The following is a 71,664-nucleotide window of genomic DNA, read 5'->3' on the forward strand; positions in this document are numbered from 1 at the left end:
GGGGGGGGGTCAAATCTAAAACCTGTGTTCCAGCAACATCTAAAAAGTTTTGTTTTTCTATACATATAGTACCGCTGTGGCGCTCAAGTAATGTTCAAGCATGACTCAGTTGAGAAGGCTGAACAACAAGATGGTCTTCAGAGCAGAAGAAGGATGAAGGACTTTGACCATTACCAGATTCTATTTTTCAAGATCACTTATTTACATTACCTGTAATTTCCTGTAACTTCTATTGGATGGGTGTTAACTCTGTTAATGATGTCAAACAGATACTTATCACTTCGAATCCATACTCCAGAGGTTTTTATTCTGCTATCAAATACTGTGCTTCCACTTTCAGCTGTGAAGCTACACAGTACTTCCAAGCAAGATCCACTCAGTGCTTTAAACTGCGTTGGTGTAGTAATGGAGACAGATGGTTTTACCTTACCACAAGAATCAGTATAAATTCCTGTCAAAAAGACAGAAGATGAAAACAATGTGGAACAAAATCTGCCTGCAGAGAAACTTCATGATCCACATACTCCAGTTCAGCTGCAGCATGTCACATTGTTAGCTTTTAAACAATATCAGGATCAAATATTTCAGACTAAAAATTATTAATTTGATGCCTCAAATGAAAGGAAGTGACCAACCAGCTCACCTGGAAGAAAGAAGACACTCAGTAACATGTTGATGGTCAGCACGTTCTCAGACAGAGCTGCCATCAGACCCTGGTAGTCCTTCATCTCACACTGAAAACATGATAAAACAAGTCAGTTAAACAAAACTGAAGTATCTAAATTATGTCTTGTGCTAAGCATTTTAAAATGTAAATCAAAATTAAAAACAGAATTTACCACACCAGAATGCCAGTAGAGTTGGGTTTTGGAGTGAATTCTGAATATGAAATCAGAACATTTGCAAATAATGAAAAACAAAAGTGTTTTTCAGCACATCATTTTAAAATACTGTCATTTTAGAAAGTTGAAATAAAAACCAGTAAGTAACTTTTTCATACCAATTAAATTTAAAGACAAAATTAAATCTTACATCCAAGAAGGGGTAGCGGTCGGTCAGCAGAGATCAAATAATCGCCTTCTCTGTTCAAAAGCGACGACGGTCATGTTAAAACAGGCTGATGCAATCCTTCCTTCTTCTATGAAAGAGGATGTCAGAGCATCTTCTGACCATCAAAGTGTGACTGATGTCAAGATAATCATACAATGTTTACTCCTCTGCTCAAAGATAGCTGGAATAGTCATGCATCTTGCAAAGGATGTCTGTGACATTAAATGTTTTCATATAGTTAAAAAAAATATCTGCATTAGAAAGTTGTATATATTTCGCATAAATAATCAAATTACCCTGCAAACCAAAATCTTGTGTTGACCCAGGTAATCAGTGAAGTGAGTCAGCAGAAGATCAAATAGCCATGTGTGTGCTGCAGCACACACAACGAAATTTCGTTCTGTGTGCACTCTGTGCATACAAAATGACAATAAAGTTAGTCACTCCTGGCGGCTGCTTCGCGGGGCCTGGCCCCCCGGGGGGCGGCTGGGGCCCCCGCGGCAGGGGCGGGGCGCCCCTGGGGCCTCTGGCCCTCAGGGCCCATGGCCGGGACCACTTCAGCGGGGCTGGCTGCCGGCGGAGCCCACGGGCTTGTCCCCGTGGCTCTTGGGGGCGTTGGCATTGCGGTGGCTGGGGGATTTCCTCGGGGTCGTATCTCCTCTTTCCTTGGGGGGGGGGTTGCAGATATCCTGTGTCGGCCCCTCCTGGGCGACCTGCTTTAGGGACCCCTTTGGGAGTCCGGGGTTATGGGTCCCCTGACTCCTGCCTCTGTGCTCGGGGAAGGCGGGCCTTTGGTTCTCCACAATCACTATCAAGCCATTTCCTTCTGGATAATTTTCACCTAAACTAGTGTACTCTCACAAACTCCCACAGGTGCTGGGTCCCAGGTATTAAATGTTCACTTATATACAGAAAGCTTATAATTTATGTATTTATTTATGTTATTTCACTTTCTTTTTTCAGGTATCACATGTCAGCTTAAATAATAATACATATGATTTAGCAATGGTATCTAGGTGTTATTCGTTTGTATCTGTTGCTTTATGTCTGTTGGTTGTGCTGTTCTTTTTGCATCTCTCTTTCCAGGTGATGGAGCAGACGGAGAACGTTTTATCACTCTCTCCCTTTTATCTCTTCTTTCTTTCACCTCTTCTCTGTTTTCTCTCTCACTTCTTGTTCTTCCTTTACTCTCCCATTGTAGTGTCCATATAATTTGAAATTCTCCCTGCAGGAATCACAATAAAGCTATTTACAAGCATAAATCAAGCGGAGCACTATGGCGAAAGCTGTTCGCTCCACTTGTGAAAGCAAAATCTGGCAATGAGACATCGATTCCTATTGCCACATTGCTAGACAGGACACTGGGGAAAAAAATGACAATAAAGTTGTCTAAGTCATCTTCTCTGTTTAAAAGTGACGGTCAAATAAAAGCAGGCTATCAAAGTTATCCTTCCTTCTTTAGTGAAAGAGGATCTTAAGTCTCTGGCTGATTTTGTCACAGTTTTTCCTTCAGTGGCTGCTGAAAGGCAGCCTAAATTTAGATGCAATGAGCCCCAGAGACTCAACTATCACTATGAGGATCCTCTTTAACCCAATGAAGCAACTTTCAGTTAATTTTTTTTTTGGGGGGGGGGGGGGGGTTGAATCTTGCTCTGGCAGGCCAGATATCCCTCTTCAGTAACAGGATTGGCTACGGTAATGATATGTGGCTCTACCCAGTTAATTTCACTGTGATTGGCTGCAATCATAACTGGAAAACACCCCACATGTCAAGATCTCAGTACCGATGCCTGCTCTGATCATTCATTTCACACACCCGCTTAGCTCCGCCCAGTTTCTCATTACCTGTTCATCTGATCCACCTGCATTAGTCAGTATATATTCAGCCTTCAGACTAGACATCAGTGAATTGGTGACTTTTTGTCCAGCGTTCTCTTTTGATTGACCTGCTGATACAAACCCGATTGCCTCGGGATTCTGAGCCAGCCTGACCCCTGAACCTGTTTTTTCCTGCCTATATTCTGACTGCCTGCCTGGTTTGCCTGACCTGAGTCTGTTCCTGGACTACTTGAGTTTGCCTCAACCTTCCCTGTGTTGTCTGCTTGTTTGTGTACTATCTTGGGGTCCGTTCTTCGTACGTCGCTAACTCAGTTAGCTGGATTTGATTGTTGACGATTTGGCATGATCTTGGATCGTGTGGTTCTTCGAAACTCATCCGGGACTTGCTGTCATAGCAACATGTGCGCAAACTCGCGAGCAGGCTTATTTTATGTAAACAGGATTAGATCGCAGCTGTATAAATGGAGAAGATAGGGAAGTCTGTGCAGCCAGTGCATTTGGACCACCTAGTGGCGGAGGACGGGACAGAATTGTGGAATGCAATTTTGTAATGTTTAATAAAAGCTGAAACAAATAATGCTTAGTTCCTGTCGTTTTATTTAAAAAAATATTTATAAAGAAAAGACAGCAAGTCATCTTTTGCCTGCAATAAGAGATAGTTATGTAAAGTCAGCAATACTACTGTCAAATAGTGTTTTAGAACTTACTCTGAAGGTCCTTTTGAAGCAACTCGATCTCTAGTGCATTTTTTCTCTTTTTTAAGTTGTGGAGTTCAATTTCTCCATTTAATTTGTGTTTTTTTCAAGTCACAATACTAAATTTTTTGTTGAAGATGCCGTTCATATAAGGAACGGATGGCACCCTGTGTCATTTTGTGAAAGAAAAAGGGTGAAACATGCCTCATGCAACAAGAGTAAATATAACCTGTTTTTTTCCAGCCTTTTTCTTAGTGGCTGTTATAAACAGACAAACACATTATTTAACAGTGGCTTTTAAAAAAGAGGAAGACGTTTCTTTTTAAAATACAGTATAATAATTAAAGGCTACCATTTTGTAGAATATTCTTGTACTTCACTTTTTTCCCCATGTTCTAGTGGCTCCCGTGGAGGCTCTGAAAAAGTAAATGTGAAATTATTAAAATGCAAAAATACATACTGCAGAAAGTGATAGAAACATCTAACATGGACAGTATTTACGCATTAATTTGTCTGCTGCTTTTTGCCAGTCCTCTCTCCTGGCTTTAACAGATTTTGAGGTGTTCCCTGTTGTTTTAATTAATGACTCAAATTCGGCATAACCTTCCATTAAAAGCTCGTGTTGTGCTTGGGAGAAAAACTGTGGGCGTTCTTTGTCCATGCTGAACAGCCAATAGCAGCGCTGATGATCATTGTTTCTACTATCGATACATTTCCCCTTTCAAGCAAACGCATGAACGCGCAGTTATCTCAGATAACTCAATCCAGCCATACTAATCATAAACAACAGGTGTGTTCGAAGAACCCAATTAGCCAGATAATGATTAGCTGGATGAAATCATCTTGGATGTCTCATTTGATCTCGGATGTTTTAAGCAGCGTACGAAAAACGGAGCTCTGGACTGTCTTTGACCTCCTTGCCATTCTGATATTTATTAAACCTTTTTAATCTTACCTGCTGTCTGGTTTGAATACTGGATCCTCTGTCTTGGTTTCTGATAGAATTATTTTTACTATTTACTATTTTTACTATTTTATTCTTTTACTATTTTACAATTAGTTACTAAGTTCATGGCATTTATTACGTATATAGTCTTTACTACTAAGAAGTTTTAAGGTTTTATTATAGTGTATTTTATATGACTGATCTTTCATTACTTTATTTTATTGTTCATTAGTTTATTGTGTTAATCATATATTTACTGGAATATATAGACCAGTGGTTACTATTTCATTTTAATATGTATGTATATTGATTTACTCTCTCTCTCTCTTATCGTTGCAGAAAGCCTGCAGAAAGCAGAGAAATATGTTGTGACGACAATAATGTTTTTCTAAATATGTCTGAAACTGTTATGAACTGTATTCATCTATCTGGAGTGCTTACGTATAAATGTACTGTGTAGACTGCTTATCATCTCTGTGTTCTTATGGTCACAGAGTGTTTTGCTTATCCCTACCCTTTAGCTTGACTAATGTAACCAGGGTTTCCCCTAATAAAAGCAAGGAGGGGACAGAGTTGCTTCAGAGCGAGTTTGGAGATCTGTATTAAGCATCTCAGCTCCTCTCCTTACAAGATTTATAAAAACTAATCTCATTGTTGTCTCTCCTTCTTGTGTTGTTAATGAATGTTTTAGGGTGTTTTAACCTGACATAAAGTCTATACAAAACAATAAAAAACAACAACAAATAAACAAAATTGTGTCCCCAAAGCAAATAACAAGCACAACACTATTATTATGATTACTAAACACATTTTCCCATGCCATGTTAACCCGGTTAATTACCAATTCAATGTACTATATGGGCAAGACAAGGCAAGTCTATTTGTAAAGCACATTTCAGTAACAAGACAATTCAGTGCTGTACATGAACAGAACATAAGAAAATAAAACATACAAAGGTAGTAGCAGTGGGTCAAAATAAGTTGAACTACAACTGAGCTAGGGGAAGCATGTTGAATACATTTTAAAATACAGGAACTTTTTTGTGTCAATAAGTGATTTTACATCAGAGACCATAAAAATCATAAGCACGGCCCCCATGGTTCATCCTGGGTCCCCTCCTATTCAATATCTACATGCTCCCTTTTGCTCAGATCATAAAAAGGATCAGTTACCATAACTATGCAGAAAATACAGAGCTCTACATTACCATGTCACTAGGTGACTATGAACCCATTCAAGCGTTGAGTAAATGGCTAGAAAACATCAATACAAGGATGTGCCAAAATGTTCTACAATTGAATAAAAACAAAACTGACATAATATTTTTGGACCAAAAGAGGAGAGATAAAAAGTTAGTGCACAGTTTCAGCTGCTTCAGCTAGAATTCACTGATCAGGCCCGAAATCTGGATGTGCTGATGGACTCAGAGCCAAACCTCCAAAAGCATCTAAAGACAATTACAAAGTCAGCTTTCTATCTCCTGAAGAACATTTACAAGATCAGAGGACTAATGTCTTAGCAGGATCTGGAAAATCTAATCCATGCGTTTATATTTAGTCAAATTGATTTATGCAACGGTGTTTTCACAGGTCTGCCTAAAAAGTGGATCAGACAGCTGTAGCTGATCCAGAACGCTGCTGCCCGTGTCCTCACTGAGACTAAGAAAGTAAAGCACATCACCCCAGTTCTAAAGTCCTTACACTGGCTCCCTGTATCTCAGAGAAAAGACTTTAAAATACTTCTGTTAGTCTATAAATCCCTGAATGGATTAGCACCTAAATACATCACAGACTTGTTATCAGCGTATCAACCCTCCAGACCACTCAGGTCTTCTGGCTCCAGTCTACTCTGCATACCTAGAACATGAACCGGAGAAGGTTTGTTTTTTTATGCTCCACTCCCAGAAAGCTGTAAGAGTGCAGAAACCCTGAGTTCCTTTAAATCAAGGTCAAGCCCCCCTATTTTTTTTAGAGTTGTCTTAGAATGTTAATGTTGAAGTTTGTAGTCCAACTTGTCTTATATCTTGACCTGCTGATACCATTCCTCTGTATGTTTTATTTTCTTGTGTTCTGTTCATGTCCAGGACTTTGAATTGTCTTGTAACTGAAATGTGCTACATTGATAAACTTGCCTTGCCTTAGGAAAGGAAGGTCCAAGATGGACCCTTGAGGAACTTCTCATGTGATCTTTATGGTCTTTGAGGTAAAGTTACCCACTGACACAAAAAAGTCTCTGTCCTTTTAGCAGGATTTAAAACAGTCAAATGCTTTACCACAAAGGCTGGCCTAGTTTTCCAGGTTCCCTTATAGAATGGTGTGATCAGTTGTAGCGAATACTGCACTCAGATACAGCAGTGATAAGATTCAAGGCAGCTTTCTTCCACTGTGAACTTTATACTTAAACCACAATCTTTGCCATCCATAGCCTCCACTAAAAGTTTTTTTTTTTTTTTTTTTTTTTTTTTTTTTTACAATTTTATGGCCTTATCTAAATCCAAAATTACATCTGTTTATTTCCTAAAGTCACCCTGAAAGAGTTACAGGACATTGTTGGGAGAATTAAACCCTCCACCTGCACCCTGGACAGTATCACAACCGCTTTAGTAAAAGCTCCCAAGTTGACCCCTGGACCTTCATCAGTTTGGTTCCAAACTGTTAATTTCACACCTGCCTTACAAAAGGCCATTATCAGACCACTGCTCAAAAAACCCATGCATGATTGTGAATATATCAAATTATAGGGCTGGGTTTGGAAACGAATCGATCTTAAATTGTTGTGCTCATTCAGATTTAGCAGCAGGTTTATTTGGTAAGAAGAAATCTCTATTTTAACCGCTGATATATTTCTGTAAGATGTATAAATTTTCAGTTAGCAAAATATAATTGTTTTTTTTTTTTTGTAAAACTTAGATTCTGTAAAAGCAGAAATGCTCTTCTTCGTCTTCTTCTGCTTGGTAGATATCTGAGGATGTCAGATATCTACCAATCAGGATGTGGGTGAGTGAGTTTTTATTCAGGAAATCTTATGACCACAAATAAGCTGTCATAATTTCCAGCAATAGTATATTTGGGGGTTGTGCAACTGCAACTTTTTGTACTGTTGGAGACAAAAAAAGTAGGAAATTATCATTTCACTGAATAAACACTATACATATCTGAACAATGAAAAAGATGAAAAATGCAAAAAAAACAGAGATGAAGATTGGTCCCACGTTCCACCTCTTACATCTGTCCCAATTCAAAAAAATAATTTACCCTGAAAACAGTGTTAAAATCTGTTAATCCAAAATTATTTGCAGAACTTCTGCAGACTTTGAGGATCTTTGGTTTTAAGGAGCTCCTAATGAATCTTCAAAAAAAAAAAAAACGCTTTAAGACCGGTACTAGTTCTGTTACACTGCTCCATCGTTGCATTTTATTCATTGTATTTTTTTGCTTTCTTGTTTTAATTCAATTCAAAATCTATTGTCTGTATTTATTTTTTCCTCCTTGATAGGTACAGTATTTTTTTCGGACTATAACTTGCACTGATGTTATTGACGGTATAAGTTTTGTTTCATCTAAATGATTTAGTCAAACATTACAGATTCAGAAATGTTATACTTTTATGTCTGGATGTTAAGGAACCTCAAACTACCTTACCTACCACGTCATGGGTGTTCTGCACTCGTACCATTCTGCTTCTTTAGCATTGATGTACAAGGAAAGCTTCTCAGGGCTGCTAATGAGATGATTTTTCAAATGTATAAAAAACTTTAATACTGGTCCAGCTTTCATGCTCCAACCTGATGCACATTGAGCCTAACTTGGCCAGAACCTCCAGCTCTGGTCAGAGAAACATGCACCAAGTGGCAGCCTCCCCATATGCCATAGTTTGAAATGTAGTTGCCGGACTAAAGCACATACTGGAGTTCAGGAGCAACATCATGAGATGATAAAGTAGTTTTTAATGACCAAACAACCAAATAAAAAATTACAGGGACTGGGAAGTATCAACAGTTGGAGCACAACGGAAGATCTGACAAAGAAGGAGATTTACTTGCAGTTTAGGGGAGGAAAAAAACAGAGAGGAAGGCGGAAGGACAGGTGAATGACATAAAGTTGCTGACAGGATAAAAATGGAAAAACAGGATACTGAAGAGAGAGTAATAGAAATAATAAACTAAATCTATGATGTACCGAATAATCAGGCAGTGTTAGGGAGAAATGGAGATCTAACGTAATAACACTAAGAGGGGAAATAGAAGAGCGTGGTCCTGAAGATACAGAATAAACAAACACGGAACACGGGGCAGAGGACTAAGAAACGGTGCAGAGGAAATAGAAACCAACCGAGAACATGACTAAATACCTGAACAATCCTTGAAGGATATAGAAAGCATGATTTGAAAAATATATATATATATACAGCCCTATCATTTCTTCAGGAATGTTTCTATTTTTTAGTATTATGTTTAAGAGTGTCCTTAAGAATTCAAAAATTCACACGTATTTATTGTTTTTCTTTTTGGAGTAGAATCGTTTTTTTTTTTTTTCAACAAACTCATTCATGTATTAAATATAAGCTTTTTATACCTGGGAGACCATATTGTGAATGCCCAAACAATCTTTGATAGACCCTGAATTTGACGGTGCAAAATCCATGTATCAATTATTATTATTTTATATTTATTTTATTTTTATCTACCAGCTGTTGAATAAAAATGACCACATAGTAAATAATTTAAGCAATAGCTCCAGGACTGTGCTGACACAGGGCAAACATATTATGCTAGTAGTAAAATTATGAGTTATTCTGTTAGTTAACGGGTTGACTTTTTTTAAGCAGTGTAGTTTGGAAACGTCTGATTTTTGCTGTTTAACTGAACTTGGGAGCAACACTGACATCTAGCGTCCGCCAATCAGAACTAACACACAACATAAATCTGCCGATAAAAAAACAAGCATTTAGAGTTTTACTGAGTTGACAACATATTTTATTATGAATTAGTCTATTTCAGATAAATGTAAAACTGAGAATGAGAGAACGAGAGGAAAAGCCAACGTGAAAGCGGCCCACCCCCCTCATTCAGCCACTTGGTCCAGTCTGTGACCCGGAAGTAGTGGACGTGTTTACAATCCGAGTCAGCTGACTTGCTTTCACCGGGCTGTGACAGACCCTCGCAGCTTTTAACGGGTTACTGCAGCTGTATGTGATACATCAGGGTTCATTCAGTGACTTCTAGTCTGTGCTGAGTCTCCATCTTCTTCACTTTGACTGTAATCCTTCAGGCAGTGCAGCGGGCAGTTCAGGAGCTGCTCCATTAGCGGAGGCTGGCAACAGTGTTTAACTTCTAAAGCAACATTCAGGAGACTTTCTGACGATGGAGAAGGTTGCTAAAGGTAAGTTAAAGGTGTTTATACCATGTTTATGTCATCTTAGACTCGTCTCCGATAATAGATCTATTATGCGTTAATAAAGCTGCGTTAATAAAGCTGAGATCAACATGTCAGTGGACTGTTAAACATATCAAGCCTCCTGGCTCCTCTCTGTGTCTCCAAAGATGTTTTCAGAATCATCCACATAGAAATGCATGTAATCCATGTGTAGTTTTGTTTTCCTGTCTAAACTGTATTGACTGTGAGCCTTGTTGATCCTGTAGATGTTGGTGATATCCAGTCCAGACTGTTGGACCACAGACCTGTTATCAGTGCAGAAGTTCGCTACTTTGTCAGAGAGTTTGAGGTACTTTGAGCATAACATTATGATCCAGCCTGGACACCATATAAATAATAATAAATAAATAAATAAATACATAAACAATAATTGATTTTACCTCTAATGATCCAGCCTGGACACCATATAAATAATAATAATAATAATAAGAATTATTATTATTATTATTATTATTATTATTATTATTATTATTATTATTATAAACAATAATTGATTTTACCTATGAGCATTTTATTCTAATGTCTTAGATATTTTTAAGAGTTCTGTCTATATGGGTTGGAAACACTGTAATGTGGACTTCTAAAAGGCTTTTAATATGAACCATTGGTAGTTGGAAGTATGACTTTAAATATGTGATTTCCAGACAGAGGTTTTTACTTTAATTTGCAGCAGTTTGTATTTTTTGTGCTGCAATTCTTAATTGCTTTAGATTTTTTTCTGATAAGACAAACTTTCACTTTTCTCCCACTTTCCCTTTCACTCAACTTATGGCATAAAGTATGATATAAATTAAGTGTGAGCCATTTGTCTTTAAATAAACTTAAACAGCATTTAACAGACTTTTTATTGATGCTTTGATTGCTAGTTAGTTTCATTGAAGAATTGGCCTCTTCAGATCACACAGTGTCAGTCATATTTGTTGACACACTTGGTAAAGCTGAGTAAAAGCATTAAAATAAAGTCAGATTTTACTGTGAAATCATAATCTCTGAAAATTTCAAAACAAAAGTAGGTAAAAAAAATAAGGCACCAACTACTGACGTTAGCAATCCTTTTAAATAATTGTAACTGAAGTATTTTTTGTTGATATTCATCTCTTAGGCTAATTGGAGTTTTTTTGAATTACTTTTTACTAATCAAACTCACTGTTGGTGAACAATTTCTAAAAGTAGCATCTTGGGTTATCAAGTGTATATTAACTATTCAACATGAATATATTTATTTTTACTAAATGTTTGATTGCATTGTGTGATTTTTATTTTTTTAAACAAATTTCCCCCTCTAAGATTGAGCTTTTCAGCAGCAAACATCCACAGTGAATTGGTACGCAACAAAACTGTTATAGTGTATGACCTGTGATGCTACGGGCCTATTTCTCTCCCAACAGCATTACAAGCTTTCTTTGTGTTTACAGCTTCATGGAAGATTTAAATAACCAGCGAAACTATAGTAATGGGCTGAAGAGAAGAGAACTGAAGGGACGATCGAGAAGTCTGGAAGATCTGGACAGATTGTGGAAAGAGCCACTGGTGTTTTTTTTTCTCCACACATTTTTTTTCCTAAAGTATTCAATGTCAGATTACGCTGCTGTTTTAAAACTATGTATTTTAAAGCTTTTTAATAATCGTCTGGAACACCCTATAATCACTGTGACTGTGGATGCTGGGTACATTTGGTCATACCCCAATCTACTCCAGCTTTATTTACAAACTTTCCTCTCTTACCATTTTCCTTGAATATAGCTTTAAGGTATTTTTCCTTTGCTGTTCTGTAGGAGAAGCGAGGTTTGAGGGAGTGCCGGCTGCTGGAGAACCTGAATAAAATGGTCCAGGAGGCAAACGAGCAAATGCTGCCCTCTAATTTAGAGGAAATGAGCCAGAAACTGTCTGACATCAGTAAGCGCTGTAAGGACCTTCCCCCCTTATCATTCTAAACTTCTGGATGGATGACATGGCCACCACCATCATGATAGTGAGCTGATTTCCTTCTCTGTTTTTCCTCTCAGTGGAGGCTGCTAATCACATGGCAGAGAGAGTCCAGCAGAGGGAGCTGGAGGCACAGCAGGTAAAAAACAGGGACTGCAGCAGATGGTGTTAGATTGAGACACTCTTAGCTTCTTGTAGAAATTTATCATGTTTTACTTGGCTCTGCCTTATAAAAACAAGACACGGTTTTCTTGAACTATTTTCCAACTCCTCATCTTCCTCGTGTCCTTCCAGAACACCGGGCTGCAGGCGAACATGGAGAAATTAAAAGAGGACTGGGCTGAGTTTGTGAAGGAGCAGCAGAGATTAAAGGAAGAGGTGGATGAGGAGCACGCTAAGGCTGTTGGAGAACTCAGCTCTCGCTTTAGTGAAAAGAAGAAGGACTTGGTACAATTTTCTCTCTGACCACTTTTCTATTGTATGAACGGTTAACATTTGTTTATCAAACTTGTACTTGGTGTTGGCAGAAAAACAGCCAATAGTCACTGATGATGAATAAAAAGGTCAAATGTGACCTAGTATTTATTGATGACGTTTCTGCAGCATGTGAAAAGTTACTTCCATCCCGGGTGATAAATGACAATGATTTTGGTTAATTTTACAGTAAATTCCTTACGTATTGCTCCTTTAAATAAAATGCATAGAACTAGGAAAATTTTGTTTTGTCAAATTTACTAAAAGCAAAAGTTATAACAACTACAAACTCGAGGGACAAAATCGCTTCAAATATTTAAACTATCATTGCAAACAAAACATCACACATTTCATCTCTGGTGAAGATAAAAGAGGAACAGAAGCTACAGCAGAGCTTAAACATTTCATAACCCTAAAAGATATGACAGGGGATCTGAACTCTAGTTTAGGTAATTTGAAAAACTGAAAATTAGTTTGAAAAAAGATATTTCCTTACACTGCATAAAAAGACACCTTTCCTTCAGTGGAGAGGATTAAATTGTGGCTAAAGGATATTCAAGTAACATTTTATTTTTGTAATAAAATTGTATCTCAATGACAGATAATTTGTTTTGCTTTCTTCAAATCCAGAAGTTTACATACACTTAAAGCAATTTGGGAAATCCCAGATTTTGATCTCGTGGCTTCAGAAATTTCTGAAAATGTCTTTAATTCACAACATTTGAGTTAAGCTGAGGCACAGGTCTGGGTTTGTTTTAAATACAAATACTTTATTTTTAGATACATATTCTTTGGTCATTATCCATATTTAAACAAGTTACTGTGTTTGATATAGGAGCTTTTAGCCCTGAGGTTTTTGTTTTGTAGAATAGAACCGGAACGTTTCATCCACTTCTATCTATCATGGTGTGAAATGCATACAAATCTTGACACAATATGCAAAGGATGTCCTTTGTAATTTAAAAATGTCAAAATAAAGCAAAATTGAGGATGAGGATGTTTGCATTTTAACTCAAAAGTACTTTTGTTAAAAAAAAAAGTTATTTTTTCTTCACTTGAGCGTAGACATCCTCTGGACAGTCAGGAGAAACTTTGACCTGAGCGTACACCGTGTCCTGCTGTCCTCCGTCCTGCACTGAGACGGAGGAATCTTCATGTCCTCTCTGTAGGAAGTTCACTTCTCCATAATTGAGTTCTTCCTCTGCTTTGTTGGCTGCTACCTGAGCCTCCACACCTGTCTGACTCTGTGGGAAAATAAAATGTATTATTGTTCATGCAGATGCAGCCACAAACCTCCAGATGAAACTCAGTGCAGAGCTGCACAGAGAGGTGGAACATTTCCCCACCTGAGTCTGTTGGGGAGTTAGATGTTTGAACTTGAACCGCCTGGAAGACATCAGAGAGCCGTCAGATACGTGTTTTGAATTTTGTGAAAACTTCCAAATTGTCCGCCTTGTTTGAATGTTTTTGTGATCTTAATGGGGTTTTTTTCTCACAGTTCTAATGTGACAACATGTAATATATTGTAATTAGTCTGGAGCATCCATCCCTGCTGTCCATCTCCAGATCTATGTTCAGTTATAAAACACAAAGACAAAATCACTGAATCTTATCTAGGATAAATCCTGAACCAAACGCTGCTGAGTAAATGCTAATGGTTTCTAAACTTAAATATGTTCATCATGGATTCACCTAAAATACCCCTGCCTCTTCCATATCATCCACCATCATATGAATGTTAATGGAAAGCATCAGTTTAAGATCCTCACCAAACAGAGATCACCAGGCAGATGAGCACAATGACAACAATCACTGCAAGAAGTGGAATCAAATACTGAAACATCTCTGCTCCTGGAAAAGAAAAACTTTTTTTCTTAAAATTTAAAAGAAGGAGTAAAGTTATATCTATACATAAACACACACTTTTAAAGTTGGATATTCACAGCACAGATGAGCGATAAAAGTGGTATGGTATAAAGTAAAGTGTTCTAAGAACATCACATGGCTTTATCCTTATAACTTACCTTCAGTTCTTGCAAGGATCACTGATGAGTTCTGATGACCCAGATCATTTGTAGCCACACAGTAATACTCTCCTCCCTCAGTAGCTCTGAAGCTGTAAACCTGCCCCACAGAGACATTAATGGCTCCATGTTTGCTGTTCCTGTACCAGGTGAAGCTGGCAGGAGGCTTGGCTCTGCTGGAGCAGCTCAGCTCCACCCAACTACCTGCTGACACCAAACCTGATGGACTGATGGATGCTGAGGTGTCTCTAGGAGCATCTGAGGAAAATGGGACACACATTAACTTTACTGATCAGAAACAGCTGAACCATGACGTGCTGACAGGATCACTTACATGAAACACTGAGAGTCACTTCTGTCTCTGCTGTCTTGCTTCCTCCATTCACAGGATATGTGGCAGAACAGCTGATGTTGTATCCATCATGTGTGTCTGACAGAGTGATGGCCTCCTGGATTTTAGTTGTAAAGGTTCCCTCTGTGTTTTTCTCTGTTTGTCTGTGAGAGTCTTGTTGGAGATTCCAGGTGAGTTCAGGAGGTGAGTGTGGACAGGGAGTCAAAGCTGAGCAGCTGATAGTGACAGACTGATCCTCCTTCAGATCAGCAGGGATGTTAATGCTGGGACTCCAAGGAGAATCTGGAAGTTCACACAAGACATTTTAAACAATATTTATTTTCTTCTGTTATTATTTCACAGTGTAAATTTTCAAAGAGGCAACCAAACGTGTGACCAAAGAGTTTAGTTATCAACATCACATCTGATTCAAAATAGCACATTGACTATTCACTGTTTCTATATTTATTTGAGGATCAGGAAATACTGAATAACTGACTGATGATAAGTTTCCAGATACGCTCCTTCAGGCAACAAGTTGCATCTGATAACTGGTTTTAAAGGTGTTAAAACAGTTATTAATTACACTTTTGAAAATATAACTTCAATGCATCAGATGGATAAACCTTGGAGAGCACAAACAAACTGATGTTTCTGCTTTTATTTAGGGCAAGTGTCAAATATGAGATAAAATATTTATTAACATTAATATTTACTATACAGTCAATGGAAATAGATTTTTTCTAGGTTTTATGGCATTAGTGGCTCATTTGTTACAAAGTAGGCTGACAGGGGAGGGGGTTTGAGAGAGGGGGGAAGTCATGCATTAAAGGACCTCAGGTCGGAATCAAACCTGGGTCAGCCGCGACGAGAACCAAGGCCTCTTCATGTGGGTGGGGCTTACTACTCCTACGCCATTGGAGCACGCCCCCAAAATGAATGTTTTAAACCTGTCAAGGGTTACACTGTTCTTGGTTTTTGTATGTATTTATTTAGTTAGTTACATTCTGCCTGCTTCTGTTGTTCCCCTCTCTCACCTCCTGTTCTCCAGTGTTTTTGTAAGTTTTTGGATTTTCTTTGTCAAACTCACTCATAACCGCTCCCTTGCCTTGGTCTCTAAACAGTAAAACATCCACAGAGTGAGATGTATACCATATGGAAAAGCCAAATGTTTGAAACAGCATTGATTATGTGTCAAGCAATAAACAAGATGTTTCCTGAAAATATTCAAAAATGTTTTTTTTATAATAAAGAGAGGGGATCAAATCAAAAACATCCGAGTGTCCTAACAACATCTAAAAAGTTGTGTTTTTCTATACATTTAGTACAGCGGTGGCGCTCAAGTACCATTCAACCATGACTCAGTTGAAAAGGCTGAAAAACAAGATGGTCTTCAGAGCAGAGGGAGGACTGAAGGGCTTTGAGCATTACCAGATTCTTTTTTTTTTCAAGATCACTTATTTACATTACATATTTTCTTTTGTCTATAAATATCCACATATCCAATATGCATGCTTGGGGTAGTGATGGGGTTATTGTTCAAGAACAAAACATTATGAAATTAATCGGTAATTATTACCAAAGTACAAGAACTAGGATTAAATAAGCAGAATTTCTTCTTACTCACTTTTGGTTACATTGGCATTACTCTTTTTGGTACTGTTTGACTATTTTGACTGTAGTTTTTCCTTGTTTTGTTTATATATGAATTCATTTATTTTTTATTTGTATTGTTGTTTTGTTTCTAAAATAAATATCTAATACTATACCAACTAAACTGATTTTCAAAAAGACTTTGTTCCTTCAAAGCATTTTATTTCAGGAAGACAAAGCTAATTTAAGATAAGAATTCCTTTATTGTCCCATAATGGGGAATCTCTGGGGGGGGCGGGGTTAAGATAAGATTTAGATTTGTATAACTTTGTGAATGTGTGTAGAGTAAAAGTCTCACCTTCCACTGTTATCTGCAGCGGACTAGAACACGCAGTTGCTTTGTAGCCTCCGTTCTCGATTCTGAGGAAGTATCTGACCTCTTGACTTGTAGTTAGATCAGAAAACAGAGTGGTGCAGTTTTTCTGACTCAGCTTTCCTGTAATTTCTATTGGATAGGTGTTAACTCCATAACTGATGTCCAACAGATACGTATCACTTCGAATCCATGCTCCAGAGGTTTTTATTCTGCTGTCAAATACTGTGCTTCCACTTTCAGCAGTGAACCTACACGGTACTTCCAGGCAAGATCCACTCAGTGCTTTAAACTGCGTTGGTGTAGTAATGGAAATATGTGCTGTTACCTTACCACAAGAATCAGTATAAATTCCTGTCAAAAAGACAGAAGATGAAAACAATGTGGAGCAAAATCTACCTGAAGAGAAACTTCATGATCCACAAACTCCAGTTCAGCTGCAGCATGCTACATTGTTAGCCTTTAAACAATATCAGGATCAAATATTTCAGACTAAAAATTATGAATTTGATGTCTCAAATAAAAGGAAGTGACCAACCAGCTCACCTGGAAGAAAGAAGACACTCAGTAACATGTTGATGGTCAGCACGTTCTCTGACAGAGCTGCCACCAGACTCTGGTAGTCCTTCATCTCAGACTGAAAACATGATAAAAACAAGTCATTTAAACAAAACTGAAGTGCCTACATTATCTCTTGTGCTAAACCCTTTTAAATTTTAATCTAAATTAAAAACAGAATTTACCACACCAGAATGCCAGTAGAGTTGGATTTTGGAGTGAATTCTGAATATGAAATCAGAACATTTGCAAATAATGAAAAACAAAAGTGTTTTTCAGCATCCATCCATCCATTTTCCAAACCGCTTTATCCCTCATGGGGTCGCGGGTGCCTATCTCCAGCTGTCAAATGGGCGAGAGGCGGGGTACACCCTGGACAGGTCGCCAGTCTGTTGCAGGGCAACACAGAGAGACAAACAACCATTCACACACACACTCACACCTAAGGACAATTTGGAGAAGCCAATCAACCTAACAGTCATGTTTTTGGACTGTGGGAGGAAGCCGGAGTACCCGGAGAGAACCCACGCATGCACAGGGAGAACATGCAAACTCCATGCAGAAAGACCCAGGGGTGTACTCGAACCCAGGACCTTCTTGCTGCAAGGCAACAGCGCTACCCACTGCGCCACTGTGCAGCTGTTTTTCAGCTGCACATGTTTTTCAGCATATAATTTTAAATAGTTATTTTAAGAAAGTTGCAATGAAAATACAAGAGAGTACATTTTCCTACCATTTAAATTTAAAGCCAAAATAAAATCTTACGTCCGAGGAGGGATAGCAGTCAGTCAGCAGAGATCAAATAATCGCCTTCTCTGTTCAAAAGCGACGGTCATGTTGAAATAGGCTGATGCAATCCTTCCTTCTTCTATGAAAGAGGATGTCAGAGCATCTTCTGACCATCAAAGTGTGACTGATGTCTTGTCAAGATAATCATACAATGTTTACTCCTCTGCTTAAAGAGAGCTGGAATAATCATGCATCTGGCAAAGGATGTCTGTGACATTAAATGTTTTCATAAAGTTAAAAAAATGATCTTTGCATTAGAAAATTGTATATATTTAGCATAAATAATCAAATTAGCCTGCAAGCCAAAATCTTGTGTTGACCAAGGTAATCAGTGAAGTCAGTCAGCAGCAAGAGATGAAGTAGCCATGTGTGTGCTGGAGCACACACAACGAAACTTCGTTCTGCACTCTGTACATACAAAATGACAAAGTTGTCTAAGTCTAAGTCATCTTCTCTGTTTAAAAGTGACTGTCATATAAAAGCAGACTATCAAAGTTATCCTTCCTTCTTTAGTGAAAGAGGATCTCAAGTCTATGGCTGATTTTGTCACAGTTTTTCCTTCAGTGTCTGCTGAAAGGCAGCCTAAATTTAGATGCCATGGGCCTCAGAGACTCAACACTATAAGGATCCTCTTGAACCAAATGAACCAACTTTCTGTTTATTTCAATCAGTTCTTTTTTGAGGGGGGGGAGGGGGGGGGGTTGAATCTTGCTCTGGCAGGCCAGATATCCCTCCTCAGTAACAGGGTTGGTTACGGTAATGATATGTGGCTCTACCTAGTTCATTTCACTCTGATTGGCTGCAACCATAACTGGAAACTCCCCACGTGTCACGATCTCGGCACTGATGCCTGCTCTGATTGCTCATTTCACACACCTGCTCAGCTCCGCCCAGTTTCTCATTACCTGTTCATCTGATCCACCTGCATTAGTCAGTATATATTCAGCCTTCAGACCAGACATCACTGAATTGGTGACTTTTTGTCCAGCGTTCTGTTTTGATTGACCTGTTGATACAAACCCAATTGCTTCCGGATTCTGAGCCAGCCTGACCCCTGAACCTTTTTTTCCTGCCTATTCTGACTGCCTGCCTGGTTTGCCTGACCTGTGTCTGTTCCTGGATTACCTGAGTTTGCCTCATCCCTCCCTGCGTTGTCTGCTTGTTTGTGTATCCTGGACTGTTTTTGACCTCCTTGCCATTCTGACATTTATTAAACCTTCTTAATCTTACCTGCTGTCTGGTTTGAATTCTGGATCCTCTGTCTTGCTTTCATGACACCACATCCTTCCCCCCTACATCCAAACCTCTCTTCTCGGCAAAATGCTCCATCATAAATCTATTACCATGGTAATATTGCCAGAGGTAGTGCTTATGCTGCAGGATGTCAGACAGGCAAAGGGCAAGCTGACCGAAGGCTTTAACCTGGCAGGGCGACTCACGATCCACACAGTGGGACCAAAGTTCACTGCAGCAGGGCAGCAAGCTCGGGGAGGCTGTTTGCTTGATCCTGTGCTCTAATTGGAGAATATGAATTATGTTGAAAGATAACCTACATAGAAAGAAACTGTTTACTCATCTGACTATTTCTGAGCAAAGAAACAAAACTGACCACCCATGAGCTGGTCCTTTGGTACCTAGACTTCTCATTCACACGACCTAATCAGAGCACAACAGATCATATTATACCCTCAAAACCACAGGAAAAATTACGTTTGTTGTCATGGCCCCTTTAAACTCCAGATCCGTCACAAATAAAAAGTTTATACTTGATTACTTTTTTTCCAATTTCACTTTCGGGACTCTCAATTGTCGGAAGAACTGTGAACTAAACCAGGTGAAATCAGCACGTTCTCATTCCTTAGGTCCTCACTCTCCTCCTGACTTGGTGGAGGGATAGCAACTGTCCACAAAAACATTTTTCAATGCGGACTTTTGTCTAAAATTACTTTTTCTTCTTTTGAACTGCAGCTGTTGGTGGCTCAGCTCACACATCTTGTTTTATGTGTGGGTATTAATCACCCACTGCAGTTTGAATTTTTGTCGGAAATTTTCAGATTTTTTTTCGTCGACTTTATTCCCAAACATGATCATGTTTTCATCTGCAGGGGTTTTAACATTCATGTCTGTTGTCCTACTGAGTCGTTTGCTCCTGACTTTTTAGGCTTTTAGTCTGACACAATCTGTATGTGGACCAACCCACCACCTCAGACATACTCTGGACCCAGTTGTCTTTCATAGACTGAGGCTACTGACCCAAATCATTTCCCCATCTGTGTTGAATTCACAGCTCTCTCTGCAGCCCGTAAACCATTGGTAAGGGGTTGCCATCATTGCATCATTACCTCTGATACTGCTAAACAGTTTCCTGCTGCTTTTATGCATTTGCACTTCTCTTCTTAAACTGGTCTAGATCCCCTGTTGTGTCCTAATAACTTAATTTCCTCTTTTTTTATGGTGATTGTCAAGAGACTCTGGATTTTGCTGCTCCTGTTAAATTTAAAAACTCCACAAGCTGTACCATGGTAATACAATGATAACACGTAAACTAAGACGACAATGCTAAATGATGGTGGAAGCACGACATGTTTAATCTGCTCTCTTTAAAAACAGTCTTGCTCAGTAGCAGAGATCTGTTAAACCAAAAACTCAATTTTTGTCTAACATCATAATTAACAGCAGCCATTGCCCTAGAGTGTTTTTTGATATAATCAGTGTTTACCTAACTACAGCCATTTTTAGAAAACAATTATATTTTGGAATCATTTCAGTCTAGCTTCAGACTGTAACACAGCACAGAGTCTGCCCTAAAAGTATATAACAACGTTGCTATTTCTGTTGATGACAGGTGGCCAGTTGTTCTGGTGCTGCCAGACCTCACGGCAGCCTTGGACACATTGATCATTTGGTCCATCTATCTTGCTTATGCCACATTGCTCAAATGGTTTACATCCTATCTGATAGACAGGTGTTTCACAGGTAAGAATAATAACAGTGCTCCTCTGTCATGTGAGGTCCCACAGGATTTCATTCTCAGATGACCTTCAGATTTACCTGTCTTTAAAACCAGATAACAGTCACACTCAATCAGAATCAGACACAAATTTATTGTCAAGTAGGTTGGGACTTACAAGGAATTTGACTTGGTGTTGCAGACAAAAAAGGTGTGTATATATACAGAATCTAGAGCTATATACACAGTAGAATGTGCGTTAATGTAACACAGAAGGTCTGGAGATGCTATGTTGGTGTAGCTTGTAGGTCCAGAACGGCGGAGGGAGAGACAGTGTCCAGTGTCACGGGCGGCTCTTGGCCTTGTTGATAAGGCTGGTAGTAGATGGGAAGAAACTGTTCTTGTGGCGTGATGTTTTGGTCCTGATGGACTGCAGCCTCTGCCAGAGGGAAGTGTCTGAAATATTTTGTGACTGGGGTACGAGGGTTCAGCCACAATCTTCCCTGCACGCCTCAGAGTCCTGGAGGCGTACAGGTCCTGGAGAGATGAAAGATTGCAGCCAATCACCTTCTCTGCAGACCGGATGACACGCTGCAGTCTGCCCTTGTCCTTAGCGGTGGCACCAGCGTACCAGATGGTGATGGAGGAGGTGAGGATGGACTCAATGATGGAAGAGTAGAACTGCACCATCATTGACCTTGGCAGGTTGAATTTCTTCAGCTGGCGCAGGAAGTACATCCTCTGCTGGGTTTTCTTGGTGGGAGAGCTGGGAGAACTTCTCCTGAAGCAAAGCTGGGATGATTGTGTTGAAGGCAGAGCTGAAATCCACAAACAGGATCCTGGCGTAGGTTCATGCAGAGTCCAGGTGCAGGAGGATGTGGTGAAGGGCCAAATTGACAGCGTCGTCTGCAGACCTGTTGGCTTTGTAGGCAAATTGTAAGGGGTCCAGAAGGGGGTCAGTGATCTCCTTCAGGTGTGAAAGAACAAGGCACTCAAAGGACTTCATAACCACAGAGGTCAGGGCGACGGGTCTAAAGTCATTAAGTCCTGTGGACCTTGGCTTCTTGGGAACATGGATAATAATAGAGGATTTGAAAGAGGTTGGCGTGTCACATGTCGCCAATGAGGTGTTAAAAACCACCATTCTAAACCTTATCTGTGGAACTAAGCAATGGTTAAACCAAATTTCCCTGTTTCTATTTAAACAAAAGACATACATTTTGTTTGGTGAGAATCCCACCATTTGATTAAGTCATTAAATCAAGCTTTTACCACCTATCTTTTAGTTATAGTTAAAGGAGCAGTAAGCAATATTTGACCACTAGGAGGAGCTTGAGCGTGTATCAAGCCACGCCTCTTCCTAGGTCGCTCCTAGGTCTCAGCACCCACTTCACCTTCTCCCCCATCGGCTCGTAAGAGCCTGTTTGCAAAGGATGAATACACAACAGAACGTAGAACAGCATCAACTTTCAGAGGAACATGTCTGGTGAAGAAGTAACTCATAACTTTATAATGCTGTTAGCAAGAGAACGTTTTGATCCGATGGCCATGCCATTTTGTGCCTGGCAATGGCATTTTATGGACAGGGAGTGGGTAAGCCCTGAGTGGCAGCTGTTCCCGTGCATGTGTGTGCATATACTGTACGTACAATTTACAATTTTGTTCATTGCTCCTTTAAGTATTATTTAAACCTTGCTGATCTTGAGAAGGCTTTTATCAGCTTTACGTGCCTTCATGAGCTCAAGAATTGACTAATGTAACATTCTTTACGTCTCTATCTTTCAGTTATCCATCAAAAGTCATCAAGGGTGTGCTCTGATGGCGCAGGGGCAGTGTACAGTACCCATGTACGGAGGCATTAGTCCCCGGCCCAGCTGACCCGGGTTCGATTCTGGTATGTGGTCCTTTACCGCATCTTTCCCCCTCTCTCAAACCCCCTTTCCTGTCAGCCTGCTTTGTAAAAAAGAGCCACTAGTGCTACACACAGAAAAAAAAGCCAAAAAAACAATAAAATAAAAAGGCATCAATTGGTCTGGAAGAGTCTGCATGCCTTTTAACTGACAGCTCACCCCCATCATGTCTTCCATCCACTGGCTCCCGTTCCATTTTATAATAGATTTTATACTTTTGTTTGTTTTTGAAGCTTTTAATGGTTTGGCTCCACCCCACATTTCTGACTCATTGAGTTTCTCTGTGTGTGGTAGATCCCTGAGATCACATTCCCAGTTCTTCTTGAATGTTCCCAAAACTAAATAAAAGCTACAACATAAACTAGGCTGACCGGGCCTTCTTGTTGACACGACTACAACTAGCTTTCACTGGATCTCTGCTCAATCACTGACCTTGGCCTTTCCAAACATAGGATGTTTTTATTCAGGAATGCTTTTAATACGCAGTAGCACTGTGGCATTTTATTCCATATTTCTAACTTTTATGTTTTGTCTGTTTTTTAATTGTTTATGTGTGTTAAGCACTTTGGATGTCTGGTTGGCTGATTTAAAGGACTACATAAATGAAATCAAAATTAATGTTTCTGAGGTGGGTTGATTAAAGTTATTTTTTCTCTTCATAAATCCGTATTTATTTAGAACTTTATATTGTTATAAAGAGTTGTTACAGAGTTTAGATCAGTGACATTGATTTGATGAATAAAAACATAAAATTACCCCCATATTTGATGCACATTGCCACTTACTTTATTTGGTAAGAAGAAATCTCTATTTTAACCTCTGATATATTTCTGTAAGATGTATAGATTTTCAGTTAGCGAAATGTAATTGTTTTTTTTTGGTAAAACTTAATGTCTGTAAAAGCGGAAATGCTCTTCTTCTTCTCCTTCTTCTTCTTCTTCTTCTTCTGCTGCTGCTGCTGCAGCTTCTTCTTTAAAAGAGGATGTCAGATACCATCTACCAATCAAGATGTGGGTGAGTGAGTTTCTATTCAGGAAATCTTATAACCACAAATAAGCTGTCATATTTTCCAGCGGTAATATATTTGGGGGGGAAGGGGGTGCAACTACAACTTTTTGTACTGTTGGAGACAAAAAAATAGGAAATTATAATTTCACTGAAGAAACACTATACATATCTGAACAATGAAAAAGGTGAAAAATACCAATATAACAGAGATGAGGATTGGTCCCACATTGCGCCTCTTACATCTGTCCCAATTCAAAAAAAAATAATTTACTCTGAACAGCAGTGTTAAAATCTGTTAATCTAAAATTATTTGCAGAACTTCTGCAGACTTTGAGGATGTTTGGTTTAGGACGGGTCCTAGTTCTCTATTACACTGCTCCATTGTTGCATTTTATTCATTGTATTTTTTTTTGTTTTCTTGTTTTAATCCAATTCAAAATCTTTTGTCTGTTTTTTTTCCTCCTTGATTTTTATATTTTTTTCGGACTATAACTTGCACTGATGTTATTGACGGTATAAGTTTAGTTTCATCTAAATTAATTAGTCAAACATCACAGATTCAGAAAATGTTCTACTTTTCTGCCAGGATGTTAAGGAACCTCAAACTACCTTACCTACCACGTCATGGGTGTTCTGCACTTGTACCATTCTGCTTCTTTAGCATTGATGTACAAGAAAAGCTTCTCAGGGCTGCTAATGAGATGATTTTTTTTAACTTTAATACTGGTCCAGCTTTCATGCTCCAACCTGATGCACATTGAGCCTAACTCAGCCAGAACCTCTGGCTCTGGTCAGAGAAACATGCACCAAGTGGCAGCCCCCCCATATGCCATAGTTTGAGATGTAGTTGCCGGACTAAAGCACATACTGGAGTAACGTGATGAGATGAAAAAGTATTTTTTAATGACCAAATAACCAAATAAAAATGCTTATTTTAAAGCAGTTAAGTTAAGGCTTAGCAATTACGGGGACCGGGAAGTCTCAAACTGTTGGTGCACAACGAAAGATCTGATAAAGAAGGAGATTAACTGGCAGTTTAGGGGAGGAAAAAAAACAGAGAGGAAGGCGGAAGGACAGGTGAATGACATAAAGTTGCTGACAGGGCAAATAGGGAAAAACAGGATACTGAAGAGAGCGTAATAGAAATAATAAACTAAATCCATGATGTACCGAATAATCAGGCAGTGTTAGGGAGAAATGGAGATCTAACTAGAGGGGAAATAGAAGAGCGTGGTCCTGAAGATACAGAATAAACAAACACGGAACACGGGGAAGAGGACAAAGAAACGGTGCAGAGGAAATAGAAACCAACCGAGAACATGACTTTAAGCTTAGTCATTCATGCTTTCTATATCCTTCAAGGCTTGAAGGATATAGAAAGCATGATTTGAAAAATATATATATATATCAAAACACAAACTTAGACTTAGACTTAGACAACTTTATTTGTCATCCTGCATGCACAGAGTGCATACAGAACGAAATTTCATTTGCATACAGCTTGGAAAATCACGGTAAATTGCAGTACATTACAATAAATTACAGTGTCCATTTTGTGGCTTCGGCAGTTCAACGGTCTGATGGCATATGTGCAAATGTGCAATATGCGAGTGTGGTACAAAGTCCATTTTGCATTTTACAAACAGCCCTATCATTTCTTCAGGAATGTTTCTAGTTTTTAGTAATTTTTTAAGAGTGTCCTTAAGGATTCAAATGATCACATATATATTGTTTTTCTTTTATCACAAGTAGAATCTTTTTTTTCCCAACAAACTCATTCATGTATTAAATATAAGCTTTTTAGACCTGGGAGACCATATTGTGAAGGCCAAAATCCATCAATTATTATTATTTTATATATTTTTTTTAATCTACCAGCTGTTGAAAAAAAATACCACATAATAAATAATTTAAGCAATAGCAGGGAGACCCTACTGACACAGGGCAAACATATTATGCTAGTAGTAAAATCATGAGTTATTCTATGTTAGTTAACGAGTTGACTTTTTTTTTTAAGCAGTGAAGTTTGAAAACGTGTTGCTGTTTAACTGAACTTGGGAGCAACACTGACATCTAGCGTCAGCCAATCAGAACTGACACACAACAGAATTCTGCTGTTAAAAAAACAAGCATTTAGAACTTCACTGAATTGACAACTGGAACATTTCTTATTATGAATTAGTCTCTTTCAGACAAGTGTAAAACAACTGACCATGAAAGAGAGGAAACACAAACATGAAAGCTGCGCACCCCCCTCATTCAGCCACTTGGTCCAGTCGGTGACCCGGAAGTAGTGGACGTGTTTACAATCTGAGTCAGCTGACTTGCTTCCACCTAGCTGTGACAGACCCTCGCAGCTTTTAACGGGTTACTGCAGCTGTATGTGATACATCAGGGTTCATTCAGTGACTTTTAGTCTGTGCTGAGTTTCCATCTTCTTCACTTTGACTGTAATCCTTCAGGCAGTGCAGCGGCCAGTTTAGGAGCTGCTCCATTAGCAGAGGCTGGCAACAGTGTTTAGCTTCTAAAGCAACATTCAGGAGACTTTCTGACGATGGAGAAGGTTGCTAAAGGTGAGTTAAAGGTGTTTATACCATGTTTATGTCATCTTAGACTCGTCTCCGATAATAGATGCGTTAATAAAGCTGAGATCAACATGTCAGTGGACTGTTAAACATATCATGCCTCCTCTCTGCCTCCAAAGATGTTTTCAGAATCATCCACATAGAAATGCATGTAATCCATGTGTAGTTTTGTTTTCCTGTCTAAGCTGTATTGCCTTGTTGATCCTGTAGATGTTGGTGATATCCAGTCCAGACTGTTGGACCACAGACCTGTTGTCAGTGCAGAAGTTCGCTACTTTGTCAGAGAGTTTGAGGTACTTTGAGCATAACATTATGATCGAGCCTGGACACCATATACATGACATAATAATAATAATAATAATAATAATAATAATAATAATAATAAGAAGAAGAAGAAGAAGAAGAAGAAGAAGAAGAATTATTATTATTATAAACAATAATTGATTTTACCTATGAGCATTTTATTCTAATGTCTTAGATATTTTTAAGAGTTCTGTCTATATGGGTTGGAAACACTGTAATGTGGACTTCTAAAAGGCTTTTAATATGAACCATTGATAGTTGGAAGCATGACTTTAAATATGTGATTTCCAGACAGAGGTTTTTACTTTAATTTGCAGCAGTTTGTATTTTTTGTGCTGCAATTCTTAATTGCTTTAGATTTTTTTCTGATAAGACAAACTTTCACTTTTCTCCCACTTTCCCTTTCACTCAACTTATGGCATAACGTATGATATAAATTAAGTGTGAGCTATTTGTCTTTAAATAAACTTAAACAGCATTTAACAGACTTTTTATTGATGCTTTGATTGCTAGTTAGTTTCATTCAAGAATTGGCCTCTTCAGATCACACAGTGTCAGTCATATTTGTTGACACACTTGGTAAAGCTGAGTAAAAGCATTAAAATAAAGTCAGATTTTACTGTGAAATCATAATCTCTGAAAATTTCAAAACAAAAGTAGGTAAAAAAAAAAATAAGGCACCAACTACTGACGTTAGCAATCCTTTTAAATAATTGTAACTGAAGTATTTTTTGTTGATATTCATCTCTTAGGCTAATTGGAGTTTATTTGAATTACTTTTTACTTATCAAACTCACTGTTGGTGAACAATTTCTAAAAGTAGCATCTTGGGTTATCAAGTGTATATTAACTATTCAACATGAATATATTTATTTTTACTAAATGTTTGATTGCATTGTGTGATTTTTTTTTTTTTTTTTTTTTATTTCCCCCTCTAAGATTGAGCTTTTCAGCAGCAAACATCCACAGTGAATTGGTACGCAAAAAACCTGTTTTAGTGTATGATCTGTGATGCTACGGGCCTATTTCTCTCCCAACAGCATTACAAGTTTTCTTTGCGTTTACAGCTTCATGCACGATTTATATAACCAGCGAAACTATAGTTATGGGCTGAAGAGAACTGAAAGGACAATCGAGAAAGTCTGGAAGATCTGGACAGATTGTGGAAAGAGCCACTGGTGTTTTTTTCTCCACACATTTTTTCCCTAAAGTGTTCAATGTCAGATTACGCTGCTGTTTTAAAACTATGTATTTTAAAGCTTTTTAATAATCGTTTGGAACACCCTATAATCACTGTGATTGTGGATGCTGGGTAAATTTGGTCATACCCCAATCTACTCCAGCTTTATTTATAAACTACTTTAAACTCTTACCATAATCCTTGAATATAGCTTTAAGATATTTTTCCTCTGCTGTTCTGTAGGAGAAGCGAGGTTTGAGGGAATGCCGGCTGCTGGAGAACCTGAATAAAATGGTCCAGGAGGCAAACGAGCAAATACTGCCCTCTAATTTAGAGGAAATGAGCCAGAAACTGTCTGACATCAGTAAGCGCTGTAAGGACCTTCCCCCATTATCATTCTAAACTTCTGGATGGATGACATAGCCACCACCATCATGATAGTGAGCTGATTTCCTTCTATGTTTTCCTCTCAGTGGAGGCTGCTAATCACATGGCAGAGAGAGTCCAGCAGAGGGAGCTGGAGGCACAGCAGGTAAAAAAAAACAGGGACTGCAGCAGATGGTGTTAGATTGAGACACTCTTAGCTTCATGTGGAAATTCATCATGTTTTACTCGGCTCTGCCTTATAAAAACAAGACACGGTTTTCTTAAACTATTTTCCAACTCCTCATCTTCCTCGTGTCCTTCCAGAACACCGGGCTGCAGGCGAACATGGAGAAATTAAAAGAGGACTGGGCTGAGTTTCTGAAGGAGCAGCAGAGATTAAAGGAAGAGGTGGATGAGGAGCACGCTAAGGCTGTTGGAGAACTCAGCTCTCGCTTTAGTGAAAAGAAGAAGGACTTGGCACAATTTTCTTTCTGACCACTTTTCTATTGTATGAACAGTTAACATTTGTTTATCAAACTTGTACTTGGTGTTGGCAGAAAAACAGCCAACAGTCACTGATGATGAATAAAAAGGTCAAATGTGACCTAGTATTTATTGATGACGTTTCTGCAGCATGTGAAACTCGGCATACTTTGTACTTCTTCTGAAAATAATTTATACTCAGGTTGAAAGGAAATCTATATTTAGACTCAAATAGTGTTAGATTATGGCATGGTGAACAGTTATTGTAGATCTATACTCCTTGGGGATATTATGGCGCTAACACTGACTTCATGTTGACCTGTGAGAGAGATAACTGTTCTTAATAAAAGGCTCTTCATTTTACATTAAAGTGTTTTATGCTACCAGTTTTATTCTGAATGTCAAACATCCTTTTTTTTCTTGTTTTGTATTGATCAAAGCTATTTACACATTTTGTAGCATAGTATTTTAAGTGATAAATTATTTCTGTACATTGGAAATCTCAGAAAAAATGCGCATAAAGTTAGAAAATAATTAGTTTTTTTTTCAAATTCAAGTGAAAGCAAAATATGATCATTGTCGTTATTTATTATTTTTTTAAATGGACTTTAGATTTTCAGTTCAATACATTATAGCATACAAACAACAACAAACAAAGAGCTGGACATTTAAATTTGCTTAAGAAAAATTGGTAAATAAAAGAATAAGAGCTGGGTATGCACCATTATTCAAAGCACCGGTGCATCCCTTTTCTCAACATTTCTGTATAATTTTCTAAGACGAGAAGGGTGGCAGGTTGCAAAGTCATGTATCCAGTATCAGCAAGGACTACTGTCCTGTTGAGCAAGTAAGTCCAGAAATGGCTGCCAGATCTTTTGAAAAGATGTGCTTGGGCTTGCCCATCATATCCTATCTGAGTCTCTCCATGTGCAGAACCCCTGTCACTGGCTAGAGAGGGCTGGACTGAAGGGCGGCACAGAAGCACTGATCACTGGAGCAGGTCCTGACTACCAGAGCAATAGAGGCCCAGATCTACCATACCATGCAATATCCCAGGTGCAGGCTATGCAAAGAGGACCCAGAAACCTACTTGGTGGTAGGATTTGGTCATATTGGTCACTTCTGCTTACCTGACTCCGCCAGATAGATTTGCTCCGCATATCCATCTGGAAACCTTCCGTTGAAATAATTTTGGGAAGGGGCGAAAATACTGGTTAGCTGATTGGCCTATGTTGGTGATAGATGGGCCAAATAAACCAATCAGATTCGTCGTCGCTCGTAACAGAGCAACGACGAAAACACAACCACAAGCCAAGCTACTCTTGCTGCTGCAGGTAAAGGCTCGTTAGCTCAGCAAAGAAATACTCTGTAATTCCGATAAAACTTGCTCGATAGCCACGCTAACGCTAGTTTCATCGGCTGAAGCCGCCATGTTCTTTAGACTGAACTGTCGCTTCTCGTTGCATCACACCTCAACCCGCCTCAAAGCCAACGCTGATTGGACGTTCGTTTGGTGAACGGCTCCAAATTTTCTTTAACGGAGGGTAGCCAGACTGATCTGCGAGTGAAACCTTGAAAGCTCGCGAGATCAGGATGGTCTCACGAGGCTACACTTCTGCTATCTGTCGCTGGTAAATCCCATGCAGGGGTTTTTCCTCCCACGATGGTTCCTTCAGTTCCATTATGTGAGACATTTACTGAGCGCTTTATCCCTTGGAAGAAGAATTTTAGATTATATTCTTGCTTTAACAGGAAGCCAATGAAGGGAAGCTAAATTTATAGAAATATGATCCCTCTTGTTAGTTTTCAATCAGAACTCTTGCTGCAGCATTTTGAATCAGTTGAAGACTTTGAACTGCATTTTGTGGACTTCCCAATAGAAACAAATTACAATAGTCCAGCCTTGAAGTAACAAATGCATGGACTAGTTTTTCAGCATCGCTCCTGGACAAAATATTTTTACTTTTGACAATATTCCGAAGGTGAAAAAAAAGTAAACCCTGGAAATCTGTTGAATATGGGATTTAACTAAAATGTCTTGGTCAAAAAAGAACACCGAGATGTTTTACTTTGTTACCAGGGGCCAATTTAAATATCTTGTGTTTGTAGCTTTCAAAAATTGGAACACGTCAAAAAGGTGTATTTATATGATTCTTAAAAAAATATGTATGTAAAACATATTGACAAATTATAAACCAGTCTATGTTTGGCATCAATCCTTGACATTTTTCTGGTATTTTTCAGATGCGTTTACAAGAACCCATTATTCCTAGGATCAGTAAGACCATTCCTACCAGTCAGTGTGAACAACAAGAAGCATGTTATCTACCAAACACAGGACCCCATTGCATGAAATCTGGCAAGACATTCATCATTTCAAACTCCACAGCAGGACAAAACATAAAAAGAAATAGTTCATTGTGTGCAGATATTTCTATTTTTATTTGACTACATACAAACTAGTAAACATCATTTTATATTTAACAACTAATCTGTTTGTTTTGTTATCTTATAATTACCATCATTGTGTTGTTTAAGAAATGTGATGTTTCAGAAATATATTTATATTGGCATCTTCAAATGGCCCTTAGACACCCACTGTACATATCTATGTCACATCTCTGATGCCTGTGCATCACCTGTAATTTTTTCTAATACTGCTTTCAATGGCTCCAACAACCTGTAGCCTCATGTAATATCTAACAGCCTCATAGTCCCATGGAGGCTTGGACAGGCCCTGTCTCTCTGTCATGACATAAAAAAACAACACTACATTCATTGAGTCAGCGTGTCCATAATATCAATGAGTGGATGATTTAGAAGTTCCTCCAGCTTAATGCAGATATGGGAGACATGGTTGCTCTCAGTTTGACTCATTGAACCTAAGCACCACAGATCATATAATGTTTGTCATTGAAACTTTGTCATTCCAATGAAATTGTCATGATTAAGGTTTTTGTTTGGACTTTTCTTATCAGCCTGTCACCCGTCAGCCACTATCCAATCAGCTCAGTCACCAGTCAATCAGCCCACCTGCTGCCAGTAATTACATTCAACTCAGGTCACCTGTCTACATATACCTGCTTCAGCCAACTCATCCCTGCCAAAACATCTCTTCTTGTCTAGTGTGATGTGCTCTGCCTCTACCAGTGTCTATGTGCTAAGCCAGCTGGACTCTTCCGATAAAAGCTGCCTGTATCTGCATGCTGCCGTTCTGCCCGTTTCCCCATACGTTCCAGACACTTGCTCTGCCCGTTCTGGTGGAACCCCGGTCCACATCGTCTGTTCTGCTCCGTCATTACCTGCATCTTCTGGTCTCCTGCTCATCGCTGCCAGCCATTACTCATTGTGTCAAGTCTTGTTCTGCTTGTCTGCCTCACCTGCCAAAACTCATTCTATTAAACCTTTAAAAATCGTAACACTGTGTCTGTCAGGATTTGTCGAGATGACCCAAACACAGTTTATTGAAGGTAGGTTATTGTGAAGGAAGAGAACCAGAGTCTATACCAGGATGAAGCTTGTGAGAGGTGAGTGCAGGAGCTGGATGACTGGAGAGAGCTGTAGATGGAGAGAGCTGTAGAGCTGCGGGTGCTGGGACAGGAAGCCTTCAGAGCAGGTGAGAGTTTGTGGAACACGGAGGCTGCCGTGAATCCAGCCGGGCAGCAGAGAGCGTTCTTGAGACACAGGGTTTTGCAGTAAATCCAGCAGGGAAACAGGAAGAACCAGCAGCAGAGCCGAGTGATCACCTGGAGCACAGAAACACTGGAGGACAGGCGCAGGAAAACTCTGGAAGCCAGACGTGGAAAAATCTCTTCCTGCAAGACTAGGAAGAGCAGACCCGCGGTGAAGCACTGACTGGAGTGAGTTTATACAGGGAGGTTTGCAGGTGGAAGCAGTCATGGATGATTAGAGGCTTACAGGTGTGGATGATTAGGCTGAGTGGAGTCAGAGCTGGGCTGGAGGAAGAAGGTGCTGAAAACTGCTCAGAGTGCAGCAGGCAAATCTGCACCCTGACAGTGTCTGGCTGAATATCAGGTTCACCAGCATCATGTATTACAGAAATGTGTCCTCTGGGTTTACCCCAGTCCTGTCAGACTAGCAACTTGTCCAGGATGTACTCTGTGTCTCGCTCAAAGCATGCTGGGATACATCATGGCTACTCCCACCCTTCACATCAATAAAAAGACATCTGAATAAAATGGATGGGTGGTTTATCATTGTGTCAAGGATTTTCTTTACTGTTATTCTTTGACTACATGAAAAATAGTGGAATATATTTTTAAATTTTGACAACTAATATGTTTGTTTTGTAATCTGATAATTAACATTGTGTCGCTTCAAAAATGTGTTCTACACCTGCATAACATTTATTTTGGATGTGAAAATAAAATAATTAATTTGTGAAAATTATTTCTAACTATGACAGGAATTGTCATGAAATATTCTTGTCACCATGAGCCAATGATTAGCTTGGTTTTACACTAATCTATATATTCAAAAAAGATTAAAAAAAATAAAACAACTGGACTTCTATTTTGAAGTTGAAGACGTTCCTCTTCCCATCCAGGAAGCTTTCTAAATTCCTGGATAGGAAGCAAAATGTCTTCAGCTTCAGAATAGAAGTCCAGTTGTTTTATCTTTTTTTTTTGACTTGGATTGACTTGGATGACTGAGAATCTTTACCAACAATAGTCTATATGTTTAACCCTTCATACTTTAATAATTACCACACAAATTGTGATACAAATAAAGTTGAAGAAGTCTTTATCCTTCTTCTGATGCTCTCACTGTGAGAAAGAGGAAATTTTTTTTTTCTTATCTTTTTATCTCCATGACATAACCCTCAAAGGTAATGTTTAAAAAAATGTCATTACTATTGCTTTTATTGCCTGCTTAAAAGCAGATTTATTGTTCTGTTAAATAATTGACCTACTGCAGTCCCCCCAGGTTCTTTTTCTATATAATGTGGTGTTTCTATTGTAGACTTCTGTAGTGATAAAAAGACTCTTGAAACCAAAATTATATTTTACCATATTTAATCTGAAAGGCAGAGGGATGTTTATAGCTTCGGTTCTGGACTCTCATAGACAACAATGCGACGGGCAGTTTTCCGGATGCCAGAGCACCTCATTCATTCCTCACACAGACATTAAGTAGGACCCATTGTGTACAGTACACCCATTCAAGGGCGTGCCCAGTATGATATCAGTGTTCTGTTCATCACATTGGTGGAGAGGATCATGCTATAATGCAGACATGTCCTTGCTGACACATTTTCCTCTAATCAATCATTCTTTCCAATCTAAGTATGTCAGACTCTGTGCCTCCACAATCTGTTTATCTGTCATTTTCAGGGTAACCGATATTGCAGTCCAGTCTCTGTAACCTCATCATCTCTAACAGTTCAGATGGCATGTTGTAGAAAAAGTATCTTACAAAAAGTAAACACACAGAAACAGAATAGCAGGTAATGCAATGAAGAGACTTTCTGTTGGGGCCCTGCTGGGGGGCAGGGGGCCCCTGGGCCCATTGCTGGATCTATTCTGGCGTAGCGTTACAGCCGGCAGAGCCAGGTAACAGAGTTTTCAAGTGCTTACAGATCCATCTCTCTCTAAACAGATAAACCCAATAATTAGCTTTGGCTGTCACTAAATACATTAAACAAAACTTTCTTTTCTTTTCTTTCTCTTTTACCTTCCCGTTTCCGAGTCCATTGAATGTGAAATAGTCTGAAAATAATATCCAATAAAGTTTTTTGCATATATATCAAGTGGAGCAATATAGTGAAAGCAGTAATGATCCACTTGATAAAGTAAATCATTGGGCTCTATTTAGCATTATGACAGACTTAGAGCTACACTGCCAGACAGGATGCAAAAAAAAGGAAGTCCAGAAAGCAACAAAAAAAGGCTTTAAACTTGCCACATTACCATCTGTTCTGCACAATTATGAACACAGTACACGAAGCCACTCTCGACAAGGAAGCATGTAAACTCTACCTAAACAAGATCAAGGATTATTGAACTTTACACCTTTAGATATTAACATGTAATTGAACCAAGACTCCAGGGTTTCTTAGATTGTGATGAGGAATTGTGATCCTTACTCAATTTGTTGTAGTCGCTCTACACCAGTGCTATCATCTAGAATGTGGCAGTATTGTCTGGGATGGTTTAAAAGTGGCATTCCAGTAACATTCCAGTATTTTTCCTGGTGTTTATATACTTCGCACCTTAGGTTCTGTATATGTTCTCATAAACATTCTGCTTCAGGGGTTGTAGGCTTCATTTTGTGTCCAGCTTCACATCAGCATTAAAAGGTTGTAGGATTGTAACAGGTGTTTATTTAAAACCTCGTCAGATTGTGTTAAGTAGTGAGAATCAAACAAGTTCAAAGATCTCTGCTGCTTATTTTGCATACCATGTATTTCTGTTTCGTTTATGCAGTAGACGCAACGTAGAAGACGTATTATTTGTTTTCTTTCTAAGAAGAATTTTTGTAAATAATGTAAATACCTCCAAAACTATGAAAAAACATCTTAAAGAAACTATTTAAAATAACAGATGTATAGGTAGAGATAAGGCAGAAGAAATAAAACATCCTGTCCCTGAGAGTGAACTTAATGTTCTTCATGTTCTTCATGTTCTCCATGTGGCTCATGATTCCTGAACCTCCATCACTCTGTTGACGAAATCTGCTTCCTCTGTGTCCTGTGGACATGATGAAACAACCAAATGTTATGCTTGTTTTTACTTAATTTCCCCTTAATATTATTTGGGGGGGGGGGGGGGGGGGGACTTCATCAATTATGGCTTACTGGAATATAGGACAAACAAATAAAATTGTGCAATTGAAATGTTTTAGCTGTTTAAGTAATTAAAACTAAGAGAAAGTTAGTCTATATGTTAATTATATTTAGTCTAGTATTTTTTGTGTCACTATTTGATGTAAATATTAAATATTATTAAATAAATTAATATTAGAATAAAGAATCATATTAAACAAATTAGAATATGCATTTCTAACAGACCTGTTTATCAGACCATTTCTGCATGAAAGTTTTTACTTTTTTATTGGTCTGTTGCAATATTCCAATCTTAGTAAAAAGTAAGTGTAAAACCTGCTAAAAGGTTATTTCCAGAAAGTATTTTGAATCTAACAAACAAGCGTTTTTTGAATACATATTCTAATTCTAATGTATCCAGTCCTCTGCACCTCAAACCCTTCACAATGACCACAAATTTTGGCAAAATAATGTCAAAACAATACTTTATATCTAAATCTTGACAGGAGTATGAAGAACTTCAGGCTTAACTTTATATAAGAGCTTAATTAGCTTACCTTTATTAGTTTCTTAGAGAATCTTAACCAGCTAAAAATGAAAGGGATGAGATTAAGATGACCAATTATTTAACACCATGGTTTAAGAAGTGTACTGCAAGTCATAGAATATTATGTCTCACCACTCAAGGATGATTAATGCACTGCAGAGTGTTACTATTCCCAGGATCTTCATTGAAGCATAGACACCAACTCCAGACACTTGAAAAAAGCGGATTTTAGCATGAAATATTGAGTTAAACTAACTTGAATTGTTGTCTTTGCAAGATTTAACTATCCTTAATATATATTACTTTTTGTCTATTTAATGACATTTCAGTTAATAATTTAGATTTTTTTAAATTAAACAGCTTTTATAGTGCAAAAAGATAACAATCTTCGAAGGATCTGAAAAAGAAGAAGTCAAGAAGATCAGATCTGATTGTGTTTACCTTTATTATTCAAATAGATATATGATTATATCTGATTACCAAGTAAATTTGCAGCTACACAGTACTACATTTCAATATCTGTCATGTTGGTCAGCTGGAGTCTGTAATCCTGCCCCACAGATTAATTAATGGCTCCATGTTTGCTGTTCCAGATCCGGCTGAAGCTTGCAGGAGGATTGGTTCAATTTTAACCAGCTAACATGAAGAATTAATATTTATGTGGACTTAGTTGAAAGGTTATTGCAACATGACATAGCTTTGACTTTAGAGTTCTGAATACCATTTATTAATTACCTTCAGTACCAACAAGAATCACAGATGAGGTCTGATGACCCAGCTCATTTGTAGCCTCACAGTAATACTCTCCTCCCTCAGTAGCATTGAAGCTGTAAACCTGCCCCACAGATACATTAATGGCTCCATGTTTGCTGTTCCTGAACCAGGTGAAGCTGGCAGGAGGCTTGGCTCTGCTGGAGCAGCTCAGCTCGACCCAGCTACCTGCTGACACCAAACCTGATGGACTGATGGATGCTGAGGTGTCTTTAGGAGCATCTGAGGAAAATGGGACACACATTAACTTTACTGATCAGAAACAGCTGAACCATGACGTGCTGACAGGATCACTTACATGAAACACTGAGAGTCACTTCTGTCTCTGCTGTCTTGCTTCCTCCATTCACAGGATATGTGGCAGAACAGCTGATGTTGTATCCATCATGTGTGTCTGACAGAGTGATGGTCTCCTGGATTTTAGTTGTAAAGGTTCCCTCTGTGTTGTTCTCTGTTTGTCTGTGAGAGTCTTGTTGGAGATTCCAGGTGAGTTCAGGAGGTGAGTGTGGACAGGGAGTCAAAGCTGAGCAGCTGATAGTGACAGACTGATGCTCCTTCAGATCAGCAGGGGTGTTAATGCTGGGACTCCAAGGAGAATCTGAGAGTTTAACATAAGACATAATTTAAACAGTAAATTGTTTTGTAATTACTTCACAGTTCACTCAGAGTTTTTTTTATAGAGGAAACCAAATATGTGACCAAAGAGTTCAGTTTTTAACAGTAGATCTGCATCAAAATATCACATTACCTATTTACTATATCTATATTTATTTGTGGCTCAGTAACTGAACATCTGACTGATGATCAGTTTCTAGACCATAAATGCAACAGATGTATAGACCTTGAATACAACAGTTGGGTTTCCTGTTATTGAAGCAGAAACAAAAAGAGGTTTCTGCTTTTATTTAGGGCAACTGTCCAAACTAAAGCAAAAAAAAAAAAAAGAGTGTATTAACATTCACTGTAGAGTCAATTAAAATGGATACTTTATACCTGGATTTAAATTGTTCAATAACACCGAAACAAGTAAGAAGAGAGACACATAAGGAATGGATAAATAACATTTTAGGAATTACTTTGAAAAGGCTTTCAAATAGCACAAATTACATATAAAGTAATAAAAAAGGCACTTCCTGGAAATATCCAAAACTGTTTCTATAATAAAGATGGGGAATATAATTTAGGGGAGAATACAGTCTAAAACAAAAATTTGTCTGTACAACTTTGAAAAAGTTAACTTTTTTTGTTTGTTTGTTTATGTGGTTATTTTGTTTCTCATGGCCAAAATAAATATATTAACTAATTTTCAAGAAGACTCAGTCTCTTCACGTACAAATGTGTGTTTCCTGCTACTTTAAAAGTTACAGGGAACTACAAACGACACCGAGTTACAATCTACACTTAAATTTAAAATTGATATCAAACATAAACAGGTAAAGTGCATAGAAAGAGCTAATTTCAATATTAAAACATCTGCTAATAATCTGCTTTGTCAGGAAACTGTTAGTAAAGACAAAGCTAGATCAAATTTATTTCTATAACTTTGTGAATGTGTAGAGTAAAAGTCTCACCTTCCACTGTTATCTGCAGCGGATTAGAACACGCAGTTGCTTTGTAGCCTCCGTTCTCGATTCTGAGGAAGTATTTGACCTCTTGACTTGTAGTTAGATCAGAAAACAGAGTGGTGCAGTTTTTCTGACTCAGCTTTCCTGTAATTTCTATTGGATAGGTGTTAACTCCATAACTGATGTCCAACAGATACTTATCACTTCGAATCCATGCTCCAGAGGTTTTTATTCTGCTGTCAAATACTGTGCTTCCACTTTCAGCTGTGAAGCTACACGGTACTTCCAGGCAAGATCCACTCAGTGCTTTAAACTGCGTTGGTGTAGTAATGGAGACATGTGCTTTTGCCTGACCACAATAATCAGTATATATTCCTGTCAAAAAGACAGAAGATGAAAACAATGTGGAGCAAAATCTGCCTGCAGAGAAACTTCATGATACACAAACTCCAGTTCAGCTGCAGCATGTCACATTGTTAGCTTTTAAACAATATCAGGATCAAATATTTCAGACTAAAAATTATGAATTTGATGTCTCAAATGAAAGGAAGTGACCAAGCAGCTCACCTGGAAGAAAGAAGACACTCAGTAACATGTTGATGGTCAGCACGTTCTCAGACAGAGCTGCCACCAGACCCTGGTAGTCCTCCATCTAAGACTGAAAACATGATAAAAACAAGTCAGTTAAACAAAACTGAAGTATCTAAATTATGTCTTGTGCTAAACACTTTTAAACTTTACTTTAAATTAAAAACATAATTTATCACACCAGACTGCCAGTAGAGTTGGGTTTTGGAGTGAATTCTGAATATGAAGTCAGAACATTTGCAAATAATGAAAAACAAAAGTGTTTTTCAGCACATCATTTTAAAATACTGTCATTTTAGAAAGTTGAAATAAAAACCAGTAAGTAACTTTTTCCTACCAATAAAATTTAAAGGCAAAATAAAACCTTACATCCAAGAAGGGGTAGCGGTCGGTCAGCAGAGATAAAATAATCGCCTTCTCTGTTCAAAAGCGACGACGGTCATGTTAAAACAGGTTGTTGCAATCCTTCCTTCTTCTATGAAAGAGGACGTCAGAGCATCTTCTGACCATCAAAGTGTGACTGATGTCAAGATAATCATACAATGTTCTTCTTCTTCTTCTTTTAGGTTTTTTTGGCGGTTGGCAAACAACTTATAGGTGCATTACCGCCACCTTCCAAATCATACAATGTTTACTCCTCTGCTCAAAGATAGCTGGAATAGTCATGCATCTGGCAAAGGATGTCTGTGACATTAAATGTTTTATATAGTTAAAAAAAATAACCAAATTACCCTGCAAAGCCAAATCTTGTGTTGACCCAGGTAATCAGTGAAGTCAGTCAGCAGGAGGTCAAATAGCTGTGTGTGTGCTGGAGCACACACAACGAAATTTTGTTCTGTGTGCACTCTGTACATACAAAATGACAATAAAGTTGTCGAAGTCTGTAATGTTCTGTTCTGGTTTATGTTATTATTTTGGTTAAAGTTAGTTTTCCTGTCTTGGATTAGTTTGTATGTTACTTTGGTTCAGTATTTTGTCTAGTTCAGTTCTGTCCTGTTTCCTGCCACTTGTCCTGTCACTCTTTCAGCCACTTCTTCTCCTTCTGATTAGTTCCACCTGTTGTGTTTAATTAGCTCTCCCTCTCTCCTTTGTTCTCCTGCCTATTTATACCTGCCTCAGTTCTCTGCTCCCTGCCAGAACGTCACATATGTGTTGCTTTCCTCATTCACCTGTCCGGTAAGAGTTTCCCAGCATTCTTGTTATCTGCCTGTCTGATTTCTTGTCCTTATCCCATTGCCTATTTTTTGAGTCTGCCCAGTTCGTCTATTTTTGTTTTTGCCTTCCTTGGATGTCTTCTCTGTACCTGGCTGTGGATTGTTTTCTGTATACCTGCCTGATCCTCCCTCGTCATCACTCCAATAAATCCTGTAAAGCATAAAACTCTAGTGTCTGGCTGAATACCGGGTTCATCTTCTGATCACAAATCATTACAAAGTCATCTTCTCTGTTTAAAAGTGACGGTCATATAAAAGCAGGCTTTCAAAGTTATCCTTCCTTCTTTAGTGAAAGAGGATCTTAAAGTCTATGACTAATTTCATCACACAGTTTTTCCTTCAGTGTCTGCTAAAAGGCAGCCTAGATTTAGATGCAATGGGCCTCAGAGACTCAACTATCCCTATGAGGATCCTCTTTAACCCAATGAACCAACTTTCTGTTTATTTCAATCAATTGTTTTGGGGGGGTCAAGTCGGAGTTTTCGAAAAAAAAAAAAAACAACTGATTTTATTTAAAAACTTCTGTACCAACACGGAAGGTGGCAACCAAAATACTGTCATTACGCATGAGTTTATTTCATTTCTAAATGCAAATGCAAATTCAAATGTAAGGAAGTTCTCCATTTATCTTGAAGCATAGCGAGTAATCACATGTACCCTTTAAATATCTCAAAACATGTTTTGCAGCAACAAAGTTTGCTGCACTTGGTTTTGCCACGATTGTGAAAGTTTGCTCACAATCCAGTTTATATCTGGTGTGGAGCACGTCACAGCATAGAGGAGACTTCCCACAATCTCACGGTACTCCTTTGGATTCTCTCTCTCTCCTCTGTCACATAGTTCATTATAAGCCTTTTCCAGTCTGGGTTCACATGGCATAGGCCTGGGTTTGTAGTCTGACAGTCCAAACCATTTTTAGAATGTACTCTGTCTGGCTCATTTTGATTTCCCCTTCTTTTTGTTAAACTTTGTGTACAGGTAGACAACGAGCGGTAGGAATTACAGCGGTGTAACGAAGAAATGATGGAAGCCAAGCAGCTTTGGGGTTCTCAATCTCCTTTGTCTTTATTTTATAAATAAATATAAATAATCCAAAGTGCAAGTGCAAAAACATAAAGTGCGTGGAGATATAGCAGCAACAATTTCCTTGCAGCAGAAGAACTTATCAATGAATGAACTGGACACCTTTTTAAAGGGATCAAACCTAACTAGGTGAAACCATTAAAACCACTTGGGATGCACACTGACATTAGCTTTGTCACTGTACAACCCCGCCCTCCGTCCCTTCCTCACTCTTGGTCTGGCCCGGAAGTTTCAAATAGGTGTCTGGTCCCCAAAGTAATTCTTTTGGCTAGACACCTGGGGTCCGTTCTTCGTACGTCGCTAACTCAGTTAGCAGGATTTCATTGTTGACGATTTGGCATGATCTTGGATCGTTTGGTTCTTTGAAAGACATCCTGCACTTGTTGTCATAGCAACATGTGCGCCAGCTTAAACCTGCTCGAGAGCAGGCTTATTTCATGTAAACAAGATTAGATCACGGCTGTATAAGCGGAGGAGATAGGGAAGTCTGCCGTAGCCATGTCCATTTTTACGATAGCAACCTGTTGCGGAAGGTGCAAAAATAATTTGCAGAGTTTTTTGAATTAATCGCGTATTGCGCAATAGACAGGATCCTTTAGCGCAGCGCAACAGTGTAATTGTAGAGAGATTTTTCTTGGTGGCTGTTATAAACAGACAAACACATCATTTAACAGTGGCTTTTAAAGAGGAAAAAGTGGTGTTGGAGCCATAAATCTAAAATATTTAAGTTATTTGTATGATGGTTTGCTTTTTATTTTTATCTTATTCAGTAAGAAGATTTGTTCAGGCCATTTTATTGTGAAGTTTAGTTTACTTTGAAAGGCTTGCTTCCTGTCGTGCCGTATATTGTATTAGAAAAAAACTATGGATGGATTATCTAGCCACGGAGCAATACAGTTTTACCGTGTAAACTGTGGATGACTTGGAAAAGGAAGATTTTCATTTTTTATGGATAAAGATTTTTTGTTTTTGTTTTAAATTCCCAGTTTGCACGCGTCCTTTACTTCCAGTGTCTAAGGAATGACACCGAAATTTGGATCTCTTGACATAACAAGTGCCTTTTTAAAATAAAGTATAATAATTAAAGGCTACCATTTTGTAGAATATTCTTTTATTTCACTTTTACTTGTCCCCGTGTTCTAGTGGGTCCCGTGGAGGCTCTGATATAAAAGAACAAAGTAAATATCAAATTATTAAAATGCAAAAATTCATGCTGTAGAATGTGATAGAAACATCTACCATGGACAGTATTTACGCATTAATTTGTCTGCTGCTTTTTGCCAGCCCTCTCTCCTGGCTTTATCAGATTTTGAGGTGTTTTAATTAATGACTCAAATTCGGCATAACCTTCCATTAAAAGCCCTTGTTCTGCTTGGGAGAAAAACTGTGGGCGTTCTTTGGCCATGCTGAACAGCCAATAGCAGCGCTGCTGATCATTGTTTCTACTATCGATACATTTCCCCTTTTAAACAAACGCATGAACGCGCAGTTGTCTCAGATAACTCAATCCAGCCATACTAATCATAAACAACAGGTGTGTTGGAGGAACCCAATTAGCCGGATCAGGATTAGCCGGATGAAATCATCTTGGATGTGTCATTTGATCTTGGATGTTTTAAGCAACGTACGAAGAACAGACCCCAGGTCACGAGAAGAAGGTAAATAAAAACACATCACGCTAAAACCTTTTTAGACATAATACAAACACTGCAGATTAACACTTGAAAGATATTACTAAAATCACATATTGCACAAATGATTGTACATTTATAGTTGTTGGTTCTGCAGGCAGGAACCCCGGGGATGTGCCGCTACCGGACCTGTAATGGAAAACCCAAAATATTCAATAAACATCTTTTAAAACAATTGTATGTGATTCTTTAACTTTGGTCGTGCAAATAAGCCAATAACTTAAAAGTGCAATGTGCATGTTTCAAGTGCTTCAGGTAAGGTTCATGTGTGTACTTGTCAGTAACGAACCGGGCCTTCGTTACAAAAATATATACTGAAAAAACAGGAAATGTTCTCTGAATCTTTCAAGTTGAAGTTGGCTTTCATGTTTTCTTTAAAGCTGTCAAGTAAGTAATCATTACTGGCTGTGATGATTACCCAAAGAGCACACTGATGAGGTTGTTTTCAATTTGTTTCTGATATACACAGTGATCTGCCAGGTCTCTCACAAACTTGTTCTGTTCAAGATATTCATTTAATATCTTGTACCAGTTCCTCCCAGACTGTTTCAGGCCATAAATGTATTTCTTTAGCTTGTATACTAACTTTTGCCCTGTGACTGATGTTTCTTGGAAACCAGGTTCCTCTAAGAATATGTCTTCCTCTATTGATGCATGCAAATACGCTGTTTGATGAACAGTAAGATAGTTTTGAACTGTTATCTGCATCAATGCTCTAACAGATGTGATGTTTCCTGGCGGGGCAAGTGTTTCATGGTAATAAATTCCTTCTCTCTGGCTGTAGGTCTTTTGCTACTTTTCTAGCTTTAAACGTTTGTTCTTTTTCTATGTCTTCCTTGAGGGTATAGACCCATTTCCCTCCCACAACATTTTTACATTCAGGTATATGGGTTATTTAAAATGTCTCATTTTATGAGTGAGTGCATCTCCTCCTTTATAGCTTTTTTTCCCACTTGAGCACTTCCGGTGACATCTGGGCTTCTCTGTCCATTTGGGGAATCCACAAATATATGAAGGTTATTTTGTTCCAGAAGTATTTGTGCCTTGTAAACATGAATTTGAAGTTGTAGAGAGAGTTTAATTCCAAGTTTTGTGTTTGTAGAATAAATAAAAAAAAATCATAAATACAAATTTTTTTTACACCCGTTCAAATTATTTTTTTATATATTTTTTTCCTCAACACAAATATAAATCAATAAATACAACTGCACGAATCTGCTGCTGTGAGTCACAAATTCAACGTTACAAGTTACGCCTTCATTTTCACTTTTGACACAAATGTCTCACTGCTAAAAATGATCTATGACTTGTGGGTAGTACCCTTGATCGGACAGCAGGGGGTGCTGCCTGCTCCGTCAGTCTGTACCGACCAGAAATACATATATGGCTACTGCCTTGTTGCCTTCCAAGGACCCTGCTCGCATATGCCTTCGAAGGACGCAGCTGTCACTGTCATTACCCGATCCGTGCTCCGTGTACCTCCAGGCAATTTGTTTTTTTTCCGGAAAACCAAAACCAAAAACGGAAACTACTTCCGTTTTTCCATTTGCAAATCAAAACGGAAAGACAGAAAACAAAGCCGTTTTTTCTTCCCTGTCACCACAATTTAGAAACAGAAACACTTAATGAAACAAACGGCCCGTTTTTTGGATTTCGGCATTTCATTTTTTTCATTTTCTTTTTCAGATTGAAAGACGAAGACAGTTTCACTGCTGGCCCGGAAGTGCAGGAAAAAACAGACAGGTTTAAAATCCTTTTTAAACCTTTAAAATCCAATTTAAAATCCTAGACCACAAAATAATGAACTTATCAGAAAGTAGGGAAAGAAGGGTGTGCTAAAGTGTGAGTCGCTAAAGTGTGTGCAAATGGCCATTAGCGTCTGAGTGACGGTGTAAATGATTCCTGATCACACCAAGAAGCCATTCTTAGACCACCAGCACGTTTCCAAACACTTTCGTTTGTTTTGAGCAGCAGAGATTATGAAGCCTAACAGCAGCTGGGATGAAGAAGAACAGGATGAGTAGCACATTCAGATTGTTTGAAGTAGATCAGAGGTCAAGTTACCCATTGGGGTCTATGCACTTACAACATGGCAAGAACGTTGGGATAGCAGTGATACAGCAAGACAAGCATATGACATTGCAAGGCAAGCTCGCTAAGGAGGAGGAAAGTGAAGAGGACAAGAAGAGATGATCCCCTGTTTAAGACCTGAACACACTGCTCTCTGTGACACATTAAATGCAATAAATAGCCTCATAAGTGGGAAATATAATGAATCAAGCTGAAACAACAGAGCATGTTTTCTAGGTTTAGCCACAATCTAAGGTTGAAATAAACTGTGCTGTTTTGCAGCGTAATCTTCCTGATCTAGGCCAGCAGGTGGTGGTAAGGCTTCCTCAAAGTGCTCTGCCAGCCGCCAGCAGACAGAAGCATCCGTAGCATGGCTGTTTTTCCCAGATGGCTCTACTCCAAGCTGTCCATTCATTTACATTGACTTGCAACCCGGTGTCATGATATAGTCGTATAGTCGTTTTTTCTCCCAGTGAAAAAAAAAACATGGCCACCGTTCCCTGTAATTTATGTGGAAACTCAACATTTAAAGAACAAATCTCTAATTATAAGCATTTTGATGACATTTCTACCGAGACATATGCATAATATTTTCATAAACTTCATTCAGGGAATGTAAACAATCTTTAATTTATTAGTTTCACTGACCATTTCATTGTGTTCTTCTAAAAACACGTGAGAATGTTAAATTTTCTGTCGTTTTGGTAGGTGCTATGGACGCGGTAATTTCTATGTCAACCTGGGTCAATGTTCCCCATATATAAAGAACAACATTTAAGAAAAAAGACCTGCAGATAAATGTTTTTGGTGACATTTCTAGTGAAAAGTATGTTTAATAAGTTTAGGATCTTCATTTAGGAAATGTAGACAATCTTTTGTTTACATGTGGTATTATAAGTATTATATATCACCCACCTTATCATCAGTTATGGAAGTTCCTGTGGTCAAAGCTGGGCTGCGTTCTGTTTAGTCGGTGATCATTCCCCATATTTTCAGTGTGAAATGCAACATGTTAAGATAAAACGTAGGATCGAAACGTGCTGAGGAGCCAGATTGTGACAAGGCTACGTTTCCCCTGTGGATCAAGATGGCTATAACATGTTTTTTACTGAGACTGGTTGATGAATATAAAAACCAAGGAGCTCTCCAAACAAGTTGAGGACCAAGTTGTTGAGAAGCCCAAGTCAGTGTGAGGTCGTAAGAAATATCCAAATCTTTCATGTTCTCCCAGAGCACCTTCAATTCCATCTGCTTCAAATGGAAATCACATGGTACCACAACAAACTTCCCACTCCAAAAACACCAGACCAGGCAAGGAGGTTGTTAATCAAGGCAGCACAGAGACCAAGGGTAACCCTAAAGGAGTTGCAGAGCTCCACAGCTGATCTGTTCATAGGACCACAATAAGCTTGAATCATGTTAAACTAAAACCTGTGCTCACCAAGTTCCATAAATTCATTAAGTTCCTGACCAGAGAAAATAATATATTAGATCAAGTTTACTGCAATTTTCCCAGGAGTATGTAAAGCTGCTGGAGCTTCCCATTTTGGTTCATCAGAACACATCTCGGTTGAGCTGATCCCTGCCCTCAAGCCCTTGATCTGCAGAACCCGATCTGTGATCAAAACCATTCAGGTTTGGACTGAAGAGCCCTCCTCAGCTCTATAGGACTGTTTTGAAAACACAGACTGGGAAGTGTTTAAAGAGGATGCTGACTTTGAAAGTTACACATCATCTCTGCTTTCTTATATTCACTTCTGCACTGATGCTGTCCTACTCACAAAGACATTCAGAGTGTTTCCTAAACAGAACCCATGGGTGGACAGCTCAGTGTGGTCCCTGCTGAAGGCCCGGGATGCAGCGTTCAGATCTGGAGACAAACTGGCCTATAGCAGGGCTGGAAGCAAACTAAAAAAAAGGCATCCAAAAAAAAGCAAAACACAGATACAGCCAGCACATCAAGGACCACTTCAGCAACAACAATCCACATGACATGTGGAGGGGCATCAGAACCATCGTAGACATCAGGCCCAGCGACCAGCAGCTCAGCAAAGACCCGGCGCTCCCTCACACCTTAAACAGCTTCTTTACACACTTCAACTCTCCAAGCATCAGGGAGCCTGAATATCTTCCTCGGCTAGAGGAGCACCATCAGCCTCTTGTCCTGTAGCTGCAACAAGTGACCTCCCCTTTAAAGAAGGTCAACACCAACAAGGCTGGAGGTCCAGACATGGTGTCAGGTCAGACACTCAGATCATGTGCTGACCAACTAGCAGGGATTTTCTGCACATTTTAACCCCTCCCTGCAGCTCTCCACGGTCCCCGCCTGTCTGAAGTCCTCCATTATTGTACCCGTCCCCAAGAAAATAACCATCCTGTTCCTCTGACCCCTGTCATGAACTGCTTCAAGAGAATCCTCCAACAACACACCAAGGACGCCATCCCTGCTGGCCTGGACACCCTTCAGTTTGCCTACAGGGAGAATCACTCCACAGAGGATGCTGTCTTGTTAGCACTGCACTCAGCTCTGACTCATCTGCAGCATCCCAACTGATGTTAGGATGCTCTTCGTCGACTTCAGCTCAGCATTCAACAGCTGCTCCGAGACATGCTGGGTCTGAAGCTGCACAACATGGTATTATCTCCACCTCTTTACTCTTGGATCAATGACTTCTTCCCCAACAGGCCCCAGGTCCTGAGGATCCTCAACACTGACACATTGCAGGGTTTTGTCCTCAGGCCTGCTGTCTTCACCCTCTTCACCCAGGACTGTTCTGCTATCCATGGCACAAACACAGTGTGGAAGTTTGTGTACGACACCACTGTAGTGGGTCACATCTCCCACAATGATGAGACCCACTACAGAGAGGAGGTCTGAAGTCTCACACAGTGGTGCTCCAGGATCAACCTGATCATGAACACCAGCAACATCAAGGTGGTAATAATGGACTACAGGAGGTCCAGGAAGTCAGACACATCCCTCTCTGCATGCAGGGAGAGATTGTGGAGGATGTGTACAGCATTAAATTCCTGGGCATCCACATCTCCTCAGAACTCTCCTGGTCCATAAACACGTCCCAACCGGTGAAGAAGGCCCAACAACAACTCTTCTTCCTTTGAAAACTGAAATGGACTGGACTTTCCACATAGCTGCTAAAAATATTTTACATTGCTACAATAGAAAGTATCTTATGCCTTAGCATAACTGTGTGGTATGGGAGCTGCACAACAAAGGAGAAAAAGGATTTAGTACAGGGTTGAGGACATGACAGGGAATTGTGGGATGCCATCTGCAAGATCTGGACTTTGTTTATGGTGCACGAGTCCAGAGAAGAGCCAGGCATATTGCCACTGATCCCACATACCCGGGACAAGCACTGTTTGCCCCACTTCCACCAGGCAAACATTTCAGGAACATCAAATCCAAAACAAAGAGACTGAAAAACAGCTTCTTCGCAAAAGAGATGAGGGCCATAGTCCCCTGCTGAGAAGACTGAGTCTGTACACGTTACAGTATCACTACTCTGAATGCATATTTTTTGCAACCTCTTAACCATCAGGAATATTCAATTTCATAGTTTCTTGTACAGTTCTTTATATTAAGGTTTAGGAATGTTGCACAGTTTCATGATTAAATAGGACTGACTTTCGGAACTCGGTGGGAGTCCTAGCAGACTCTAAAGACTGTTTTGTTTTACATGCCTTAAAACAAAAGGCATGTCTGTCTGTCTCTCTCTCTCTCTCTCTCTCTCTCTCTCTCTCTCTCTCTCTCTCTCTCTCTCTCACACACACACACACACACACACACACACACACACACACACACACACACACACACACACTCAATCGCTCACTCACATTGTTTGCTGTGTTATTACCTGTATACACAGTTTATTGGTTATTGTGTGTTCCCTAAGCCGGTGTGTGTACTGGAAAACCTGTCACCCAGGACAGTTGCGGTGACAACAAACGATTCTTCATTCTAGAAATAGCTTTTCCATTGACTTCGGGTCTGGTGAGAGTGTGTGGAAAAAAATTAAGCCTTCCTCAAGCCCCTCAGATTTTCCTTCCACCAAACCTTTTATCAGTTTATACTACTTATGCTTAGGTGGTAAACCTTTTAAATGTGTCCTCTCTGATTGGAATGTGCCCCAACTTTTTTAAATATATCATTGTGGAGCCATAACTTTCAAAATCCAACTTGGATCCAACATTACATTACACTAGCACAATTTCCAGCAGCTGTGTAATTAAGGACTCTCGCTGAAGCATAGCCTCAGAAACAACTTGGTCTTCATGATATTATTTGTTCACTAATCTTTTCTAACACACCCTGGAAGCCTTCACAAAACAGCTAGATTAATACAGAGATTAAGTTACACGCATGTAACAGATGTTTACTGTGTGAAAGTAATTTCCCCCTGGGATTATTAAAGTTTGTCTGAATCTGAACTTTGAAGGCATTTTTTTTATGTATTTTGGGGGCCTATCAAAGTAAACAGGGCTGAGTTTAAATGTGTGCCACACGTTTCAAATTTCTATTTGGAACAAAAAACTCTGCACAACTTTACATGGCCTTGTGATGATCTATTACTCAAAATCCCCCCAAAAAACTGGATCAGGAGTTGTTTTCCCCCCACATAAACCAAAACCTATTTATAAAACTCAGGTTGAAGCCCTTTTTGCAAGGCAGTGAGTGGACCCAAAAACTACCACCTTATTGATTGCACATCACAAATGACCTGCGGAAGGAGCTAAAGATTAATACCAACCATTGGTTTGGCCAACCAAAGACATTTATTTTTTGTGAAAACCCTCAAAAAGTCAAAAGACGACACTAAAGAGACAAAGCATAGTGTACAGTTGCAAAGTGCTCAGCAAATTAAATTATGCATTAAAAAAAAGAGGAATGCAGTTTTTATATATATATATATATATTATTTTACAGCACTATTGGTTGATTTTTGGGTGACTGGAAAAGGGGTTTGAGAGCCGGGGGAAGGCGAGGTAAACAATCTCAGGCCAGAATTGAAGCCGGGTCAGCCGCGTTAAGGAAAACGGCCTCCATTTATGGGTCGTGCCATAAGAGCAAGCCCAAGAGGCGGTATTTGATTATACTTATTGCAACAACTACTCGGCTCGGTTGTTGAGCGCTAACAATGTGGTTGAAAAAAGAAGTGCTGCATCACTCTGGTCAATGTGGTCCACATTTGTGAGAGAATGATGACACAAATATTTAATACAAGCTTGTAATACTACAAGATGGTAGGGTTTAAATACTTGGATGATTAACATGCTTACTTCCTGTAACAACGTCATGCAAGGTGTTTAAATGACACAGTCACATCACAAAAATTAAAGCAGAGCAGAAAAGCAACTACACATAGATAGCACATTTTAGTCATGATAATGTAATACTATACATTGCTTCTTAGAGAGGTTCAGCGAAACTTCAAACTACATCTTGCATCGTAGAAGCAATACTGAACTTGTGTGACCAAACAACATAAGTTATTTTTTCTTCACTTGAGCATAGATATCTGCTGGACAGTCAGCTGTCTGAGTTGGGTTTTTTGTCGACTTGGGCACTCTGACTTGTGAGTAAAGCATCTCTTCCTGTTCGCAGTCCTGCACTGAGATGGAGGAAGTTTTGGGTTTCCTCTTGAAGAAAGCCACTTCTCCATAATGGAGTTCTTCCTCTACCTCAGATGGTGTTTGGGCAATAGACTCCTCACCTGTTGGAGCCTGTGGGCAAGCAAATCTCCCTGTTAATATTTATGGAGTCAAATTGATGTGCTATACGTAGAAGCCAAAAATAAACCCACCTGAGCTTGTTGAAGAGTTGGCTGTTTGGTCTCAAAACACCTGGAAGAGATAAGAGAGCTGTCAGAAAAGTTGTAGTAACTGAGGTCATTGATTTTAAATTCACTGTATCCTTTTGACTATTGAAAGAATACTTTATTACAGTGCTTCAGTTCAAAAAGTAAAGCTTGTGTTATGAGCTCAATGTTTTTCTTAAATTAATGTTTGTAATTAAAATTCCCACCAGGTGTGAAAATTAGATCAAATTGGTCCATGAATAAAATAATGGGTAAGACTGAATAAGTATTGTGCACACTTCCTGGTAATGATAACTCTAAGATTGTTCCTATATTCAAAAACTAGTCACATAGATGGCTCCAGTGTTTGCCCCACGCTTCCACACATACCGTTTTTAGAATTTTGACAGTTCAAGAGATCATTTTGTTGTTCTTTATCACTTTTTAGTTGGATACAAGTGAGGTGATTACCAGGGCTATTATTAGAGTTTTCTTTCTTTCTCTAATGTCAGTTTTAGAGTTTGTTGTGCAGTGTGCTTGGATCTTGCTTGGAAATCTACATGCGTTTCATCTTCAGATATTTATCAGGAATGCTCTAGGCCATTTCTTCATAAATCCTTCATTCAGTTATATGAAATCAGCCAGTGCCTCATAACATAAGCCAGCCCTTACAATGATCTTTACACCTGTCAAAAGCACTTGGGGCATAAAGTTTTTGGGCTAATGTACAGAACCATTCTCTATTCAAACGCGTGTGCATTGCATCCTAGGGGTTCAGCTATGGTAGTACTTCCCAAATAGTGGGGCAGTACTTGAATAAAGTGTAATTGCACATCCACTACATTAGGTGACAGTGTGATGCTCTCATTGTCAGAGTGCGCACAGGGATTATTCGCTCTATGGTGATAGCGTAGCAGGGTTTTTTTTGTGTTGTTTTTTTGTTTTTTGCATACACACAGCACTAAATAAGAAGTGCAGAGAACAAACCCTCAAGAGACACCATGGAAACATATTTAAGAGGAATGAAAAGAAAGGCGGAGAGGGACAGAGATAATGAGACGAACGAAAGCTCCCCAAAACTTAAGACAAGGAAGTATGACGAAGTGTATGTAGTGCTTGGCTTCACTGTGACATTGGTGGGAAATGATGAAAGTCCGGTGTGTTTACTGTGTCTAAATGTTGATAGCGGACATCTTGAAGCCAAATAAATTAAGGTGTCCCTTAAAGGCATTACACCCCAATAACGCTGATAACCCGCTTGAGTTTTCTCAGCGCAAATGTACCGAATATAGTCAACATTCATCCCACTTTGTGGATACTACTTCTGTAAACCAGCGAGCACTGTTGGCATCATATAAGGTGGCATACCAAATTACTCTGTGCAAAAAGCCCCACGCTAGCAGAGGAGCTGATACTGGCTGCAGCATCAGACATGGTTTCTGTCTTGCTGGATGATGCAAGTGGCACAAAATCAAAAACAATTCCTCTGTCCAATGATACTGTGCCCCGACATATAAATGACATTGCTAATGATCTTTAAAGACCCAATTTGTAAGATTTTCACACCATTTAGTGGTGCGCTACTACAGACGCCTCGAACTTTAATCAGTGTGACAATGTAAAGATGTCCTCCATGTATTAGCTACTACTAATAGCTAACAGCTATGATCATCGTGCGAATGGATTTTGCCACTATTGCCAAGTCTGCTTGTTTTTTTCTGTAGTCACTTGTAAACTCTGAGTCGTGTTTTTTGGTGCTTGTTTCTGGATGTGCAGTTACCTATTTGGGCTCTAAAATAAGCCACTATAGACACCAGTAAAGAGATCCAGCCTTGCTGTTGCACTACAAACAGTTGTCTTTTAGATATTAAAAAACAATGTTAATAAGGTTATTAAATATTGTAAGAATATCTATATTTCATTTGACATTTTTTTTTTTTGTTTTCTTTAATGGTAACAAGGATACAATGTTATGTGGCGGTGTAGCCTACTTGCATTCTTACTACTGTACACCTAACACAATTTTTATGAAGTCTTATGAGAATTGTATGGACAGATCGTAGTATTTACAGTCACGGCGGACAGTGAGTTTTTTGTTTGTTTTTATGAGCTATGGCCGCATCAGTTTTTCACTGGCTTGTCCAAATCTTCAACAGCAAATTTTAAACAAGGTCCAACATGCTCTTTAACATTGGATTTTTCAAAGAGTCCACTGCAGAAAACTCCATAAATAAAGAATTATGCATAAATAAGGAATTATGGGAAATAGGAACACTTAATACTGAAACCAGTAACCAATAACATGATATCACAGTCCAGTGTGTGATATCACAGTTCAGTGTGATTATGTATGTTTAAGGACCAAGGATTGTTATGAGGTATTTGGAATGTGGTCCAAATACCTTTAAAACTAATTAACAACAAAAAACAGGTTGTGTTCAAGGAACAGGTTCACAATGCAAAGCAAAACGGAAGGTAAAATACAATTTAATCCAAATAATGTTTTAACAATATTTTGCCTTATTAGAAATCAAGAACTTTTTGGACAATTCGATTTTTAATTGTTGCATGTACATGATTGAGTACATATACTATGCGGTCTACGGATGGGCTTTTCTGTTAGCTGACATTTCAGTATTAAAAATATTACAAGTTTATTTTTGATTGTGTTACATAATATTTTAGTTTTTGGATACTTACCTAACAAAAACAACCAGGAAAATGATAACCAGGAACCCAATGGCTAATGCAGTTACCAACCAGAAAATAGGTCCATTCAATATACCTTAATGAAACAAATAGAAATATTTACAGCAGCTTTCAATCAACCAGTGTTGAAAGCTTTCCTTTTTATATTGAAAAAAAGTTATTCCGTGCATTTGAACAAAATACCTTTAAACCGAAGAAGGACCACTGATCTCTGATCACCCAGATCGTTTGTAGCCACACAGTAATACTCTCCTCCCTCAGTAGCATTGAAGCTGTAAGCCTGCCCCACAGATACATTAATGGCTCCATGTTTGCTGTTCCTGAACCAGGTGAAGCTGGCAGGAGGCTTGGCTCTGCTGGAGCAGCTCAGCTCCACCCAGCTACCTGCTGACACCAAACCTGATGGACTGATGGATGCTGAGGTGTCTTTAGGAGCATCTGAGGAAAATGGGACACACATTAACTTTACTGATCAGAAACAGCTGAACCATGACGTGCTGACAGGATCACTTACATGAAACACTGAGAGTCACTTCTGTCTCTGCTGTCTTGCTTCCTCCATTCAGAGGTTATGTGGCAGAACAGCTGATGTTGTATCCATCATGTGTGTCTGACAGAGTGATGGTCTCCTGGATTTTAGTTGTAAAGGTTCCATCTGTGTTTTTCTCTGTGTGTCTGTGAGAGACTTGTTGGAGATTCCAGGTGAGTTCAGGAGGTGAGTGTGGACAGGGAGTCAAAGCTGAGCAGCTGATAGTGACAGACTGATGCTCCTTCAGATCATCAGGGATGTTAATGCTGGGACTCCAAGGGGAATCTAGGATATAACATCATTTTTAACATGTTAATAAATAAGAAGGTACGGAATATATCAATGAAGTTTTCAGTCTTAGTTTGTTCTTCACCCATACAATCCTGTAGAAATCAAGATATGATTTGTCAGGGTTCTGTCTTACCTGCCTCACACTGGACAGTTCTGGAACGTTCCATCATTCATTCAGCCCAGTTCTCCACCCCCATTGATTCCTGCCACCTGCTGTCACTAATCAACCAGGACTCAATCCACCTGTCAACACCACTATATAAGCTCTCCTCAGTCAGCTCTTCCCCACCGGATTGTCTTCACCCAAACCACATCTGCCAGTCAGAGCTTCCCACGTCTGCCTGACAGTTCCCTTCGTCATCCTGCCTGCCCGCCTGCAAATACTCTTTCTGCTATGCTGCTGGTTCTGCTGCTACTTCAGCGCTCGAAGTACTCACTCTGCTGTGCTGCTGGCTCTTACTCAACCCATCACTCTCTCGCCTTTACTGGAGGCTTCCTGGTTTCCAGTGTACGCCTGGCTCCACAGCGTAGCACCTCCAGTCCTCCAACTCTCTCCAGTCCTCTCCGGTCCACCTGCTCCAGTTCCTTTTTGTCTGCTGGCTCCTGTCCTCACAATCCACGTGCCTCGGTCCGGTACTGTCTCCGGGTTAACTTCTCCACCACACAAACCTTTCAATAAAAGCTCACAAATTAAGTTGTGTGTGTGGCTGAGTTCGGGCTCATCAGTACAATCCCTGACAGTACAATTCGGCCAGAATTAACCCGTCCCCCGCACTTTGCTTACGTGCAGGAGCTGGCCAGGTGTACCCGGCGCCGTTCAATTTTAGCGCCGCAGTGGAGTCTGCTCGTGAGGGGATTAGAGGCTGTTTAAAGATTGTGGCTTCGCTGAGCCCGCCGTCGCCAAGGGAGAAAGCAGCAGCCCAAGTGGACGCATTGTGGGAGGACCAGCTCACAACATTGGCCCGGAGGTTCCCAGGGCACCTAGGATTAATCAGCCTTTATGAAGAGATCGATTGGGCAGCAGCCTTCCAGCCCATCAATGGTCCATCGTCATCCTGCCTGACGAGCTTGTCTGCTGCATCTGCTGGTCCCGCAGCTCCAGCTGCGCCCGCCGCACTTCCTGCTTCTTCGTCACCAGCAGCAGCCTCCCCTTCGCTGCTGGCACCTTCCAGCGCAAACGGCGTGCACCGCCGTTGAGCCTCAGGAGGCTCAGCCTGATGCAGCCACTACTCCTCTGGTGAATCCGACCTACGTCACCACAGTCTCCCCGGTGAGTCAGCCCAACATCAGCACAGCTGCGCTGGCGAGTCCGGCCAGACGCCCGTAGTTTCCCCGTCAACTCTGTTGCCATCTCCACGACACTCAGCAGACCCCGCACATCAAGGAGATCCAGCTGTGGGACCTTTTCTACGGTGACTGAGACAACCTCCTCCCATGTTGGCCTGCTGCTGCCTCGCTTGAGGGCCCTGCCTGCTCCGCTGCTGGCCTCATGCGAGGGACTTGACCTCTTCTCTGCCGCCGGCCTCATCCAAAGGCCCTGACTCCTCGTCACTAGCAGCTTCTTCAGAGGGTCACTACTCACCGGCCGCCGAAAGACCCATTCTTGCTCCGCCGGCCGACGAAAGACCCCATCTTGCTCCGCCGACCATCCAAAGCCCACCGCCTGAGACTCTGCTCCTTCGCCGTCAGGATCGTCTTCCGCAACGCCCTCGCCAGACTCTGCTGCTTCACCGTTGGGGTCACCCTCCGCCACGCCCGCCACCTGAGATCCAGCTGCTTCGGCATTGGGGTCGCCCCCTGCGATGACTGCCGAAGACTCTGCTGATCCGTCGCCTGCCACGCCCAGGCCATCCTCTACGGGCCCCATCTGGTAACCAGTCGTCTGGCTGGCTGCCTCCCAGCGCACTCAAGCCGTCGGCCGAGCCGTCAGCCGAGCCGTCAGCCGAGCAGCCGCCCAGCGCTCCCAAATTGTTGCTGTTCAGCGCACTCAACCAGCCGCTGTCCAGCGCACCCCAGTCGTCGGCTGAGTCTCCTCCTAGTGTCAGGCAGCTGCCACTCCCAAGCAGCCGCCGCCGCTCCCAAGCAGCCGCCGCCGCTCCCAAGCAGCCGCCACCGCTCCCAAGCAGCCGCCGCCGCTCTCGAGGCCGCTGCTGCCCAGCGCTCTCAAGGTCACCGCTGCCCGACGCTCTCAAGGTCACCACTGCCAAGCCTCCCAAGGTGCAGTTTTTACCTGCTGCACCCTGAGCATTTCCATCTGCTTCCTTCCTCCAGCCAGCCCCGGTTCCACTCACTAATCACCTACACCTGTTAGCCTCTAATCATCCTGGACTCACTCCACCTGCAAGCCTCACTATATAAGCTCACCTCAGTCTCCTCTTGCCAGCCGGTTTGTCTTGTCTTGCCTCGCCTTTGTCTTGTCTCACCTCTCACCGCATTACCTCTCGTCATGTCCCTGCTCTCCTCACCTGCCTGGATTCCGCTCCACGACTTCCTCCCCCGCTTGGATCCCACTCTAAGTCCTACTCAGGTCCCGTCCCGCAGCTCTCCCTCCAGCTCCCCTCGGATCCCACTCCAAAGCTCAGCTGCCAGCCTTGGGTTCCATCCCGGGCTCTCCTGCGATCCTCCTGCTTCCTCCCGTCTGCCTGCTCCTGCACCCAGCATTCATCTGCTCCTGCCTGGTAAAGACTCTGGTCCTCATCCTCCACAAATCATCCTTTTTCAATAAAACTCACAAAACAAAGCTCTGTGTATGTGGTTGTGTTCAGGTTCATCAGGACAATCATGACAGAGTCGTTCGACAAACATAATTAATTTACATTGTTTATCATATAAATCTCAGATGAACATTCATCAGTGAATATTCTAAAACACTTGAAGCAGAAATGGCCTGCAGTGCTGCGAAATATCAAAAGGGCTGTAACCTTTGTTGTTAAAAAAATTATCTATTGTGCATTGGTGCAGGCAATGAGTTTTTTTCTTGTTTGTTATGATTTTAATTTTATCGTGACAATCTCTAGCTAATGTTACTAGACACAAAAATAGACATTAACTGAAAAACTACGTGAAGAGGAACTATGAAAAAAGATAGCATTTTTGATAATCATATTATCAATTTCAAAAAAGTTTAAAGTGTCTTACGTTTTGCATTTTTCTACTACATTGCGCAAAAACAAGGTAAAATATTTCCAGAGAAAAGCTAGATGTTTAGGATGTAATCTCTGTTAACTCAAGTTTATAGTTTAATGAAGATAAAGCTCTTACCCTTAACTATTATTTGAAGAGGATCACAACTAGCTGTTGCTCTGAACGGCCAGTTCATTATTCTGAAGTAGTATGTGTCTTGATGGCTGGTGTTTACATCTGAAAATAGAGTGGTGCAGTTCTTTTCCGTAAGGTTTCCGGTAATATTCATTCGATAGATAGTTAGTGACCCGCTGCTGTTAAAGATAGCTGTCTCAGTTTTCAGCCAAATGCCAAAGCTTTCTCTTTTGATGTCAAAAGAAGCTTCCCCTTTTTTAGGTTCAAATTCACATGAGATTATCAAACAAGATCCATTAAGTGCTTGAATCTTTTTTGGGCCAGTAATGGAGAGGTGTGATGAACAGGAATCTGAAACACCTGTAAAACAAACAAATTATGAACTTAATATAGAGCCAAATCCCCCTGCAGACAAACTTCATTATCCACAAACTGCAGTTCAGATGCAGCTTGTTACACCTGGAGCCTTTAAACATTGTTAATATCTAATGTTTCACACTAGAAATGATTCATGTGACGCCTCCAAATGAAAGCAAGAGAACAAATATCTCACCTGGAAGAAAGAAGACACACATGCTGACTATCACCACATTCCAAAATAGAGCTGCCATCAGACTCTGATAGCCCTTCTTCGTCTCTCAGACTGGAAACAAGTGCCTCTATTTTAGTTATTCAATTTCAAGCTGTTTCTACAAGCTACATCCATTCACAAGCAGAGTTAATACACATAGGTAAAAAGGTACCAATACAGAAAATGTAAGTACAATGTACTTACCAAATGTATCCAAGGCTAAAAACTAAATCTGATTCTAAATCTGGTAATGTATCTGTTTTAATTTATTTAATAGGAGGTCTTAGAGAAACGCTTCTTAAACCAACGGATTACTTCTAAGCCTTTGTTCTTCCGCCTTCTTTAAAAGAGGATGTCTGTCATCATTTAGAGCATCGTCTGTTTGCATACTGATTTCTTAAGACCATCAACACAAGTGTGCTCTCTTTAGTCTCTTCTAAAAGAGACGTTCAGACAAGTAATATTTAGTGGATGTGTAGTCAGAGTGCTTGACAGGAGTCCATCCCAACTTAAACGTGCATTATATCGTTTTGTGTTTCATGCTTTATTTCTTAAAAGCAACTTACAATCGGTGCAGCCAAGCCACAGAATGAAAATGACCAAAGAATTGGCTATAAATATCAACTGATGTGCTCAGATGGTGAGAAAAACGCTTTAGATGATCTCGCAGTGGCCAGTTAACCAACTTCCTCCACATACTTCCTCCAGTTATCTTTTTAAGCACTTTTTTTTTTTTTTTACCAACCATGTTGGTTTAGGTTTTCTTTTCTCTCTGACAAGCTCAATCTGGACCCTCAGATATGCAAAGACATGGCTTTATGTTGCATCACATTTACACAGAAAAAAACTACTAATAAAAATTATCAAATAAAACTGCTGGCATCATGACAGTAAGCACAGAGTGTTTACTTTTCTACCAATAATGGCACACGTCATTTTGCTTCTATTAATATATGTTCAGTAATCCTACTAGAGTTCACCAAAGCTGTGTAATAACACAATCTTACAATATTATTTTTTAGGTTCTATCATCTGCTTTTTTACTTTTAAAGAATGAACTCATATTTACGGAGCCCCAGAACTGACATGGAAGAAAAAAGAGATACAGTGTGTGGACAAAATACTAATTTGTTCCCACGAAATATGAATTTGTTCCCACGAAATACTAATTTGTTCCCACAAAATATTAATTTGTTCCCACAAAATACTAATTTGTTCCCACGAAATATTAATTTGTTCACACGGAATATTAGTTTGTTCTCACAAAATACTAATTTGTGGCCACAAAATATATATAGCGTGTGCAAAAAATACTAAAACATCATGTTCCTACACACAGCACACCTTCTCAGAGAAGCAAAACGTGATGGACAGAGATAGCCTGATCGAGTTATATTTTAGGCTGGGGATGAGCTAAAAAGACATTCTGAGAAGTTTAATGTTTCAAGGAATTCTTATTAGTGAGAGGCATTTGCATAGAATTTTAAGAGCCAGGTCGCTTCACCGACAGACGGTGGATGTATGCTAAGTGCCTACAACATGGTATCGTGTCAGAAAAGAGCATGTCAGGATCCTCCTCTCTCTGCTGGACCCCATCGGTTCTAGCCAATAGGGAGCTTTAATACACATCCACAGGTATGGGACTGTGGACTGCGCAGGAAATCTGTGGTTTCCATGAACTCAATCAGTATGGCTTTATCCACGACATCAGACCCTGTACAGAAGCGCAGGAAAAGCTGAAGGGTCTTGCAATCAATTTCTGCAGTGTACCATTTCAAGTAATGACAAACTGTTGACTGGGCTGCTGTCATGTCCTCTGGAAAGATTAGAAGTTCCTTCACTGTTTTTCCAGTTGTTTTTATTTTTTTGCAATGAAATGATGCAGTTCTAGTGGTAGTAAGCTAGCTACAGAAACCATAATAGGACGCCAGCACTCAATGACATACACTGGGAAGTAACCTACCTGTTTCCACCCTACTACAAACACTCTTGCAACAGTCTGCCATTCTTCCTGCTGAAAGTCATGCCTGATGAACGGAACTTTCATTTCCACTCCCAGTGTGCAGCTATCATAGAAATCCATCCTCCCTCCGCCTTTTCAAGCTCTCCATTTGGTAAACGCATTTTGATGTAAACCTCAGATGCCATAATTTTTGGGTCCTTGAAGGCATTATTGAAGTCAGTGAGACAGTGACCTCGTCTTACAACCAGTATTACAGGAGAGGACTGTGGTTCAGGAAGTGTGTGGGGAATATCTGCCTCCCCTGCAAGCATTGAAACAAGCTGTGACTGATCCACAGTTCGAAGAGGTCCATCCTCCATTTCAGGAGTGAGTGTTTCAAGGTTTGCTTCATCTTCAGTTACATTCAGCCTGTCCTGACCCAAAACAATAACAACTGTATCAGAATCTTTGCTATCGACCAGAGTTAACAGGCCATCCCATGGTAATGTGTCGTTCAAATCTAAATCTCCACTTGTGGAAGCTCCATCATTAATTACATGGTGGTGAGGTAATTTTGCATTTCTGTGTTCCACCAACAGATCCTCAACAGCCTGATTCTCTTCTCTGTCACTGAGACATACCACTGAGGACTGGCCTGTTGCATGATCACCTTCCACTTCTGCTGCATAGATAAAGTCTTAGCATTTTAACTTTGCTTTCATTATATAGCTCATCTACTGTATGTGACAACTTGACATGTATCTGTGAGCTTTCAATATGAGTTGAATAGTGTGAACGACTTTTGTTATTTTTGGAACGGCTTTTAGGGAAAAAAAAGATTTTCAGCCATAACCTTGATATTTGCCACAATTTCTTCTTTGTCAATGGACAGGTGCCTGGTTCCTCCACCATTTACAGACTTCACCTGTTTGTATCTTTCCTCTTCCTCATCAAAATCCATCCAGCCAACATCAATTGGTCTCATTTTACGTTTGGCATTTGTATTTCCTGCCCACTTAGAAGATGTTTCTTTTGGAAGTATTCCCTCAGTTCCAGACAGTCTTTGTTTTAGCCTTAAAATAATTGATTATTTCCTGGATGGTGATTTCTGTGACAGTGCAGCTTGTCTGCAGAAGGCCACAGTGGAAAATCTATCTCCAACTTTAGGGATGTACTTTCGCCAGGTCACTCACTGTCTGTCATTAATGGAATGACAGTTTTATCAATCTGAAAAAAATAAAAAATACTCCAGTCAGCAAATAAAAATAATTCATGCACCTGTTGGAGCTTTTTAAGCATCTTTAGTTAACACTATTATTTCATGTCAGCAGGGAAGCACACGAAAAAATAGTGTTAAAGTAACTAAGGATGCTTTAATAAATCCTACATATGCTTTATTTTTATTTTTTTGAGTATGCATCTGAATGCATAATATAGAATGACAATGGATATTTAAAAGAAGTTAAGAGGTACAGTGTATAGGCATTCACAAAATGTATCCTTTGTTATTTAACACACTTTTGACAACATTTACTTCTGATAATAATGCAGATACTTTTCCAAATTAAGATTAGTGAAAATCATTTTGCTTTTATAGGATAATATATTCAATGCATTTAATCAAAATGTTCTGGTGTGACCATGTTGTAAACAAACTTCCAATCAACAATAATCCTAAAAAAAGGATTAGGAAGGACACCTTTTCTCACCGCCACGTTCGGTCATTTCCCCCCACCTTACCCACTTGGTGGCGGTCACCTTCTATTCCCTAAAGCTCCGCGGTTCGCGGAGAAAAACATCAAGCACCCGCTCACGTAGTTGTCGCCACTTTTTTGAGTTATTTCAGGCAAGGAAATGATGAGGTTGTAAGAAGGAAGCGGGAACTTTCTAATTTAACAGCAGCGGCACCAAATATAGGCTATAACAATATTGACAATAACGAGACACCCACCTTGGACGTCACGTCAAGTTGCCTACTTTGTGGGAACGAAGTAGTATTTCGTGGGAACAAAATAATATTTTGTGGGAACAAATTAGTATTTCGTGGGAACAAAATAATATTTTGTGGGAACAAATTAGCATTTTGTGCGCACGCTGTATCTCATTTTTCTCCCATGTCAGTTCTGGGGCTCGGTACTATTTAATCTAATTGTGCTAAATATGAAACAGTAAAGTAAAACATTCAAGTGTGCTACCCCTGAACTACTTCTTTATATTAAGTTTAAAGTAAAAAAAAATTTGACCGAAAAATACACATTTTGTCAACATGAAAAAGAAAAAAAAATCCTGGAGTTCCATGCGGCTCTTCTCCTGGTTGTTAAAGATAGGAGCCACTTTTAAAACGCACTGTTGGATGACAAAGAGGCTCATGAAAACATTTACTGGTACAGAGATAAACTGATGGGAAGATCATTTTTAATTTTTTGATTTCACATACAGGTAATTTCTAGTCATTATTTTCCCTGTACCTTGTTTCCAGAAGTAATCAGACTTTTTTGTAACTCAACGAGCAATATGTTATTTGCGATTTATTTAGTTAGCCGTTTTAACTATTGCTCATTTCTCTCCTAATTTGTCAGGTGCCAGTGTGGTTGTGTTGTATGTGTTGTGTTGTTATTTTGTGTTAGACTAAATAGTTCCTGATTGAGACTTTGTGATCAAATCCTAGAGCATTTACAACAAAATATAGATTTTTTGTAGTAATGTGGTGTATGATTCCCTTTCGCTTAGAATCTTAACCCAACAACATATTACAAATGAGAGGAGAGGCCGGACCTTTGTTACTGGGCCATGTTTCCCATAGTTTATCCATAAATATTTCAAAAAATCAATAACTGTTATGCAATGTTTGAAGGATTTTCTGAAGCACATAGGCATGGATGTTTGTACATGTTCCCTCTAGGACCTTACCACACACACTGGTACTAGGATGTCATTTGGGACATTTATCACATTTGTAAAAACTCTAGAAACACTAGGACTACGAACACCAAAAAGATAAGACAAAAATTAAACCAGTGTATTAACTCTAAGCCTCATTACTGTCAGGAGAATCTGCTGGAAACCTGTCAAGTGCGTAGTGTCTAGTGACTGGAGGTGGAAACAATCAGAGAACGGGTAGCAACTGAAACTAAACTGAAGCTGGTAGGATGGTGACAGGAGAGTGACAAGAATACAGACTAAGAAAGACTGAAAGTAGACAAGACTACTAACTAGCAGGAGACAGACTAAACCGAACTGGATGGTGACAGGGATATGAACTAATTAATCAAATAACAAACATAAACCAAAACAAAACCCAAATCATGACAACGATAAAATAACAAGTTTGGTTTGTATCCTTGTCTGTTTGTGCAGCTAAACTCTTTATCAGATGAATACCCTGGGGCAGGCATGAAAACTGGCCTTTTTTTGGATGGCTCAGATGAAATACTAAATCATGCTAAATAACTGGGCCTTATGATTTGTAAATTTTTTTCCTGTTGGGGCTGTGAGATATATCAGTTTTGTGCACTTCAGGGCACTACGTTTATTCTGGAGAAATAGTGGCCCCTAGAGTCACAAAATCGAATATGTCTTGGTTAAAATGGTGTAACACCTGACTTTATTGACAACACCTTTGTTCCTTCATCAGCCATTTTTCTAATTTCTTCAACATGAAATAGTCTATTAAAGGCCTTCCTGTAATACTTAGAAACAACAGCAGTTTTCATAAACACTAACAAACAGTAACGTTAGTAATGGTATAGGATACCACCACAATGTTGAAATAATAATAGTGCTTGACTGAATTACGGTGTAACAATACATCGATTCAGATCAATATATCTATTAAAAGATTGACAATCAAATTATATGCATGCAGTGCAGCTGGCTGCAAACATATCTCACCACCGTCAGGGTGTGAATGGGTTCATGAATCAGTGAATAACTGATTGTGGTGTAAAACGCTCTGGGGTCGTCGGACTTGATAAAACAACTACAGGCCATTTACCATTTTTTACAGAGTTAAGAATGAGCCATTCCAGGCAACTTATAATCATACTATGCTAATAACTAAAAACAGTGGCAGGTGGTGATAGAATTTGGGAGGGTGCTGTAGATGTTGGAGGTTATCTCACAAAAATAAACTCTACTCTAACATAAATCCATGCAGTCACTTGCTTGCTGCTGAGGTTTGGAGTCTGGTGGGTCCAGTCCAAAGTCCTTTATCTCTTTTTCTCTCTTACTCTTTTTCTTATAAGGAAAAGAGTGAAATGATGCCTTGGAGGTGTTCCTTTCATACTGCATTTATAATCTGAACTGCAAATTAAAACTGCCCACAATTCTTTATCTCATCCCCGTCCAAACAGGTAAGTTTTGACTGCAGTTTACTTTAATGAAACTGAGTTTTTCCCACATAAACTGCTCTGTGTTGCATTGAAACTTCAACTTTCCTTTACATTCTGGTAAGCAGTGACTTTGCCACACTTGCCAGTCTCACAGAAACACTGTCTGCAAGTTTGCAGGAAAATGTGTGTAATGTGGCATTAAATTTGCCTTGGGAATCAGAAATGGGAGCCGGGAATGGGGCAAACCCAAGTAAACCGTTAACACAGACGGAGAAGTCAGGATTCCAATATAAAAATAAAAAAAAAGGTTAGGATTCCCATATGGCGACGGCCAAGGAAGCTGTTGGTTTGTTCCTAGTACGTCTCCGCGTTTGCGGAAGTAATAGTGAATATAATTGTTTCGAGAAGTGTTTGATAAAGTTTTGTTTAAAAAAAACAGTGAATACTGGCCCGCATCTCTCCTTATTAGTAGAAAGCTGTTGAGCAAGGAGAGTCGACAATAATTAAGACTATATCATAGCAAGACGAAGTAAGGTAAGAAGAAATCAGCACTGCTGTTAACAATAGTCTTTAATGAAGTGTGTGGATGTGTAGTGGGAGACAGGAGAGTGACGTGAAAGATGGATAAAATGTGACATGACCATTCAGACAGCGAACACTTTGAAAAATATCCGATACTCATCCAAATTAGTACCACATATGGAAGAGGCACAAATCATATGTTTTTTTTGGGAGGGGGTGAAAAGACCAGAATTGGGCTGTTTACACTGCGGTGAAAAAGACAGATGTGGGTCACATATGGGCAAAAATATTGGATTTCAGTCGCATTTCCCTGCAGCATGAACGTAGCCTAACTCTTCAACTTCTTCCATGAAATTGTCCCAAATAAGTCTGTCATTGTTTTGTTATACCAAAAGAATTTTTTTCTTTACACATCAGAATTCATTCTTCGTTTCTTTGATTACAAAGAACTTCAGAATTGTCAATTCAATTCAATTTATATAGCGCCTATTCATGAAACATGTCATCTCGAGGCACTTTACAAAGTCAAAATCAATCATATTATACAGATTGGTAAAAAATTTCCTATATAAGGGAACCAGTTGATTGCTTCAAAGTCCCGACAAGCAGCATTTACTCCTGGAGAAGCGTAGAGCTACAGGGAGAGTCGTCTGCATTGTCCATGGCTTTGCAGCAATCCCTCATACTGAGCAAGCATGAAGCGACAGTGGAAAGAAAAACCACCCATTAACGGGCAGGAAGAACCTCCAGCAGAACCTGGCTCAGTATGAACGGTCATCTGCCTCGACTGACTGGGGGTTACAGAAGACAGAGCAGAGACACAACAAGAGAGACAAAAAATGTCATGATAGAATAGAACGACTCAGAATCAGGGCAACCACGGAGACAAAACAGTTCAGTTGAATCTGGTTTATTGTTTAAAGTGCAGGGTCTCAGGTGTTGGTGGTGTCCGGTTTGACAGTCTTCTGGTCTGCTTGGAGAGGTGAGGGATAACTGTGAGAAACAGCCTGTGGCTGCTGAGAATGTGGAGGTCGCTAAACTCACTGAGTCGGAGGCTTGCCAAGAACCAGTAGGGGTGATGTCCTGGGTCCGGGTTCAAATCCAGAGATGCTCTCTTGTGCAGATGGCTTGGGAGGGTGGACAGGCAGGTGAGCTCTAGGAGGAGGACTTGCAATGGCAGACGATCAGGGAACATTCAGTTGCCTTAGGGTTCCAGGCTTGAGGCTTCTGTGGCGTAGGCGAAAGGTTCTGAGGGGAAAAACAACAGTGACACAAATGTTAGGTCTTGCTTGCAGAGAACTCGGAACAGGGTAAGTTCGGTCATGTACCATGCTGGAAGCGAAAAAGAACTGACGCCCTCCTTCTTCTTCTTCTTCTTCTTTTCTATTATGGCGGGTCGCAATCAACTTTAAGGTGCATACCGCCACCTACTGTACACGAGTGTGTAGCAACTGTATTCTACATCAGTCATATTCTATTTTTTAATTTTGTGTTATGAAGAAAAATAAATAACGCTTTTCTTATCATACAAATATCCATTATATTTCCATCATTTCCCAATATTCCTTTCAAACTCCATTCTTGATCTGTCTTTCCAACTATTCTTCTCAATTTCTCCCTTTCACGTTCATATGTTTTACAGTTCAGTAGTATATGTTCTACATTTTCTTTCTCTCCACATTTTTCGCATTTATCATTATTTTTCTTCCCTATTAAATATAAAGTATCATTTAAATATGTGTGCCCTACTCTCAATCTACTCATTATTATTTCTTCCCTTCTATTTCTCTCCTTAACATTTCTACTAAATATTGACTTCTGTATTTTATATAATTTCCTTCCTTTCTTATCTTCATTCCATCTTTTTTGCCATATTTCCATTTCTTTATTCTTAATAATTGATTTCCCTTCCCCTTTGCCAATAGGTATTTTAATCGTTATTGCCTGATCTAAAGCCCTTTTTGCTAATTTATCTGCCCTTTCATTGCCTTTTACACCTTGATGTGCTGGTACCCAACAGAACCAAACATCAATGCCACCTCTGTATAATCTAAATAAGCTATGTTGAATTTCTAGTACTAGATCTTTCCTATTGTTTCCTTCTCCTTGAATACTTTCTATGACTGCTCTGGAATCTGTGCAAATTACTACTCTGTCTGGTCGCACCTCCTCTACCCACTGCAAACTGATGATAACTGCCACCATTTCTGCCGTAAATACAGATAGTTGATCAGATAATCTTTTAGATATGTCAATTTTAAACTCAGATATATAAATTCCTATTCCCACACATCCTTTTGAATTCTTAGAACCATCTGAATATATTTTAACATAATTATAATATGAGTTTCTTAAGTATATATCGGTTTTTACCCCTATTTCTTTTAAATACCAATCGTTTTTCATTTTAAGTAGTTTTATGTCTACATTTACTGCCGGAAATATCCATGGAGGGCTAACGTTAATTGGATTAAATTGAGCTATTTCTTTATCTTCTAATTCATATATTTTAATCCATTTGTTTATGATCCATCCAAATCCATTACTATGGAACTTTGAATATTCCCAACAATATTTTAATATTGTTGAATTTACATTTTCATCTTTTTTACTTTTTATTTTCATCCAGTATGTCAAAGCTAATTTTATTCTTCTTATTTCTAGTGGAATCTCTCCAGTCTCTACTAGAAGGGCATTAATAGGTGTCGATTTTACTGCTCCTGTACATATACGTAAAGCCCTATTCTGTAAAGTATCTATTTTTTGTAATGTTGTTTTAGCTGCTACTCCATATATAAAACTACCGTAATCTATTGCTGATCTCATGAGAGCCCTATATATGTTTAATAATGACTGTCTATCTGCACCCCAGTTATTTCCAGCCACAGCCTTTAGTAGATTTATCACTTTCTTACATTTAGTTTCCAGATTCTTTGTATGCGTTTTCCATGTATATGATTGATCCAACCATATTCCCAGATATTTAAATTCTGCTACCCTTTCCAATGGTTGTTCATATAATGTTATTGTACCTATGTCTATGTTTTTCTTATTTGTAAAAATCATATAACAAAATTTACTTGTTGATACTTTAAAACCCCATTCAAAGGACCATTTTTCTACTTTATTAATCGCTTTCTTAATTTTACCTATAACAAATCTTGTATTCTTTCCTCTCATCCATAAAACTCCATCATCAGCATATAATGCAGATTTTATACATTCTTCTGTTTCAGAAAAGATATCATTTATCATAATATTAAATAGTATTGGGCTAATTGCACTACCTTGTGGAATTCCATTTTCAATATTCAATTCTTTTGAGTAATCATTTCCAATCTTAACTTTTATTTTTCTATCCTTCAAAAAATTTGCTATCCAATTAAACATTTTCCCTCCTATTCCCATCTGCTTCATTTTTATAAGTAGTCCTTCTCTCCATAATGAATCATACGCTTTTTCTATGTCAAAAAATACTACAATCATAATTTCTTTCATTTTTAAAGCTTTCTCTATATCATTACTAACTCTAGTTATTGCGTCCATTGTTGATCTTCCCTTCCTAAATCCGCACTGATTTTCATTGATTAATTTCTTATGATCAAGAATAAATTCTAGTCTATTAATCACTATTTTCTCCATCCACTTACTTAAGTGTGAAGTTAATGCTATTGGTCTGTAATTATTTGGATTTGTAGGATCTTTCCCTGGTTTATTAAACGGTAGAATTATTGCTCTCTTCCATCTATTTGGTATTACACCTTCTTTCCATATTTTATTAAACAGTTTTAATATTAATTCTAATGTTACTTCAGGAATCTGTTTAAACATAGCATAGCATAACTGATCTTCCCCAGGAGCTGAATATCCTGTCCCTTTCAATACTGCTTTAATTTCCTTCATAGTTATATTTATGTCTAATGTTGAATTATATGTTTGACTTTTTCCCAAAATATTTTTATGTTTGCTAATTTTTTGATTCATCTGTTGTCTATGAATGTTTGTAAGATGTTCCCCACTATGTACTGCCGCAAATGCTTCCCCCAACAAATCTGCCTTATCTTTATTTAACACTACTACTTCCTGATCTCTGACTAAGGCTGGTATTTTAATACCACTCCTTTCCCCAATCATTTTCCTAAACATTGACCATACATTTTGCAATTTAATTTCAGATCCTATTGAGGAAGTATATTCTCTCCACGTTTTCTTTTTGGCTTCTTTAATAATTTTTCGAGCTACTGCTCTTTTCTTTTTATAATTAATAAGAGTTTCAAGTGTTAAATTTTTCTGCAGTATTTTAAATGCCCTGTTACGATCTTTAATCGCTTTAGTACATTCATCATTCCACCAAGGGACTACTTTTTTCCTTCCTTTTATTATTGTTTTTGGTATACTTGAATTTGCAGCATTTAAAATATGTTTTGTTATCTGGCTTGTACACTCTTCTATGTTACCTTTTAATGTAACCAAATGTCTGCTTTCCTCACACTTTACTTCTGACGCCCTCCTTCTTCTTCTTCTTCTTTTCCTTTTATTGGCGGATTGCAAACAACTTATAGGTGCATACCGCCACCTACTGTACATGAGTGTGTAACTCTATGGTTCCACCTACTATATTCTATTTTTTAATTTTGTGTTATGTAAAAATAAAAACAATGCTTTATTAATTTCCATATTTTCTTCCCTATCACCATCTGTCCCTAAAATTCCTTTAATACTCCAATCTCTCCCTGTTTCCATAATTACTTTCCTCATCCTCTCTCTTTCCATTGCATATTTAATACAATTCATCAAAACATGATCCACATTTTCTTTTTCTGCACAACCCTCACATATATCATTATTTCTCTTCCCTATTATATACAAAAACTCATTCAAGTATGTGTGTCCAGTTCTTAGTCTAGTAAAAATTATCTCTTCCCTTCTGCTTCTTTTTCCATAATTTTTACATATTACAGATTTTTGAACCCTATATAATCTTCTTCCTTTCTCATCTTCATCCCATATTTTTTGCCATATTTCTGTTTCTTTCTTTTTAATTATTGATTTACCTTCCCCTTTCCCAAATGAAATCTGATCTTTATTCTGCTTTCCTAAAGCCTTTTTTGCTATCTTATCTGCTGTTTCATTTCCTTTCACCCCTTCATGTGCTGGTACCCAACAGAACTGAACCTCTATTCCATACCTATATAACCTATATAAACTCTGATAAATTTCTATTACCAGGTCTTTCCTACTATTTCCTCCTGAATGAATGCTTTCTATTGCAGCTTTTGAATCTGTACAAATTACCACCCTATCCGGTCTAACCTCCTCCACCCACTGTAAACTAAAAATAATTGCAACCATTTCTGCTGTGTATATAGATAAAAGGTCTGTTAATCTTTCACATATACATATATTAAACTCTGGGATAAATATCCCTATACCCACATTTCCCTTTGAATTTTTTGACCCGTCTGTGTATATTTTTAAAAAACTATAAAATGATTGTCTAATATATATGCTAGATTTAACCCCGACTTCATTATGTTTCCATTCTCTTTTCATTTCATGTATTTTTAAGTCAACTTTTGTTTCTGGAAACAACCATGGTGGCACAGCACTAATTGGATTATTTTGTGAGAATGTCTTATCCTCCAGCTCATACATTTTTGCCCATTCATTCACATTCCATCCAAATCCCTTTCTTGTGAATTTAGAATATTCCCAACAATTCTTTATTATGCTTTTTGCTGGATTTCCTTCACTACTGCTTTTAACTCTGATCCAATATGACAGTGATATTCTGACCCGTCTTATTTCTAATGGAGTTTCTCCAGCCTCTACTAAAAGAGCGTTAATAGGGGTAGTCTTAGTTGCTCCAGTAGCTATTCTTAATGCCCTATATTGTAATTTATCTGTAATTTGTAATGATGTTTTTGCTGCTGCTTCATATACTATACAACCATAATCTATAGCTGATCTCATAAGAGCTCTATATATATTCAATAATGACTGCTTATCAGCCCCCCAATCATTCCCAGCCACTGCTTTCATGAGATTTATTACTTTCTTACATTTTGTTTCTAGCTGCTTAATATGCGTTTTCCATGTATATGAACTATCTAGCCATAATCCTAAATATTTGAATTCATCTACTCTTTTTATAGGTTGATCATATAACTTTATCTCTCCTATATCAATATTCCTTTTATTAGTAAAAATCATATAACAGGATTTACTTACCGACAATTTAAATCCCCATTCATATGACCATTTTTCTATTTTATTAACAGCTCTTTTAATATTTTTTGCTAAATGTGTGACATTCCTTCCCCTCATCCATATAGCTCCATCATCTGCATAAAGTGCTGATTTAATGCATTCATCTAGATTTAAAAATATATCATTAATCATAATGTTAAAAAGTAAAGGACTAATTACACTTCCTTGAGGAGTGCCGTTTTCTACTTTAAAATCTCTTGAGTATTCATCCCCAACTTTAACTCTAATTTTCCTTTCTGTAAAGAAACTTGCTATCCAGTTATACATTCTTCCCCCTATTCCCATATTTT

The 71,664-nt window shown here is 39.1% G+C and overlaps 4 protein-coding genes and 1 long non-coding RNA gene across 8 annotated transcripts; 2 read left to right on the forward strand and 3 right to left on the reverse strand.

The window, feature by feature from the left end:
• The first annotated feature begins 9,640 nt into the window (after positions 1-9,640).
• LOC105922351 (biogenesis of lysosomal organelles complex-1, subunit 5, muted) lies at positions 9,641-12,466 on the forward strand. 4 transcript variants are annotated; one of them, XM_021313999.2, is made up of 6 exons: positions 9,641-9,718; positions 9,802-9,912; positions 10,173-10,255; positions 11,742-11,871; positions 11,973-12,031; positions 12,187-12,357. In XM_021313999.2, exons 2-6 carry the CDS (start codon positions 9,894-9,896, stop codon positions 12,355-12,357), a joined length of 462 nt encoding a protein of 153 aa, XP_021169674.2. In that variant the 5' UTR covers positions 9,641-9,718; positions 9,802-9,893. The 4 variants fall into 4 exon arrangements, with proteins under 4 accessions (XP_021169674.2, XP_035981101.1, XP_035981103.1 ...); XM_036125210.1 differs by having other exon boundaries at positions 9,671-9,706; XM_036125209.1 differs by lacking the exons at positions 9,641-9,718; positions 9,802-9,912 and adding exons at positions 11,254-11,290; positions 11,382-11,496 and having other exon boundaries at positions 10,187-10,255; positions 12,187-12,466.
• Positions 12,467-12,805: 339 nt separating this feature from the next.
• Positions 12,806-17,318, reverse strand: LOC118556990 (B-cell receptor CD22-like). The gene is made up of 8 exons (XM_036125778.1): positions 17,226-17,318; positions 17,016-17,041; positions 16,673-16,845; positions 14,725-15,024; positions 14,391-14,648; positions 14,136-14,217; positions 13,713-13,752; positions 12,806-13,610 (listed from the first exon to the last, which is right to left on the reverse strand). Exons 1-8 carry the CDS (start codon positions 17,316-17,318, stop codon positions 13,407-13,409), a joined length of 1,176 nt encoding a protein of 391 aa, XP_035981671.1. The 3' UTR covers positions 12,806-13,406.
• Positions 17,319-26,182: 8,864 nt separating this feature from the next.
• LOC118556207 (biogenesis of lysosome-related organelles complex 1 subunit 5-like) lies at positions 26,183-29,205 on the forward strand. Its single transcript, XM_036125211.1, has 6 exons — positions 26,183-26,281; positions 26,365-26,475; positions 26,698-26,780; positions 28,214-28,343; positions 28,444-28,502; positions 28,661-29,205. The coding sequence occupies exons 2-6, from the start codon at positions 26,457-26,459 to the stop codon at positions 28,829-28,831; spliced, it is 462 nt and encodes a 153-aa protein (XP_035981104.1). The 5' UTR covers positions 26,183-26,281; positions 26,365-26,456; the 3' UTR covers positions 28,832-29,205.
• A 4,633-nt stretch (positions 29,206-33,838) lies between these two features.
• Positions 33,839-36,340, reverse strand: LOC110367672. Its single transcript, XR_002427626.2, has 3 exons — positions 36,283-36,340; positions 36,161-36,191; positions 33,839-35,529 (listed from the first exon to the last, which is right to left on the reverse strand). It is a non-coding gene; the product is annotated as an uncharacterized LOC110367672 (long non-coding RNA).
• A 537-nt stretch (positions 36,341-36,877) lies between these two features.
• On the reverse strand, positions 36,878-58,313 carry LOC105922349 (sialic acid-binding Ig-like lectin 7). The gene is given in 11 exon segments (XM_036125779.1): positions 36,878-37,143; positions 37,220-37,519; positions 38,493-38,861; positions 39,054-39,138; positions 50,728-50,877; positions 50,958-50,997; positions 53,652-53,736; positions 53,844-54,098; positions 54,175-54,474; positions 57,742-58,098; positions 58,292-58,313. Coding segments are annotated over 11 exon segments (2,229 nt in total).
• Between the last annotated feature and the right edge of the window lie 13,351 nt (positions 58,314-71,664).

This window comes from Fundulus heteroclitus, chromosome 21 (assembly GCF_011125445.2).
Source record: "Fundulus heteroclitus isolate FHET01 chromosome 21, MU-UCD_Fhet_4.1, whole genome shotgun sequence".
Classification (NCBI taxonomy): domain Eukaryota; kingdom Metazoa; phylum Chordata; class Actinopteri; order Cyprinodontiformes; family Fundulidae; genus Fundulus; species Fundulus heteroclitus.

What these genes read in the sequence shown, in the direction of transcription:
- LOC105922351 (XM_036125208.1), top strand. Translation starts at nt 11,386, where the DNA reads ATGGAAGATTTAAATAACCAGCGAAACTATAGTAATGGGCTGAAGAGA. An exon ending in GTCTGACATCAGTAAGCGCT is followed by an intron (nt 11,872 to 11,972) that starts GTAAGGACCTTC and finishes TTTTCCTCTCAG; the next exon opens with TGGAGGCTGCTAATCACATG. An exon ending in GGGAGCTGGAGGCACAGCAG is followed by an intron (nt 12,032 to 12,186) that starts GTAAAAAACAGG and finishes GTGTCCTTCCAG; the next exon opens with AACACCGGGCTGCAGGCGAA.
- LOC118556990 (XM_036125778.1), bottom strand. Translation starts at nt 17,318, where the DNA reads ATGAAGGACTACCAGAGTCTGGTGGCAGCTCTGTCAGAGAACGTGCTG. An exon ending in GCTGCAGATAACAGTGGAAG is followed by an intron (nt 15,025 to 16,672) that starts GTGAGACTTTTA and finishes GTGAACTTCCAG; the next exon opens with ATTCTCCTTGGAGTCCCAGC. An exon ending in TAACTCCCCAACAGACTCAG is followed by an intron (nt 13,611 to 13,712) that starts GTGGGGAAATGT and finishes ATTTTCCCACAG; the next exon opens with AGTCAGACAGGTGTGGAGGC.
- LOC118556207 (XM_036125211.1), top strand. An exon ending in GTCTGACATCAGTAAGCGCT is followed by an intron (nt 28,344 to 28,443) that starts GTAAGGACCTTC and finishes TTTTCCTCTCAG; the next exon opens with TGGAGGCTGCTAATCACATG. An exon ending in GGGAGCTGGAGGCACAGCAG is followed by an intron (nt 28,503 to 28,660) that starts GTAAAAAAAAAC and finishes GTGTCCTTCCAG; the next exon opens with AACACCGGGCTGCAGGCGAA.